The 72,089-nt window shown below is 38.4% G+C and overlaps 1 protein-coding gene and 2 pseudogenes across 1 annotated transcript; all 3 read left to right on the forward strand.

The window, feature by feature from the left end:
• The first annotated feature begins 4,772 nt into the window (after window positions 1-4,772).
• On the forward strand, window positions 4,773-8,820 carry LOC149174195 ((-)-limonene synthase, chloroplastic-like). Its single transcript, XM_089419228.1, has 10 exons — window positions 4,773-5,097; window positions 5,221-5,423; window positions 5,517-5,632; window positions 5,795-6,003; window positions 6,564-6,673; window positions 6,890-6,988; window positions 7,073-7,288; window positions 7,398-7,536; window positions 7,655-7,903; window positions 8,146-8,820. The coding sequence occupies exons 1-10, from the start codon at window positions 4,831-4,833 to the stop codon at window positions 8,443-8,445; spliced, it is 1,908 nt and encodes a 635-aa protein (XP_089275354.1). The 5' UTR covers window positions 4,773-4,830; the 3' UTR covers window positions 8,446-8,820.
• A 5,708-nt stretch (window positions 8,821-14,528) lies between these two features.
• Window positions 14,529-32,896, forward strand: LOC149174196 ((-)-limonene synthase, chloroplastic-like; annotated as a pseudogene).
• Window positions 32,897-71,830: 38,934 nt separating this feature from the next.
• Window positions 71,831-72,089, forward strand: part of LOC149174197 (uncharacterized) — a 716-nt pseudogene continuing 457 nt past the window's right edge.

Below are 72,089 nucleotides of genomic sequence, written 5' to 3' on the forward strand. Positions count from 1 at the left end.
TTTCCACACATTTTACATTTCCTCTTTTTTAGAAATAGAATAAATACATTCCACAAATGATGTGGTGAGATACATTGACACAGGTGACTTTGTGATGACACATGGACAAGCCATCACTTGGCATTAGTGGCATGGAACTTCATTGTCATGTGTGTAGGCCAAGCCTTTCCCTAGTAATAGGATGGAAATCATTAAGTTTGAATAATGTAGACACATTTGCAATATGGAAGTTAGTAACAAGGATGCACTACAATTGCCCAAAATATTGGACTCAACTTTATGCATAGGCCCCATAAGTTTCTTAAGAATACACTATGAGCATGTTTACAAATATCTCCATCACCTCTTTTGATGCCACCTTTTTTGTGCTAATGAAATAAAAAATATGTATATATATATATATATATATATATATATATATATATATATATATATATATATATATATATATATATATATATATATATATATATATATATATATATATATATATATATATATATATATATATATATATATATATATATATATATATATATATATATATATATATATATATATATACTATGTAAAAAGTATGTAATATATACTATTTTTCCCCAAAAAATGTCATGGGAAAACCCAAGGCATATTGCCCCACATTAGTGGGTGTTATTCCTAATAAATTATTAATATAGATTAGTGGACCTAACCCAAAGGGATTTGATGTGGGTACTTGCGTACATGAAACTAGCAAATTGTTCAATATCAATAATAAGAGAAGACATAAAATAGTACATTACATCCTTACATTATTAGGTAATAATCATTTATTTATTATCATAAATTCCTTTAGTTGTGAAGACATACTTGCAATATTATTTTCTATCACTTTGTTTATCAGGAAAAAAAACTATTTCTTTATAATTTTTTATTTTTTTTTGTGCACCAATTGATAGAAATGTGTGGTCTATTAGTTTAAACAATCTCCCAAGTGCTAGGGTGTTAAAAATGGTGAAACATCTTGGACAATAGAAATGGTCTTCCCCTCTAAATGTAAAGCTTAGGTGTCTTAAAAATATCAATTATATGAATATATTAGTATTTATATTATAACGAAGGTTAGGAATTGAATGTTTGGTTTTCCATTTCTACCTCTTGCATTAGAGGTTTTTGGTTCACATTTCTATGATCAAGATCTTGGGAGTATGAGTTTCAGGTTTTAGGTTCCAAGGATCCATTAGACACAAAACAAGAAAGTTGTTTATGATACAAAAATTGATTTCATTGAAGTTGAAATTTTATTCCAATTCATTCCAGAAAGACCAAAGAAAAAGATTCAATTATTTGAGGAAGAATAAGGAAAAAGTAGTACTAATGGAAAAGATGACAATATTATGTTCTTCAAATCACATGTATGTTTTTGCTCCCAATTGTTCTCGACTATTGGTGCTTTGGAAGAAGAAAACGAAGTAGAGGGACACATTTTTTCATTTTTTCCTATGGACAACATAACACATGCACAATATTTTTCATTAGATATATAAGTCATATATTCTTTGTAATATGTATGTGTTACTCTACCCTGAAATTTTATAATATTAATCATACCCCTAGTAATAGGATGGACATCCTTAAGGTTGAACAATGACTACGTATTTGCATTATGGAACTTAGTAACAAGGATGCACTGCAATTGCCCAAACTAGTGGACTCAACTATGTGCATATGCCCCATGAGTTCCTTAAAAACACACTATAAACATGTTTACTAAAATCTCCATCATCTATTTTGATGTCACCTTTTTGTGCTAGTGAAATTATATATATATATATATATATATATATATATATATAGATATATATATATATATATATATATATATATATATATATATATATATATATATATATATATATATATATATTATGTCATGGGAAAACCCAAGGCATACCTCCCCATATTAGTGGGTATTATTCCTAATAAACTCTTAATGTATATATTAGTGCACCTAACCCAAAGGGATTTGAGGTGGGTACTTGCCTACATGAAACTAGCCAAAAATTCAATATCAATAATGACAAAACATGTAAAATAGTACATTAGATTGTTACATTATTAGATGATGATAAACTTTTATTTATCATCATAAATTCCTTTAGTTTTAAAGTGCAATATTATGTTATATTACTTTATTTATCATGAAAAAACTCTTCCATTATAAAAATATATTTTTGCATATATACATTAAAAAATCCAAATTAATATTAAATATTCTAGGTAAAAATCCACTTCAACTCCATAGTTATAAATAAAAGATTAATATATAATAATTCAAAAATATAATTTAATATTTTAAATGTTTTATTGTTATTAATATTAAATTATTTTTTTATTCTATATAAAGAAGTATCCACTTCAAATCAAGAATAAAAAATAAAAAAATAAAATGTAATAATATAAGAATTACAAATACTATTATATATATTTTTCTAATTAATATTGAATAATTTTATATAAATTATTTTTAATTTCAAATCCTTTTGTATTAATATATTAATTCAAACGAAAAATTATATATCTATTAAAAAAAAAAAATACTATCCATTTTGATATCTACTCAAGTATTCTGGTATTCACTAACCTAGAAAAGGTCTCTTACCAGTGCATCCTAAACAGAAAAGAAATCTATAATGAGATCTAAAAGATCACTGAATAATTAGGTAAATCCTAAACAGAAAAGAAATCTATAATGAGATCTAAAAGATCACTGAATAATTAGGTAAAAATACTTTATGTATCATCATGCTCTATTTGTTTATTTATTATGAAATATTTGTTTTTTAAACATATTTTTATCTATGTACATGAAGAAATACAAACACAAATTTATTATTCTATATAATGTATGCTCAACTAAATTTATATGTACTTAAAGAAATTATATATGTGCATAATCCAAGTTCACACGTTTCTTTAATAACTTTAATTTAAAAAAGGATTATCAACTAACCATGCAAGAACGTCTGGACAAGGAAAGGAATCTATGCGGATAAACTGAAGTGAAGGATGGAAAGCAGTGCTCGGACAAAACTAGGTATCTAAACTGAAATCAAATTCTAGCAATGGCCCTCAAATATGAAACAAAAAATGATTTTATTGAAGTTGAAATTTTATTCCAATTCATTTGAGAAAGACTAAGGAAAAAGACTCAATTATTTGAGGAAAAATAAGGAAAAAGTAGTACCTAATGGAAAAGATGACAATATTATGTTCTCCAAATCACATGTGTGTTTTTGCTCCCAATTGTTCTCGACTATTGGTGCATTGGAAGAAGAAAACGAAGTAGAGGGACACATTTTTTCATTTTTTTCTATGGACATCATAACACATGCACAATATTTTTCATTAGATATATAAGTCATATATTCTTTGTAATATCTATGTGTTACTCTACCCTGAAATTTTATAATATTAATCATACCCCTAGTAATAGGATGGACATCCTTAAGGTTGAACAATGACTACGTATTTGCATTATGGAACTTAGTAACAAGGATGCACTACAATTGCCCAAACTAGTGGACTCAACTATGTGCATATGACCCGTGAGCTTCTTAAAAACACACTATAAACATGTTTACTAAAATCTCCATCATCTATTTTGATGTCACCTTTTTGTGCTAGTGAAATTAACTATATATACATATATATTATGTCATGGGAAAACCCAAGGCATACCTCCCCATATTAGTGGGTATTATTCCTAATAAAATCTTAATGTCTATTAGTGCACCTAACCCAAAGGGATTTGATGTGGGTACTTGCCTACATGAAACTAGCCAAAAATTCAATATCAATAAGACAAAACAAGTAAAATAGTACATTAGATTCTTACATTATTAGGTGATGATAAACTTTTATTTATCATCATAAAATCCTTTAGTTTTGAAGTGCAATATTATGTTATATTACTTTATTTATCAAGAAAAAACTCTTCCATTATAAAAATATATTTTTGCATATATACATTAAAAAAATCCAAATTAATATTAAATATTCTATTAGTTTTATGTAGGTAAAAATCCACTTCAACTCTATAATTATAAATAAAAGATTAATATATAATAATTCAAAAATATAATTTAATATTTTAAATGTTTTATTGTTATTAATATTAAATTATTTTTTAATTTTATACAAAGAAGTATCCACTTTAATTCAAACGAAAAATTATATATCCATAAGAAAAGGTACTATCCATTTTGATATCTACTAAGTATTCTGGTATTCACTAACCTAGAAAGGGAGCATCCTAAACAGAAAAGAAATCTATAATGAGATCTAAAAGATCACTGCATAATTAGGTAATAATACTTTATGTATCATCATAAATTCCTTAAGTTGTGGAGACGTACTGCGATGTTATGCTCTATTCGTTTATTTATTATGAAATATTTATTTTTTAAACATATTTTTATCTATGTACATGAAGAAATACAAACACAAATTTATTATTCTAAATAATGTATGCTTAACTAAATTTATATGTACTTAAAAAAAATTATATATGTGCATAATCCAAGTTCACACCTTTCTTTAATAACTTTAATTTAACAAAAGGATTATCAACTGACCATGCAAGAACGTCGGGACAAGGAAAGGAATCTACGCTGATAAACTGAAGTGAAGGATGGAAAGCAGTGCTCGGACAAAACTAGGTATCTAAACTGTAGCGTACATGGGCAAGAAGCCCTATATATACCACTGGCAGCTTATATTTTGCTTCATTATTTCGAGGTATCTCATAGGTCAAAAGCTCTCATATCATCATATTATAAGCAAGCAGGGATGTTTCCTGTTTCTGTGATCTCGTTGCCTTCCCACTTGTGCCTGCCCACATCGTTCATCGACAGGTCTGGTCGTGAGCTTAAACCTCTCCATATAACAATTCCAAATGTCGCAATGCGCAGGCAAGGGAAACTAATGACAGGTGCTTCCATGAGCATGAATTTGAGGACCGCCGTATCTGATGATGCTGTTATAAGACGCAGAGGTGATTACCATTCCAACCTCTGGGACGATGATTTCATACAGTCCCTTTCCGCGCCTTATGGGGTGAGTATTTAGCTTTAGCTTCAGCTTCAGCTTCAGTTGAATTTATTCTTGTTTATAGTCAGTCCTAATTCCTTCAGAATTAGTGCAATAATTTATTTTCCCAATTTATTTTATATGTCCTAGGAACCTTCTTACCTTGAACGTGCGGAGAGACTAATTGGGGAAGTAAAGAAGCTATTCAATTCAATGTCAGAGGAGAATGGCGAATTAATCACTCCCCTGAATGATCTGATTCAACGCCTTTGGATGGTCGACAGTGTTGAACGTTTGGGGATCGATAGACATTTCGAAAATGAGATAGAATCAGCGTTGGATTATGTTTACAGGTCAGCCACCGTATAACCCTTCTCATCATTATTTATTTATGCCTTATAAATGAAATACATCTCATTATATCAGGAATTTACAATGGCCTGCAGTTATTGGAGCGTCGAAAAAGGCATTGGATGTGGGAGAGAGAGTGTTGTCACTGATCTCAACTCGACTGCGTTGGGACTTCGAACTCTTCGTCTACACGGATACCTGGTGTCCTCAGGTTGGCCATCCATCGCCAGAGTTAAAAATTCTGAATTCTGGTCATTGGATAAATTTCTTTGAGGAAGCCAGCCAAGCTGCCATCTAAATTTTGTTTTGAACTCTGTCAAATTGCATGGTCTTTTTCTTAACGGACGTCATTAAAAGATTGTATTCATTTCAGAGGTTTTGAAGGATTTCCAAGACCAAAACGGACAGTTTATGTGCTCTCCCCGTAAAACGGAGGGAGAGATTAGAAGTGCTCTTAATTTATATCGGGCTTCCCTCATTGCTTTTCCCGGGGAGAAAGTCATGGAAGATGCTGAAATCTTCTCCTCAAAATATTTGAAGGAAGCCATGCAAGAGATTTCCGTGTGTAGTCTTTCACAAGAGGTGAGTATCAGGGGTGCCAACACAACTCAGAAGCTTACTCATTTCATCATTAAAGGTTGCAATTTATACACGGCAGCAGATTGAATAGTAACGATGTTGAATGAAATTTATTTATCTATCTATTTTAACTTATTATCCATTTAAAATAGATTACTGAGCTGACACTTTTTTTAATTACTATTTACATATTAATTTATCTGATAATTTAAATCTCAGCTAAACTTACATCATAATTTGAATTTTCTACCCACACACAACTTACTTCTAAACATTTCAAATTTAACCTTTCTAAAAAACTTATAAATATATCATCACGTATTACAATATAATTGATTTCACTTTTTCTGTTACAAATATATCATCACGTATTACAATATAATAAATCAATTTCTTTTGATTTCACTTTTTCTGTTACAAAATGATGACAGCACCTACAAATACATGATCATGTCATTACTGTTTCATTTCACAATGTGGTGCGGTGATGTTTTTCATTTATTTTTTAGCCTAGAGTATGCGATGATGATGCTATGTTATTGTTTCAATTATGTGACTAGCAGATAGAGTACGCTTTGGAATATGGTTGGCACACAAATATGCCGAGATTGGAAGCTAGGAATTACATGGATGTATTTGGACATCCTACTAGTCCATGGCTCAAGAAGAATAAGTAGGAGCGCGCACTTCAAGTCAATTCTGTTTTTGACATTTGGATTTTACATATTCAAGGGAAAGTGAAGATTTCTTTATTTTTTGAGTGGATATTAAAATTAAATTTATTATTAAAATATTAATAAAAGGGTTGAAATAGGTTTATCCTAATGATTTTCTACCACACAACTGATCTTTTAAACTCTTCTGAAATACTTTACATTTCATTTTCCAGGGAACAATATATGGATGGCGAAAAACTCTTAGAACTCGCAAAATTGGAGTTCAACATGTTTCACTCCTTACAACTAAAGGAGTTACAGGATATCTGCAGGTGATGAGTTGTGTTGTTAGATTTCTTTTTCATGGACAAACATTGACTCGATGGGAATAATTTTAAAGCCCATGATATCTGTAGATGGTGGAAAGATTCGGGTTTGCCTAAACTGGACTTCAGCCGGCACCGTCACGTGGAATACTACACTTTGGGGTCCTGCATTGCGACTGACCCCAAACATCGTGCATTCAGATTGGGATTTGTCCAAACTTGTCATCTTAACACAGTTCTTGACGATATCTACGACACTTTTGGAACCATGGACGAAATCGAACTCTTCACAGAAGCAGTCAGGAGGTGGTGATGTGCATTCAATGAATTTTAGAAGAATAATCGTTTGTGTCTATAATGTCTCTACAGTACCAAAAGTTGTGTGTTTAACGTTTATATATAAATGCCTCATCAGATGGGATCCCTCGGAGACAGACCGCCTTCCAGATTATATGAAAACAGTGTACATGGCACTCTACAGCGCCCTAACTGAAATGGCCAGAGAGGCGGAGAAGACACAAGGCCGAGACACCCTCAACTATGCTCGAAAGGCTGTATGGAAGCTAGCATTTCATATATATATATATATATATTTGCAGAGATTAATATTTATTTATTTATTTGTTACAGTGTTCTACTGGCCTGGTAATTAGTTAATGTGTGCACTTGCAGTGGGAGGCTTATCTCGAGTCATATATTCAAGAAGCAAAGTGGATCGCCAGTGGTAACCTGCCAACGTTTGAGGAGTACTACGAGAACGGGAAAATTAGCTCTGCTTATCGAGCGGCAGCATTGACACCAATCCTCACATTGGACGTACCGCTTCCTGAGCGCGTCTTGACGGGAATCGATTTTCCGTCGAGATTCAACGATTTGGCATCCTCCTTCCTTCGACTACGCGGTGACACACGCTGCTACAAGGTATTACCAATCACTTGCTGACGGAAGCAATTTGTATAGTGACCTTCACACTGGTTTTGGTTTTGTACTAGTTAATTGATGTCGTGAGCCTAACTTCATTGCAGATTTCCAAATATTTTAAATTTTGAAAACTTAGATCGTAAATAAATCAAACACTTGATTTGCAAAATATTCTCCAATCTACGATGGACATAAGGATGACCACGATACTGTCATTGTCATTGTCATGGTACTCAATGCAGGCGGACAGGACCCGTGGAGAAGAAGCTTCCTGCATATCGTGTTATATGAAAGACAATCCGGGATCAACAGAGGAAGATGCTCTCCAACATATAAACGCCATGATAAGTGATGTAATCAAAGAATTAAATTGGGAATTTCTACGACCCGATAGCTATATTCCAATGCCTGCCAGGAAACACGCTTTTGACATAACAAGAGCTCTCCACCACCTCTACCTATACCGAGATGGATTTAGCAATGCCACTATGGAGACAAAAAATTTGGTCCGCAGAATGATCCTTGAACCTGTGCCTCTGTAACGAATCCTATTAGCAATAAGTTGATATCGCTTTATGGTGCTTGAACCTGTACCTGTGTAACAAATCCTATTAGCAATTAGTTGATATCGGTTTATGGTCCTTCAACCTGTGCCTTTGTAACAAATCATAGCAGCAATAAGTTGGTATCCGTTTTCCAATGGGTGTATGCAAAAATCTGTGGCTTCATCTTCCCCATGTGATAACAAAAATGTTGAAAATTACTACCAAACACGCAACAGCCAATCTCAGAAAGGTACGCAAGCAGATTTTCTGTATCAGGCGACCGAATGTCAAATTAATTTTGTGCAGGCCCAAGTACATCTAATTGGTTATGCTAGCTTCAATGAAGAGGATAGGATATGGAATATTTCCTTTAATCTTGAGGTTGTAGGTTATAAATTGCTTTTGGATCAACTCGATCTTCCTCCGTGATTCCCTAGATATGTTGCAACCCCAAACCTCACAACCATATAAAATAACATGGGTGACGAGAGTCCCAAAGAAGAACTTCTTCTTACTCCAAACCCAGAGATCACATGACTTACAACCATTTTTAAGCTCGTAATAAGCTTTGCAATCTCCAATAATCCTTTTCTCAGTGCTATAATTCTAGTTGAGCTGATGATGAATGTCAATACCTAAATATTTATATGAAGAAACCTTCTCCAAGCAGCGAAAATTTTAAGGATGAAAGCTTATCTTAAAGTTTAGAAACCCTGGCGAATCTTACTAGTCTCTAATATGGAAATTGTAAAAATTTTGGTCATATTTTTGTAGAAATATTTAGATTTCCAATGATTTATATTATTCGATATATTATTTTGGCGATTTTTAAGGTAAAATAATGTTTTACTATAAAATTTGGGCGAATCATTTAAGAAAAAAATGGAAATTGGCGAATCTTTTTTTTTGGAAAAAGCATCTAAAATTAGCCCACCTATGAATATTAGCCCCTAAAATTTTCCCTGTCTCCAAGTAATTGTTATCATAGATGAAATTATCATGGTTGATCTTTTCGGACTTAATTATCATGACTTAGTCTTGTTAGTATTAACAATCATACCCATCTTGGAGCAGTAATCATGGGGGACTTTAAGTTGTTTGTCAAGATCATCATAGCTTCTAGCAAGAATAACGATATCATCAGCATAAAGGAGAAGAGTATGACCATATTAGCAAGCTTCGAGCCATCGTAACCAACAACTTCCAAACACTCCTCTAGCTGATCAATGTAAATGCGAAAAAGGGTAGGGGAAAGGGGTCACCCTTGCTTAACACTGATATTACATTTAATTTCTATAAACCAACCCTTGGTAGTCTTAAGCTTGGCAACAACATTTTCGTATAGCCAAATTATGGCAACTCTTAACTTGAGAGCATCTCCTCGAGTCTTTGCCATAGCTTATCTCGAGGGACCATGTCGAAAGATTTTCTAAATTCAACTAAACAAAAAAGAGTTCAATTTTACTATTGCAACATTCCTCCACGATGATCCTAAGAGTGAAAACATGGTCAATAATTGAGTGATACCTCTAAAATTGAGCTTGGCCTTTAGCTCTTTTAACATGCCTTTCAAGCCAGAGGTTAATCTTCTTTTCTAGAATGAGCCCATATAGTTTGGCTAAAGTGTGGCTAATCATAATGGCCCTATCGTTAGAGGGAACATTTTTATCCCCACTTTTAAATATAGGCACAATAAGGCTTTGCGTTGAGGGCTTAGAGAAGCCATGTTTTGCTTCCAGATTAAGAAGTTTATGAATATGAGGGATGAGGATATGCTTTCACATTTTGAAAATTTTAGCTTGGTAGCCTTCAATAAACCTTGCTCTCCCATTAGCAAGCTTCTTAATCTCGAATTCCACATCTTCCAAATAAAAGATATCCTCCTTTATAGGAGTGTTTAATATATTTTTCATAGTGTTTGGAGAGTTGTAAAGATTCTTAAGATAAATATCCCAGTTATGTAAGGGGATGAAATTATTTCCTTTAGTTTTATGAACGAGAACATTCCTCCAAAAATTTCTAGGCTCAAATTTGGAAAGGTAAAGAAGACACTCTTGCCTCTTATTAATATAGGGCCTTTTTCCCTTTTAATATGAGTTTTGTACACTTATTTTTTCCAATTTCATAGTTTTGTTAGGAGCACCTCTAATAGCTTTCTTAGAACTTTTACAGTCATTATCATACCAAGGGTTGGAAGTTTTATTATCCTTTTTATATGACACCTCGGAAGAGAATTTGTTAATGGTAGTGGAAAGGGTTTTCAATAAAATTGTTCTAGATGAGATTGCTGTTATAATTGTACATCAAGAAACCTAAATCTCTCTTTAAAACTTGTAAGAAGAGATATATTTTACTTCTATAAAAAAGGATCTGCCTTTGAACCTCATTATTCTTTTACTTGTGGTTGGTGTGCATGTCAAGATTTAGGGCTAAGGATAAAGGTCTATAATCAGAGTTAGGTTCGTGGTCATTTAGGACGTCCAAAATTACTATATAATTGAGAACACAGGTGTCTGATATTGTATAATCCACAATACTACTTCCATACCCATGAATACAAGTCATCAAACTAGAGGAAGGCCACTTATTAATCCCATTACAAATTATCATGTCCTAGGAATTGTAGATCTTGATAAGATCGATACCAAATAGATTCTCAGTAGTGCCTTTAGTATTTCTTTGGAATTTATTAGCTAATTCATAGTCCTCATCAAGCCATAGAGGGTTATGGTTAGAGTTATTACTTAGGAGAGCAACTTGGCTAGTAGTGGTTCTAGCATTGAAATCCCTGATCAAAAGGATATTACCTTCATTCCTGAGACTGTGTCCTTTTCTAAGGTGATGAAGGGGAAAATCTTATACAGGTTTTTTTTTCTTGTAGGAGGTAGAGTAGATAAGAGCGAAGTAACAAATTGTGAGAAAAATCCTATTGGCGTTAGGATTTGAAATATCAATCCACATGTATTGAATGAAGGGGTCGATCTTATGAAGCCGAATGTGAGAAGATATACGATTTTTTATATAGCCATTTATGCCACCAAAACCTTTATGAGAGGATTTATTATTCCAATTTGACTAGAGAATGAATCTATCAATGTGGGGGGGCCTAGATTCCTCATGTTCCCAAGTTTCAACTAAGAGAATAAGATCAATAACACTCGGGATCCAACTTAACATAGGAACATTATGTCATTCAAAACCACGACAGTTCTAGAAGAGGATCCAGAGTGTTCTTAATTCCTATTTATCACATTTATTTTGCACTCTATCTCTAATGATATATTTTCTATTTCAAATGATTTCCCATTTCCCTTCCTTCCTTTCTTCCTTCACCTTTTGAACCTCTTTCCTTAGTTCAGCTTGATCTTCTTAAGTAAGATCTTCATTAATAAAGATTCTTAACCTTTCGAGGCTTGGCGATTTAGTAAGTACATCTAATTTATTGTCAGCACAACTTACCTTAACAAGGTTGAGTGTATGTTTATGCTCAAGTATCTTTCCCACCCTTTTTTCTTCTGTTAGATAAGTTGTTTGGATTTGTGACTTAGTTTTTAATTTTTCTTTTCCTATTTCTAATTTGTCCTCATCATTTTCCTCTTTTATGCCAACAATTATAAGGTTTAGAGCTCTTTTGTGGCGCTCATGGTCTAGTTCAATTAATTTCTTCATTTCCTCTTTTATGGGTTTGATATCTAATTTATTTTCTATGGTACTTAGGGTTGATTTATTATTTAGTTTTTCTTTTTAATTCTTTGATCTCGTCTCTCAGAATGTGATTTTATTCAACCGTTGATTGTTTTTTGTGTTCAATTTATTGAATCCTATCTTTCATTCCTTGGGTTTCAATCTCAAGAGCTATCATTTTATTTTCTAATGATTTGTAGTTATTTTCAAGCATTGTAGATAATTTGATTTTATGTTCTGTGAGAATTTTAGAGAGTTATTGTTTAAGTTGACTTTCTCTTTCTTCTCTTCACTTTTCTAAAGATTCAATGTCATCGTAAATGTTCTCTAGGGTAATTTTTCTTGGCTTCCCCTTTCTAGGGAGAGGTTTACAAATATGGGTAGATGTACTCATATATTCTAACTATTGACGATGCACTGATATGTCCTAGAGTTTGAACAACCAAGAATCCTTACAGAAGAACATGGAGGAGTAGCGAGAGGCCACTATTCAAGAAGAGAGACCATGCAAAAGATCCTACGCGCGAGACTTTGGTGGCCAATGGTACATAAGGATGTAAAAGAATATTGTAGGGCATGTGATGCTTGCCAAAGGATGGGGAGACCATCACGGAGGGATGAATTGTACTTAAATCCACATATAACTTTGCAGGTGGTTGATAAGAGGGCAATTTATTTTGTGGATCTAATCCAGCCACCAGGAAAAAGACTGGAGCTTGATATATTATTACAGCAACCGAATACTAGACACGATGGGCGGAAGCGCAACTAGTAAAGGAATGTAGCGCAAATATGATTGTGAAGTTTATTTTTGTGTTTATCCTGTCTCGATTTCGCTGCCCTAAGATATTAATGAGTGACAGGGGCATGCACTTCTTAAACAAAACGATTTTGCTGATGCTTGAAGAATTCTAGGTCTATCATAAGAAAAGTACACCCTATCAGCCTCAAGCTAATGATATGGTTGAAGCCTTCAAAAAACCCCTGGAGAGAGATTTAACAAAGGTTTGTAATGCAAAGAGGAATGACTGGGATGTGTGCATACGAGCAGTCCTGTGGGTGTATATAACCACTTGTAAAAAGATGACATGCAAAACCCCTTTCAGGTTGTTCTATGGGCAGGAGGCTGTGATGCCCATGGAATATATTGTGTCGAGTCTACGGATTGTAGCACTAACTGATATGGATGATTGCGATACTATGGAGGAACATCTCGTGTAGCTGATGGAATTGGAGGAGGATCGGTTTTTAGCAGGATTTTACCAATAGGTGCAAAAGGAGCACGAAAAGGCATGGCACGATCGACATATAAAGAAGTGCACCTTCCAGTTTAATGATTTAGTCTTATTATATGACAAAAAATTTATAACATTTCCTGGAAAGTTTCAAATGCATTGGCTTGGACCCTATGTGGTAAAGGAAATTATACATGGTGGCAAAATTCTGCTCGCAAAGGTGACTGGAGAATTGTTTCCAGACATAGTCAATGATAGTCAATTGAAGTTGTACAAGGCTGATCCTCCCCCTACGCAATTACTATATGATGGCAGGATAGTCTTAGTACCCCAGGCAGCGGCAAGGAAATACCAGACTATAACTACACTACCCAAAAATTGGAAAGACGAAGTAAGAGGGTTACACAATGGAAGAAAGTAGGGCCCCAAGGTGAGCTACGCCACAAAGGTTGGTGCCACGCAGCTTGGTCAAAAGGTAGCCATTGCAAGCACTGTAGATGATTGGATGAAAAACTTTCCATTAGGAGGAGCAGGGAGGGGGCATTTATGGGGAAAATCTTGGAAATATACTGCCAAAGATGAAATAATGATCAAAATTGGAGGGAACGGTTGGATTCAAATTCGAAATCGCCTATAAATCTAGCAGGCTGCCCCGCATCGAACACTTTGCTTCCAACAAGTTTTATTTAAACTTTGCTATGAGAATGAGTGTTGTATGTCTGAGAAGGTTTTGGAGGACATTCTAGAACAACCAGAGTTCACCAACTTACCTGATTGACACCATGATATCATCTTTGAGAGAATGACTGCAACTTCCACGTAACATAACTTGCTCCCTCTGAAGCCGCGCCCTCCGTTGAAGCAACGCCCTCTGTTCCTATGGGATTTCTGACTACAACACCTAGTTCTCCTATATCTAAGCTCTTTGCAACTGACAAGAAGCAGAAGAAGCCACAATAGGTTCCGGTGAGGCAATCACCGTGAAAACTTCCCACGGAAATCCACTAGAAGGGGAAGATGGACAAAGCGCAACAGCCACATGAGCCCCTTGATTTAGATGAAGAAGAACTATGTGGAGGCATCTAGGAGTTGAATGCCGAGGAGGATGAGCCTATGACTCAGCTCTCGAAGTACATCCCACTGTGCAAGGGCACAACCAAGATGCCTAAAGACCAGGACAATGCTAAATTTATGATCTCTACACCGTTGCTGCGAGAGAAGGTGGTGTTTGAAGGCGCACTTTTGGGCTGCATTCCGACGCTCAAGCTGGAGGATTGGGATTTTAGAGATCATGAGAAGTTCCCTCAGCTTGCACTGGCCAAATACTTGTCAAAAATATATTATGAGGAAACTGGGGTTACATCATTAGAACCTATGGAGTGGGTCATGGGAGTTGAGAAAGCAAGATTTACTCACCTTGGTGCATGATGGGTGTCTCTAGCTGGGAGAACCCATCCCAATTAGAGATATGTTGATCCAATCGATCAACTCACTACCCTATCAAGGTGTGGATCCAACAGAAGCATTTGGAGGGAAAACGAAGGAGAAGAAAATCACAGATTAGATGAAGAGCGAGTTCAATTTAGTTAAAAAGTCACGCGGATATTCCATCTGCTCCATTTCATATCCTGCAGTGTAGTTCGCTGCATAGATATTGGCATGCATGATCATGCAGAAGTGTCACACAAACGAGGTTTCAGTGCCCGTGATCTCTCTGGTTACACAATGTGTCAAAGGAGTCTAGTACAACTAGGCTCAATACTTGTGCAAGGAGTTCTTGGAGAATTTTCGAGAGACCTAGGATGAGGGGAAGGCATTTCATTATCCAGGTTGTTACTCTTGATAGAATTAGTAGCATGGAGGATGTTGGAGGACAACCAGTTTCCTCCTCAAGAATCAGACCTTTCGGAGGTAGCGAATTTTCTTCTCTCTGGGAAACGAAAGACATTTCGTGGGCCACAGAGACCAAGATGTTCGAGGTACTGGTGGATACGGATCTATGCACGGTGATCAGCCAAAGGCTGAGGTTGTCACCTACCTTACATGATCAGTATGAGCCCTACGTTGACTTCAAGGTTGAATTCCATAATGTATATGTTTACGCGCGAGGGTTTGAAGAAGATATGGCACAAGTTGTCTTATCTTGTTGGTGAGGCAGATGTCATAGAGATTGTCAGTAAATGGCCAGGAGAGTGGATTTACCCATCATATCCAGGCACCAAAATGAGAAAAGTAGCAAAAGGTACCATTGCGCAGACCTTAGCAATAGAAAAATAGAAGGAGGCCTAGGAGGATTCATCTTGAGAGAAAGTTTCTGCTAAGGAAGCCACTAACAAAGAGTGAGTAGCCCAGGAAACCACGATCGAGGTTGCGTAGTTTGATTCTGAGCACACCCAGGACCAAGAAGGGTCAGATGTAAAAGGGGGCGGGGGCGTGGAGCAAGGAACCCCCTTTGTGGTCAGGAAAATAAGGAAGCATACAACCTCGGGGCTGCAGAAGAAGCAAAAATTGACTAGATTCTACGATGTGGATCTGTTAGTCCTCACTGAAGGGGACTTAGATGAAATTTGCAACAACTTCTGGGACACTACAATAGAATTATGAACCCAGTTTGGGTAGTATTACCAACAGGCACTGGGAAATGTATAGAAGGATCTGTGCGATCGATAGATCTAGACAGGCCGACTGCAAGGGAGCATAGGTTAAGTGAGCGGGATTTAGGCGAGATTGCATCAAGCAAGCATGATAGTGTTGGACACAAATGCGAAGTTGGCTCTCTGCTTGATGAAATTGCTAGAAGGGACCCTGTGCTTCGACTCAGAAGAGGCCAATGCCCATATTTCATAGATCAAGGATCTAGGCATCAACCTCGCGACACTCCCTGTCCAAACCCTACATGAGTTGCACCAAGGCGTATTAGATGAGCTGAGGTTAGGAATCAGTGCGCATTGCTGGTGATTAATGAATTCAAAATAAATAACTAGAAGATCTTCAAAGAAAAGGCATAGACACTAAAGGAGAAGGAAGAAATTGTTATGCACAACCAACACTTAGAAGCAACAATTAAACAGGTGTAATGAGTTGCCTGAACTTAATATTGTAGCTGATGAAGCGTCAATAGAAAAGATACAGAAGTTGGTCGCATCAGTCAAGGAGTCCAAAGATGAAATCGACAGAGTCTAATTTGAGTTACAGCTACAAATTTCTGAGTTGTAATTGAAGCTGCAGCCCACAACTCCACTAGAGGTTCGAGAGCAATGAGGAGCTTTTATAAAGGAAGAAATGTCCACATTAGAAGCAACGGTCAAGGACTGCATAGAGTTGTTCGAGCAGGCCATGGAGCTATGGACGTCTCTATAAGAGGACCCCACTCTGGAGAATATTGGCACCGACCTTAGAGAAAAATAGCAGCAGTTCAATGAGATTAGGTCGACTACGCACACTTTGGCGCCTGTACAATGGTTCGCGAGACTACTAGAAGGGAAGCAGCTTCAGAATGAAATTGAAGAGATGCATCAGAAATAGGCCATTCTTATGGCAAGAATACAGCCTTGGACAGAGGAGGCCATCCATATCACTCTACAAAGAAAACTAAAGGGCATGCAATAGACTCAAAGGACAATGGGCCTTGCGGTGGAAGGCCCCACTACAAAGAACTTAGTCAAGGAAGTGCAGTAGGCAGCTACGCAGGGAATAATTGATCTGTAGGTTTTGAAGTTAGAGTTACACGAACTCTAAGAAAGGATTGAAGTGTCAACTGAGTGACTCAAGGACTAGTCACCAACTTGTGTTCGGAGCTTGTTGGGATGGGGTCCTTGGGGTTAAATTTTATATTTCCTTTTTGTAAAAATGTCAAGTATCTGTGATTTGTGGAAGCAGAGCGCGAATAGTAAGAGTAAAAGGGACTTTAGTCCCTTAGGTGGTTAAGTGTTAGGAAGGTTTTGAGACCCACCCATGGTCCACAGACATTGATATTGTAAAAGGAAAGGCTATAAATAGAAAAGTCATAGCGATTCTAGGAAGAAAATAAGAAGATAGAGGATCATTGTTTTGGGAAAGTAAGCTAAGGTAGGAAAATATATTTCTTGTACTTAGGTGAAGGGGAAGGCTCTTGCAGCTGAGTGCGTGGAGACCTTGGTGAGTGTGTGGGCCCCTACAACCGAGTGTGTGGGAAGAAGAGATTTTACTTTGAAGATCCCATCTAATAAAGACAATTTTGATCCATACTTTGCGTATCTGTTCATTTGTGTTCCCTTTTGCAATTATGTGTATTCCTCTGTCTCTGAAAGTATATGAATATATGTTTATATAATGTGCAAAAGTGGTAGATCAAGATCATTTATGCATGATATGACTAGGTAATGACTTTCACGAAGATATAATTTTTATGTATGAGATTTATTATTATTAACTATTTTGAAAGGGTTAGAGTTCGCGAAGACAAAACTAAGCCCTAGAAGCGTAGGAACCCATCAGATAGGCCTCTAGATGCAGAAACATGGTTCTATCATCCCCCAATACTGCTTCAGGTGAGACTACATCCTATGCTACGTGGGTTGTTGCCGAAAGGGCCAACAATTTAGGGTTTTGTTGGTTGAAGCAAGTAGCGTTGAACCTGGGTTAGGCCCCATCGAGCCAACATTTACCTTTACGCACAAGGTCTAGTATTTCAGGAAGTATTGATTCACTATGTGGATTTCCGCAGATTCCCCATTTATCCCAGTTATCAGTATATTCTATCCTATCCCCTTCTTGGTTGAACACATATCCCTGAAGCTTTCCATATCACAATTGTTTTGATCTGGGAGAAGGGTAATATTTAGTTGCGAGTTTGAAAAGACCAGAGTCTTAATTTCAGCGATGGTGTTGCTCCACTACTAGCAAGCCTATTCAGTACCCATTTAGAGTCACTACAGGAACATATGCATTCCTTCACTTCCAGGGAGCTTGTTCAGTACCCTGACGAAGTTATTTGCTTCACCTCCCTACATAGGAAGCCTTTCTCTTCTTTCACCTCTTATTTTATTTTATTTCAATATGCTCATTGGAATTTTATCGGTGTTTATACTACCAAGGTGGAAGATGGATCCCAAATTATTAAGAGAAAAAGTAGTTGTTCCTTCATAGATAGGTTATATACCTCTATAATTAACATGCTCGCCATTTGTTTTCTGTTTCCCTTCTCTACTTGATTGGATCAGCATGTCGAACACCATTCAAGTACCATATTGAGTCAAGGAATGAATATTCTAAAGTATATATGAGCCTCATGGTTCTGCTTATGGATTTCTGGTTGAATTAATCATATTTTCTGTACAAATATCGTTCACGTTAAAAGATATGTAGGCCCAAACAAAGAAGAGGAAGACATATTAGCTAAGATTCACTTGTCAATACAATTTCCTTTACAAAAATTTCACAGTGTTCTCTTGAGCCAGGCAAAATCATATCTCATGCATGGTGTTATTGAACAAAACCCAAAATAAAAGACATGACAAAACAAGAAGGAAAAAATAAAAATAATAAAGGAAATGGAAGACTAAAATTAAAAACAACATGCAAGATGGAAGCAAGAAAAAAAGAAAATAAAAACACTAGATGCGGAGCGCAATGCAAGGTCCATGCAATGTAAAAGAAGACTAAAATGAAACTAGACCTACTCCTTATCTAACTAGATAGAAGTTTAGGGTTAATTGTACTGAAATTTCCAATGTAGCCACTCAAGTTGCTTCCAACCTGTAAATACAAAAATATGAGCAATTGAAAGAAATATAAAGAAATGTGCAAAATTAAAAATATGTTCATGAATAATTTGAACAAAAGATAGAAGGTCTTTGTTAAAGGTAGAAACATGTGCCATAACAACTATCCTTAACTATCTTGTAACCTTACCTTTTGGGTTAGAACAAAAATCATACCAACCATGAAATATTCTTGCAAATATACCTTCATTAATGTTATTATCCTTAGAAAACATCAAGGAATATCAAAGCTTATTATTAGAGATAGAGCTTGCTAAGTAAGATTGTTCGAGTCAATTATAGATTCAATCATGAAATACAAAAAAATCCTCTTGAAAACCCTAAAATCCTTGAGAAATTATTTTTCAATTAATGGCATGGAATCAAGGGGATAATCTTGTAAGATAAAATGAGTCTAATCATTTTCAAAAGGCTTATCAAAATCATGAAGGCCAAACATAAACATTGACAATAGATGAAGTGCTTCAACTACTTGAAAAGTACATGAAAAATGAAATCATGAATCATAAGGATTTATGGTCTTGATGGAATCAACAAATTTAAAACAATTATCATCAGATAAACTAATGGGAAAATAATCAATTTAAATACAAGTCTTAAGGCCAAAGTTATGATCATATGGGTTGATTAAAACATCATCTTTTCCATTATTTTAACATAAAGATGGATCAATTTGAGTAGCTTCACAAATTATTTGAATAATAAAATCAATCTCCTCACAGGTTGAATGTGAAACGTCACTACCTTGAATCCAATTATAAGGATTATATATGAATGCTAGTATATGAAATACAAGAAACCAATCAATATACAATGACTCAACATGTGTTGAATCAAATTCAACCTTTGTATCAACATGGGAAATTAATCTATCAATATGAGGGATTTGATTGACCAAATGACTTACAAATTCATTAATACTCAAGAGGATAGCTTGTGCCATAAGGAAAATGATTAGCATTACAATATTGACAAGAAGGATCAGAAGTCAATGATTTTCAAAAGAGTTTGACAAACGTGAGTATTTCGACCGACGAGAATCTTTTCCATGATGTTTAAAATGATAAGCTTTAGAACCTGTTGATGGTGCTGGACCCACCAACATTCAGGGGATGACCCTAGTATGAAGTCCCAACTAGATCTCACATCGTTTGGTGTGGGAGTCGCATCTGGTATGATGCCCCGGTTGCCATTATCTTAAATATTTGCCTCAACTCTTACTTGTCAGCACATGAGAGTAGTTTGCTTTGTCTTTTGAGAAGTGAGGTTCATGTGCCTGGTGATTGTAAGTGTCACTTGTGTCAATGGTTCTTTCACCATAGAGGGAGAGGGTGGGAGTGAGTCCCAAGTCTATTGGGTGAAGCCCCAACTCTACTGAGAAAACACAACACAACAAGACGTGTACAACTTCCGAAGAAACAGTCCACACGGATGCGACAATCACAACACACAAGGAAGTTAACACGTATAACACTCAATGGATTAGTCCACGCGAGTGCAATGGTTGTTATAGCAATTTTTATGTGAAAGGCTTGTCAGATGTCAAGGAGAGTAGTTAACACGGATGAGACAAAGTTAATAGCATATACAACACATTTTCATTAAAATATATGTATTACAACAAGTGAATTAGTTCAAGTGTTAAACACATGTTAAAGCAACATGCATTTCAAGTGTTCGAGATTAGTCTTACAACAGTTACAATACATGTGTGAAAATGTGTTGGCATGTTAGCAGGATTCTGAATTAAGAGAAAGTTCCAAGACACATCATTACACCATACATCACTAACCTCGTGAGTGAGGAGTTGGAGCCACTACTTACTCCTCAAATAAAATATTACAGACTCTCAAGGTGATGTGGGAGGATCTGAGGTGAAAAGTCCTTTGCATGTACAAATGAGGGGGTATTTATAGCCAAGGGTGAAATTGACCCTTGTGACTGTTCGATTACCCTCATGATTGTTGGACTTCCATGGCTTTTTGTAGAACAAGTGGGTCTCTTGGAATTCCACGTTACATTACATTATTTGACAGTATGGCCCACAGTAGAGATGTGGACAACATGACTCATGACAAGACTCAACATGACAATGATGGTACATTCGTGCTCCTGCTAGTGTGCATGTCAAGCTACAGTTTTGTTGGTGATGGATGTCCTCATGGTGTGTCACAACACCTCCACATGGCAACATGAGCGGAGTCTTCAATGGTCATTTGGTTCGCTTGATGTTCATTCGCATGTTGCTTGTTGCTTGTATGTTGGAAGGCTTGACATGTTCATCTGTTCACGAATAATGCATGTTCGTCCATCCGTCCATCTGTGAACACATTTTGCATGTTTTCTCGTCCGTCCGTCCGTGAACACATCTTTTCATGATCATCCCTTCACGAGCACATCCATTTGCATGCATCGTTTGTTTGTCCGTTGGCGAACATGTCCTTCTGCATGTGCTCCCTTCGATCATCCCATCTTTCATCGCACCATGTTTGTTTGTGTACCTGTATCTGCAGTCACCCATGACGAGATGACATCAAATCTAAAAACCTCCTAGTCTACCATGATGCATGATCGTTTCAGATGCGGGCGACCGGGATAAGAGACAAGGTTGTGAGATAGGATGGAGGCTCTGGGAACCGCTAATGAAAATATCACATGAGTCAATGGGTGATGAAGATGGGCAATCCGGATCGACAATGACTGTTTGCAAGGTCTAGCTCAGCTGGAGGAAAAAACTGCGCAGTTTTTGGGAGGAACAATGTGGGCTACGAGAAGGTTTGGCAGGAAAAATTTGTGCAATTTCTGGAACAAGCAGGCAGTAGAATTCTAACAGTAAAAAATGCACAATTTCTGAGGGGAACTGGCAGGCAGCTGTTGGGTCACTGGAAGCAAAAATTGCACAATTCCTCAGGGGAACTGGCAATCAACTACTAGGAGATACTAGAGGGAAAAAGTGCAATGATACTGGGAGGTTGGCGTTCTACTCACATTTGTTTAGTTTTGAGTTGAGCAGACTGTTGGGCAACATAGGACTTTCTCATGAAAACTGCACAATTTTCTGGGTGAGCAGCCGGTCGACTGTCAAGAGGGTTGGCTAGAAAAAATACGTAACTATCTGAGGGAGATAGGGACGAGAACTTGGTGTGTGTCCGGCCTGTCTGTGTAATTTTCTTAGTCAGCGGAGTGGGTAAGGTCTACAGCCTCTGTGCAATTTTTAAGGGGAGTCAATCTTGGGGTGTCTGTTGGGTCAAACTCTTTAGTTGACCAGCATGAAGGTTGATTGATTCACTTACGAGTAGCGCAGATTGAAATGGCGTGCTTGGTGCTTCTAGACTATTCTGGGTGACAGTCGATCGAGTTGATGGCGGGGTGATGGTCTGACTTTCAAAGGGGAATCTGGTCGTCATAACTTCAGTGAAGTGACTAAGTGTGTGAACGATTGAAAGATGCATACGTGATCTTGCAAACACACACTTACATGAATCGATTTCGAGATGACTCAAACCATCCAGACACACATGCTCAACATGACTGACCGATGGTGTGAACGACAAGCTTGGTCAACCATGACAATGCTTGTGTGACAGTGTATGTGACTCCGTGTGTGAGTGCGACATATGTTTACATAGTGAACACAACATGTACACGTGAAGCAAAAACCTTGAGTACAACCAGAACATGGTCGCAAGCATGACAATGAAATCAACATGCAAAAACTTGGGTGGAATGATCACACAAGGTGGGTGTGAGGACTCACACGAGCTCATAGAGTGAACCCGAGTGCGTGTAGTCATCAAGTAAAACTCTCAATGGAGGCTCCAAAATTGGATGGAGGCAAAAATTTTGGAGGATGGTTGTAGTCGCTACAACACTTGGTGACACACTGGTAGAACTCCAGCTTCTCTGTTTTGGTTCATTGATAGCATAGGGCCTTGGCCTTTTGGGGAGTATTGAATCAATGTGTGGGTTACTTCGGCTTCCCCACTTAGCCCATGGACATACATAGTTCACCTTTTTCAAACTTAGTCAAACATAGTCCAAGCTGCCATCTAAATTTTATTTTGAACTCTGTCAAATTGCATGGTCTTTTTCTTAATGGTTGTCATTAAAAGATTGTATTCATTTCAGAGGTTCTGAAGGATTTCCAAAATCAAAATGGATAGTTTACGTGATCTCCTAGTAAAACAGAGGGAGAGATTAGAAGTTCTCTTAATTTATATCGTGCTTCCCTCATTGCTTTTCCTGGGGAGAAAGTTATGGAAGATGCTGAAATCTTCTCAAAATATTTGAAGGAAGCCATGCAAGAGATTCCATGTCCACTCATTCACAGGAGGTGAGTATCAGAGGTGCAAACACAACTCAGAAGCTTACTCATTTCATTATTAAAAGTTGCAATTTATAGGCTGCAGCTGATTGAATAGTAACTGTGTTCAGTGAAATTTATTATTTATGGATTCTAGTTTCTGAATAGTGATAGCTGAGTAATATTCCGACGCTTTTCTTTAATCACTATTTACATGTTAATTTGTCTAGTAATGTAAGTTTCAGATAGGCTTACAACATAATTTAGATTTTCTACAACTTACTTCTAAACCTTCTAAATTTAACCTTTCCAAAAAACTTGATAAATATACCATTCACATTTTTTTTTTGTATTACAATATAATAAATCAATTTCTTTTCATTTGATTGCACTTTTTCTCTTACAAAATGATAACAGTGAGCACTACAAATACATCATCATGTCATTCCTGTTTCATTCCAGGATGTGTTGCAGTGATGTTTTTCATTTCACAATGTGTATGCGATGATGTTATGTTATTGTTTCAATTATTTGACTAGCAGATAGAGTACGCTTTGGAATATGGTTGGCACACAAACACGCTGAGATTGGAAACCAGGAATTACATGGATGTATTTGGACACCCTACTAGTCCATGGCTCAAGAAGAATAAGTAGGAGCACACTCTTCAATTCCTTTTTTAACATTTAAACATTCCATATGCATTTAGTTTGTGGATTTGTTGAAATATAAATAGGATAGTTGAAATATGTTGATGGCAATGAACTATCATTGCAACTCTGCTTGAAAAAAATAATATAGATTTAAAGAAGTAGAACTTCGAAGAGAGATCTTCAGAGTTTGGATATATTCACCCACCTGAAGTCACTGCACCTAAGTTTATAAAACTTAAAATTTTGTTGTAATATTGTAACCGGCACCTGATTATTTTCAATCAAATGCCAAATTCTGGAAATTCATCTTCGATAATAATATAATCTCTATATAGGGCTTTCCTTTTTGCTGAAGCAAGAGTTGTTTCTTCTATTTCATTAAGCCAGAAAATATTTTACATAATGTACAAACGTCTACTCGACACCGTGGACCCAAGAAAATTAAAATGCTAACCGCCTAAGACATGACCCCCAACCCTACAAAGGTAACCTTCGAACCCTTGGAATACAAACCATAATTGTGCCATATGGTCAGAAGAACGTATGAAAAACCGTGGAGTCTCCCGCGCACCAGCTCCCCGGACTTGCATCTGTAATCAAGACCGTCCATTCTCCTCGCGCAATCCAACGACAGAGGAAGAAATTGCCCAGCGAAGATGTTCGGTGTTTAACAGCCCAGCCCCACCAAACTCCATGATCATTCCTGTTCGTAGATCCGCTCAGCGAAATCCAACGGTTGAGAGTAATATCGCACGGTTCAAGGTCTCCGGACATTAGTGTGCGATGGGGGCGGTATTCATTACCACCCCCCTGCCAAGTGTAGGAAGCTGAATGGAATCGCTTCCAATTCACTAAAACCATTTCCCACTTGAGAGTCATGCGATCAGCCGAAAACCACCATGGAAGTTGTTTTACCTCCTGGGAAAGGAAATTCGGGATATTACGGCTATTGGGAAAGATGAGATTCTCGTCCCTCACATTCTTTCTTCTTTGCCTGAACCTGAAACCATGGAATGTTGTGATAACTCCTCCTAGTCGACCACTCGGTAACCTGAGATATCAGGTCCATGCACACCAGGGTTTTCTGAGGCCGACAGTGGTCTGCCCCCCATCAAAGAGCATTCTGAAAGACAATGGTGAATCATTCTAAGTACAAGTCATTTCAAACTTGCCTCCTTGGCTCTATATTGAAACACTTCCCTGTCCTCTCCCACTTGCTCATAACAAAGAGCTTTTAGTCTGCTTTGAGGCAACTCCTGCCACTCCATCGAAACCCTGCTTTCTGTATAGCTCACACCTTAGTTGGCAAGAAGATCTGCCAGTTTATTGGCCTTTCTGCAAACATGGCTGAAACTTATTGTGCGAAGTCCTTGGAGGTGACCCTGAATTATTTGGAAAACCCGGATTAGCCTCTAGTGTTTTGAGACTTTCTCCGGCACTATTCTGCAACTAATTCTTCTCACCGAGTTAATGATTAACTCAGAGTCCACTTCTATAATTACATTCAAGTAGTTGTCCTGCTTCAGAAACTCTAAGCATTGCTCCAAAGCCATTAATTCAGCCATGTTGTTGATGACTCTTCCTAAATGGCAATGGAAGATGGAGATAATGTTTCCTTCTTTATCCCTTAAAACCCCTCCATAACCAGTTGTTCTCGGGTTGCCTTTTGACGCCCCATCAATGTTGTATTTCAAATAACCTTTCGGGGGAGGATGCCAGAAATCCTTCTCCATTTACATTGAGATTATTTTCCTATCCAGGCCTTGGGGAATGAGCCCTTGCATACCCAGCTTCCTGAGAATTCTTAAATCAGCCTCTAAGGGAGGATTCTTAGGGTGATTACGAACTGTGGTGCCCACCGTCTCCTTAAGGTATTTCAAGTTCAGCTCAAGCAGGCGATGAGGTGGATTCTTTTCATCCTTGAATATTCTCTTGTTCCTTTCTTTCCAAACATTCCATATAATGAAGCTTGGTGTTAGGGCCTAAGCCGAGCTAGGAAATTTATAATCCGAAAAGTTTCTTCTCCAATTAATTAGGGTATTAATGATAATCCCTTTGTCCCTATCAGTTTGTTGAAAAATGGTAGCAAATGTATCCCATAACTAGGAGGTGAAAATGCAGCTATTGAGTATATGCTCCATTGTTCCTCTTGAGCTTCACAGAGCTGGCATCTAGAAGGCCCCAGAACACCCCTCTTCCAAATATTATCCTAAGTCAAGATTTTCTTATGATGTACCAACCACATGAATAGTTTGATCTTCATCCACCCTTGGTGCCTCTATAGGTTCTGCTAGATCTTATCCAGAACATGGGAATCTAGCTCAAGGAGAATACCTTTTGCTTCCTTACGATTAAAGGTGCCCTCTTTATTGTTGCCCCATCTTAGTTGGTCTTGCCCCCCTGTTACTAAGATCATCCTTTGTTCCAACATTCTCATGAGTGCCTCTGCTTTTGTTTTCAAGGGGCTATCATCTCTGCAATCAATGTTTCTCTAGATTATCCACTTTCCTGTATGATGAGTATGATCCCAGAAATCCTTTACCTTATTTAATCCTTGGTTATCTGTCTCGTGCTTAAGGCCTAAAAATTCCTCTTTTATCAGTGTTGGTTCTTGTTGCCATTTATCCTCCCAGAATAGAGCTAGATCTCCTTCTCTGATTTCCCATAAACTATTTTCTTGTACTAGGCTTCTGTTCTCCTAGGCTTTGTTCCAGAGGTATGAGCCCTTTATATTTCCAGACATTCTTGTGAGATCACTAGTTTGCCAGGAGCTGGCATATTTTTCTTTCCAGATACTTTCCCATTGAGCCTTTGGATCTTAAACCCAACGCCACCATAGTTTGGCCCCTAAAACGTTGCTAAGAATCTCCTGATCATCCAAGCCTAGGCCTCCGTGGTTCTTGGGTCTACAGATTTTTTCCCAAGAAACTAAGGCCCATTTTTTCCTTGTCTCCTCCTTACCCTAAAGGAAGTTTCTTTGGATGTTTCTGAATTGCTGTAAGACTCCTTTTGGAGCTTGGAGTGCTGATAACATGAAAACAAGAATTGATTGCAGTACAACCTTTGTAAGTACCAACCTACCAGCCAGATTTAAAGATCTGATGTTCCATTTTCTGACTTTATCCTGCATCTTATTAATCAACGGTTCCCAAATGCTCTTGTGCATCGATTTAGCAGTTAGAGGAACTCCCAAATATTTTGAGGGGAGGGAATCCCTTTGAAAGCCTATAATTCTGGAGATATTTATCTGAATAGCAATATTTGTATTAAAGAAAAATATTTTTGATTTGGAGAGATTAACTTCCATACCTGTAGGCATGGCAAAGTCATTCAAGATTTGTTTGTAGGCTGTAGCTTCTTTGACTGTAGGGATTCCCTATAACATGGTATCATCTTCAAATGGTTGATGAGTCAGTGCCTGGCCATTCTCAGTTAGTTGAAGGCCCTTAATCTTACCTGTTACTTTAGCATATTTTATAGACCGACCAAGTCCTTCCATCATGAGGATGAAAAGAAAGGGAGAGAGCGGGTCTCCCTGCCTGAGGCCTCAAGAAGGAATAAAAATCTCAAAGGGAGATCCATTCACCAATATTGAAAAGTTGGATGAAGTCACCAGGGCCATAACCCATCTGACCCAGTTATGATCAAATCCAAAAGCAATAAGAACTTTCTTGATATAGGTCCAGTTCACCTTATCATAAGCTTTGGCTATGTCCAATTGCATGATCATTCCAACTTGCCTCTTGCTAGTTAACGAGTGAACCACTTCATGCGCTTGAATGATATTATCTAGAATTTGTCTGCCTTCAACATAACTGGATTGTTCCCCTGAAACTAGAGTAGGAAGTAGAGGTTTGAGTCTGTTGGCCACTACCTTGGATATTATCTTGTAGACCACGTTCCATAAAGCTATGGGTCTATACTTATCAGGTGTTTAAGCAATTTCCTGTTTATGGATCAAGGAGATGAAGGAGGTATTGAGCACTTTCAGAATAGTTTTGTTCAACCTCGAATCCTCCACTACATTCAAATTATCATGTTTAACAATATTCTAGCAAGCTTTAAAAAAATCCACATTGAAACCATCTAGACCTGGTGCTTTGCCATTCTACATATCTTTGAGGACCTCACTGACCTCCTCTTCAGTTACTGGCCTGTTAAGGTTGAAATTGTCCTCTCTAGACACCAGCTTAGGGATGTTTCTAATTACATCCCTGATGAAATGTTCTCTGTCTGAATTGTTTTCCTAAGTTATGCCTCGGAAGTGCTGAACTAACACAGCTTCTATGTCCTCATGGGAGATATGAAGCTCCCCATCCTCGTTCTTGATCGAAGAGATTCTGTTGTGAGCTTTATTAACCATGGTGGATCTGTGAAAAAATTTAGTGTTACGCTCTCCTTCTTTTAGCCATTGAACTCTATACTTTTGTCTCTAAAATATTTCCTCTTGTTTACAATGATTCTCCCATTCTTGATGATGTTTATCAACTTGATCACTTTTGACTTTATCAAAGCCTTCCATGATCAGAGCTTGGTTGAGATCCTGCATTTTGTTTTCAACAGATTTTTTTCCCACAAAAATGTTGCCAAAATCATTCTTGTTCCAATCTTTAGGCTTGAGCTTGATGTTCTTTAGTCTTTTATGTAGAAGGAACGTTCTTGTTCCCTGAATCTGCAAATCTTCTGACCACCATTTTTCAATATTGTTGATGAATTCTAGGTGGGAAAGCCAAATATTCTCAAATCTAAAAGGTCTGTTCCTGGAAGTACCTATGCCCTTGATCTCCAATTGGACCGGCCAGTGATCAAAGACTCCGAAGGGGAGAACTCTCACTATTACTTCCTTATCTATAAGCATAAGATCCTCTGAGATAATGAATCTGTCTAACTTGGAGGCTACATGAGACTCTCCTCCTCTTTTGTTATTCCAAGTAAAGAGGCCATTGTTCGTATCAATATCAACTAGTTTCAAATTAACTGTAAAGGTTTGAAATGCTAAAGAGTCTTTACTTAGAGCTTTGGTTCCCCCTTTTTTCTCCAAAAGAGATTTGATCATGTTGAAGTTCCCTCCCACGATATAAGGTATTCCTGCATGTCTATCCCTAAGATCCACAAGGGAGTCTAGAAACCTGAGTTTATCATCTATTCTTTGAGGGCCATAAACATTCGTGACCATATTGGTATCCCTATCTCCTACAGGCTGAATAATTACTGATAAATAATTCCTAGATGCCTCACCATCTATTATGCCAATTTTTCGGGGGTTCCAAAGAGTGAGTATGCCCCCTATTGTATTCTCTGCTTTGACTTCTAAAACTCAAATCTACTGAGCCATTTGCTATGAATTTGTCTTAATTTTTGAATGGAACATTTCATTTCCTGGATGACGATTATATCCAACATTGCTTGTTTCATTCTATTACTAAGCATTCTCTGCTTTCTTTTACTACCTAAACCCTTGATATTCCAAGATGTGAACTTCATAATTCAAGATTCGTAAAGGAGTAGCTGGATAGATCTTTCATCTTACCTGAATCTATCATTAGCTTTCCACACTCCATCAAGAGCTCATTATGCTTTTTTCTACCTCTTTTCTTTCCTAGGTTTCTAGTTGTTAATCCAGGAGTTGTTTTCATCGTTTTCACACCTCTGTTATCCTGCTTGTCAATGTTTTTTCCTTTCTCCAACCCCTTATCCTGATTTTTCCATAAAAACAACTGCTGTATTCTATTAAGCTCTTCTTGAGGTAACGAATCTACCCCTCCTGTGGTTCCCTGTATCAAGAACCCTTCCAGATCTAGGTGTTCCTTGTCAAGAATCTCTTGTAGCTCATGGTCCTCCAGTTCCATTTCACTCTGGGTCATTTCCTGATCCATCTCCAGTTCTACATCACTCATCATAGTCTCTTTTTGATTATCAATATCCTATGTTTGTTCATGGTTTTCTTCTTTCTCCTTTTCCCCAAGACTTCCTTGCATTACTTGATTTTCTTTTGTAATCTCTTCATCCTCTTCAAAAACTTGAAACTTGTTCTGACTGACCTGTTGCCCTTGATTTTGATGTTGCCTTGTCCCTCTTTTGCCACCTTTTCCTCTATTCACCACTTTTTGAAAGCTATTAGTGTCCTTCATTGTGTTAGCTTTGCTCTTGTTTTCTACTTTACTGAGCGGGCAGTATCTGAATAGGTGTCCATGTTCATGGCATCTATGGCATTTGAATGGAATATGCTCATAGTCTACTGCTTGCACCCATTCTTCATAAAAAACTTCCAAGATTACCTCATCCGGAAGAGCTCCGGATAGATCCATTTCCACACATATCCTTGCAAAGGAAGTATATTTTCTTCTTCTTGTGGCTTCAGAAGCTTTGAAAAAACGACATAATTTATTGCCCATGGCAGCTAACGATTCAGTTTTCTAGTAATCAAGAGGTAGAGAATAGAGCCTTACCCAGATTGGTACCGAAGTAAAAGTCTCATGCTCCGGAACAAAATTCATCATCCATCGATGCATATAGAGGCCAGCTGCTGCATAGAAGTAGGACCCTCCTTCAAACACTTTGTCTTTGTCTTCAATATTTGTGAACACCACAGTGAAGAATCCCTTTGACCCAAGATGTAGGTCAATGCTCCCTTTAGGTTTCCAGTGGTATTTGATGCACATCTGTAAAGCTTTTTCAGTGGGCCATAATCCCATGAATTTATAGATGATAGCATAAGTCCGCAGGTGATCCTTGTGCGCCTGCAGAGCAGGATCATTTAAAACTACTCTGGGTGTGATCTTAGCTTTGGGCTTACAAGGTCCCTTTTGTTTTTTGTCTTTAGGTCCCTGTGTTTTGTCTTCTTCCTCCTTTCCTTTTGTGCTATTATTTTCCTTAGTTTTGGTTCCTTCTATTTCCTCTTCCATATTTCTTTTCCCTTCCTCAGTAGTACCTCTGGCATTTTCTAGAGGTTTCTTGCCTCTGCTGGCTACGACCTCCTTATAGGAGGGAGTGGAGCTCCCTCCTTTGCGTCCTTCCATGTAGATCAACCTCTGCAACTATCTGAAACCCTCGTTGTTCGCCCTCCATTCGTCCCTAGTTAAGATATCTTCTTCACTCAGTAATGATTTTCAAATTCATTTCCTCTATATAGGGCTTTCATTTCATACTTTGCATCTCCTTTTCCAGACCGCAATGTTTTATAACTTTTACATTTCCTTTTCCAGGCCACAATATATGGATGGCGACAAACTTTTAGACCTCGCCAAATTGGAATTCAACATCTTTCGCTCCTTACATTTAAAAGAGTTACAATATATCTCCAAGTGATGAGTTGTGTTGTTAGATTTCTTTTTCATGGACAGACGTTGATTCGATGGCCATAATTTTAAAATCCATGATATCTTTAGATGGTGGAAGGATTCGAGTTTGCCTAAACTGGACTTCAGCCGGCATCGTCAGGTGGAATACTACACTTTGGAGTCCTGTATTGCGACTGACCCCAAACATCGTGCATTCAGATTGGGATTTGCCAAAACGTGTTATCTAGTCACAGTTCTAGACGATATCTACGACACTTTTGGAACGATGAACGAAATCTAACTCTTCACAGAAGTAGTCAAGAGGTGGTGATGGGCATTCAATGAATTTTAGAAGAATAATTGTTAGTGTCTATAATGTCTCTACCGTACCAAAGTTGTGTGTTTAACGTTTATATATAAATTCCTGATCATATAGGATCCCTCCGAGACAGTGCACCTTCCAGATTATATGAAAGGTGTGTACATGGTACTCTACAACGCCCTAACTAAAATGGCCAGAGAGGCGGAGAAGACACAAGGCCGAGACACCCTCAACTATGCTCGAAAGGTTGTATGGAAGCTAGCATTTCATGTATATATATATATATATATATATATATATATATATATTTGCAGAGATTAATATTTATTTATTATATATATATATATATATATTTTCAGAGATTAATATTTATTTATTTGTTACAGTGTTGTACTGTACTGGTAATTAGTTAATGTGTGCACTTGCAGTGGGAGGCTTATCTCGAGTCATATATTTAAGAAGCAAAGTCGATCACCAGTGGTAACCTGCCAACGTTTGAGGAGTACTACGAGAACGGGAAAATTAGCGATGCTTATCACCCAACGGCATTGACACCGATCCTCACATTGGACGTACCGCTTCCTGAGCGCGTCTGGATGGGAATCGATTTTCCGTCGAGATTCAACGATTTGGCATCCTCCTTCCTTCGACTACGCGGTGACACACACTGCTACAAGGTATTACCAATCACTTGCTGATGGAAGCAATTTGTATAGTGACCTTCACACTGGTTTTGGTTTTGTACTAGATAATTGATGTTGTGAGCCTAACTTCGATTACAAATTTCGAAATATATTAACTTTTGGAATAAACAAATTCAAATTTACAAATTATAAAAGACATAAGGATGACCGAAACTTATTCATAATGACAATACTGTCATTGTCATTGGCATGGTACTTAATGCAGGCGGACAAGGCTCGTGGAGAAGAAGCTTCATGCATATGGTGTTATATGAAAGACAATCCGGGATCAACAGAGGAAGATGCTCTCAATCATATCAACTCCATGGCCAATGAAGTAATCAAAGAATTAAATTGGGAATTTCTACGACCCGATATCTATATTCCAATGCCTACCAGGAAACACGCTTTTGACATAAAAAGAGCTCTCCACCACCTCTACCTATATCGAGATGGATTTAGCAATGCCACCATGCAGACGAAAAATTTGGTCCGCAGAATGATCCTTGAACCTGTGCCTGTGTAACGAATCATATTAGCAAGAAGTTGATATTGGTTTATGGTTTTTGAACCTGTACCTGTGTAACAAATCCTATTACCAATTAGTTAATATCGGTGTATGGTCCTTGAACCTGTGCCTTTGTAACAAATCATATCAACAATAAGTTGGTATCCATTTTCCAATGGGTGTATGCAAAAATCTGTGTCTCAATCTTCCCCATGTGATAACAAAAATGTTGGAAATTACTACCAAACACGCAACGGCCAATCTCAGAAAGGTACGCAAGCAGATTTTCTGTATCAGGCGAACGAATGTCAAATTAATTTTGTGCAGGCCCAAGTACATCTAATTGGTAGACTGTTACGCTGATTATATAAAATTAAATTAAATAATTATAGACTTATATGTATATAACAAATAATAAATTTAAAAAAGAATAGTAAGATGTGTTTTAGTTTCGTAAAAAAATCAATGGAAAATATAATATTATAATAAAATTTTTAAAATAAATAAACAATTATATATAAATATTAAAAATTAGATTAATTTAAACATTTGGATTTATAAAAAATAAACAAACAAATTTATTAACATTTATTTTTTTTACTTTAAAGTAATTAATATGTGACATTTATTTTTTTACTTCAAAGGAATTAATATGTAACATTGATGATTAACTTTAGATATGGTCTATCAGACTTAAAGATATGAAATTAATTAAGACTTTTTAAAATTTTATTTCTATGATCAAAAAGAAGAGAAAGAAGGGTTGCTAGATTACTATAGTTTTGGGTATTATGGCAAATGTTATGGAAATGAGATCAGATGTGATTAGGAGCTAGACCAACCTCTGGTTTCACTTCGAAGCGCATGAGAATTAGTTCCGTGTTCATTGTTTTCTTAGCACTAGTTGAGACATAAAGATAATTTTGGTTAGCAAGAGTGGTGTTGATCACCTCCTTATAATACTTTAGTTTCCTTTTCCCCTCTAGCTCCTTATCAACCCACAATTTTTCCTTAAATTTGGAAGTAATAGCATTTTTAATTTTATCCTTCATCTCTAGGATGATCTCTTCCTTTATTCATCGATAGACGAGCCAAGACTAGGCATCCTTGTGTCATCCCTGCTTAAACTGGAGATGGGGGTTTTGGCTACAGTTAGAGGTGATTTTGGGGAACCTCTTGGCTTCCGTGTTGTAAAACTTCTTCTTATACATGCATGAGAGACCTAAACATAGCCATGTTTTCAATGGGGGAAAGGCTAGCTTCAATGAAGAGGATAGGATATGGAATATTTCCTTTAATCTTGAGGTTGTAGGTTATAAATTGCTTTTGGATCAGCTCGATCTTCCTCTGTGATTCTCTAGATATGTTGCAACCCCAAACCTCACAACCATATAAAATAACAGGGGTGACAAGAGTCCCAAAGAGGAACTTCTTCTTACTCCAAACCTAGAGATTAGATGACTTACAACCATTTTTAAGCTCGTAATAAGCTTTGCAATCTCCAATAATCCTTTTCTCAATGCTATAATTCCAGTTGAGCTGATGATGAATGTCAATACCTAAATATTTATATGAAGAAACCTTATCCAAGCAGGGAAAATTTTAAGGATGAAAGCTTATCTTAAAGTTTAGAAACCCTCACGAATCTTACTAGTCTCTAATATGGAAATTGTAAAATTTTAGGTCATATTTTTGTAGAAATATTTAGATGTCCAATGATTTTATATTATTCGATATATGATTTTGGCGATTTTTAAGGTAAAATAATGTTGTAGTATAAAATTTGGGCAAATCATTTAAGGAAAAAAATGGAAATTAGTGAATCTTTTTTTGGAAAAAGCATCGAAAATTATCCCACCCACGAATATTAGCCCCTAAAATTCTCCTTGTCTCCAAGTAATTGTTATCATAGATGAAATTATCATGGTTGATCTTTTCGGACTTAATTATCATGACTTAGTCTTGTTAGTATTAACAATCATACCCATCTTGGAGCAGTAATCATGGGGGATTTTAAGTTGTTTGTCAAGATCATCATAGCTTCAAGTAAGAAGAACGATATCATCAGCATAAAGGAGAAGAGTATGACCATATTAGTGAGCTTCGGGCCATCATAACCAACAGCTTCCAAACACTCCTCTAGCTTATCGATGTAAATGCGAAAAAGGGTAGGGGAAAGGGGTCACCCTTGCTTAACACTGATATTGGATTTAATTTGTATAAACCAACCCTTGGTAGTCTTAAGCTTGGCAACAACATTTTCGTATAGCTGAATTATGGCAACTCTTAACTTGAGAGCATCTCCTCAAGTCTTTGCCATATCTTATCTCGAGGAACCATGTCGAAAGATTTTCTAAAGTCAACGAAAAAAAAAGAGATCAATTTTACTATTGCAACATTCCTCGACGATGATCCTAAGAGTGAAAACATGGTAAATAATTGAGTGATATCTCTAAAATTGAGCTTGGCCTTTAGCTCTTTTAACATGCCTTTCAAGCCAGAGGTTAATCTTCTTTTGTAGAATGAGCCCATATAGTTTGGCTAAAGTGTGGCTAATCATAATGGTCCTATCGTTAGAGGGAACATTTTTATCCCCACTTTTAAAGATAGGCACAATAAGGCTTTGCATTGAGGGCTTAGAGGAGCCATGTTTTACTTCCAGATTGAGAAGTTTATGAATATGAGGGATGAGGATATACTTTCACATTTTTAAAATTTTAGCTTGGTAGCCTTCAATAAAGCTCACTTTCCCATTAGCAAGCTTCTTAATCTCGAACTCCACACCTTCCAAATACAAGATATCCTCCTTTATAGGAGTGTTTAATATATTTCTCATGGTGTTTGGAGAGTCGTAAAGATTCTTAAGATAAATATCCCAGTTATGTAAGGGGATCAAATTATCTTCTTTAGTTTTATGAACGAGAACATTCCACCAAAAATTTCTAGGCTCAACTTTAGAAAGGTTAAGAATAAGCTCTTGCCACTTATTAATATAGGACCTTTTTTCCTTGTAATATGAGTTTTGTACACACTTATTTTTTCCAATTTCATAGTTTTGTTAGCATCATCTTTAATAACTTTCTTGGCACTTTTAAAGTCATTATCATACCAAGGGTTGGAAATTTTATTATCCTTTTTATATGACGCCATGGAAGAGAATTTGTTAATGGTAGTGGAAAGGGTTTTCAATAAAATTGTTCTAGATGAGATTGATGTTATAATTGTACATCAAGAAACCTAAATCTCTCTTTAAAACTTGTAAGAAGAGATATATTTTACTTATGTAAAAAAGGATATGCCTTTGAACCTCATTATTCTTTTACTTGTGGTTGGTGTGCATGTCAAGATTTAGGGCTAAGGATAAAGGTCTATAATCAGAGTTAGGTTCGTGGTCAATTAGGACATCCAAACTTACAATATAATTGAGAACACGGGTGTCTGATATTGTATAATCCACAATACTACTTCCCTACTCATGAATACAAGTCATCGGACTAGAGGAAGGCCACTTATTAATCCCATTACAAATTATCATGTCCTAGGAATTGTAGATCTTGATAAGATCGGTACCAAATAGGTTCTCAGTAGTGTCTTTAGTCTTTCTTTGGAATTTATTAGCTAATTCATAGTCCTCATCAAGCCATAGAGGGTTATGGTTAGTGTTATTACTTAGGAGAGCAACTTGGCTAGTAGTGGTTCTAGCATTGAAATCCCTAAGCATAAGGATATTACCTTCATTCCTTAGACTGTGTCTCATTCTAAGGTGATGAAGGGGAAAATATTATCGAGGTTTTTTTTTCTTGTAGGAGGTAGAGTAGATAAGAGCGAAGTAATAAATTGTGAGAAAAATCCTATTGGCGCTAGGATCTGAAATATCAATCCACATGTATTGAATGAAGGGGTTGATCTTATGAAGCTGAATGTGAGAAGATATAAGAATTTTTATATAGCCATTTATGCCACCAAAACCTCTATGAGAGGATTTCTTATTCGAAGTTGACAAGAGAATGAGTTCATCAATGTGGGGGACCCTAGATTCCTCATGTTCCCAAGTTTCAACTAAGATAATAAGATCAATAACACTCAGGATCCAACTTAGCATAGGAACACTATGTCATTCAAAACCATGACAGTTCCAGAAGAGGATCCAGAGTGTTCTTAATTCCTATTTATCACATTTAGTTTGCACTCTATCTCTAATGATATATATTCTATTTCAAATGATTTCCCATTTCCCTTCCTTTCTTTCTTCCTTCAACTTTTGAACCTCTTTCCTTAGTTCAGCTTGATCTTCTGAAATAAGATCTTCATTTATAAAGATTCTTGACCTTTCGAGGCTTGGCAATTTAGTAAGTACATCTAATTTATGGTCAACACAATTTATCTTAACAAGGATGAGTGTATGTTTATGCTGAAGTATCTTTTCCACCCTTTTTCTTCTGTTAGATAAGTTGTTTGGATTTGTGACTTAGGTTTTAATTTTTTTTTCCTATTTCTAATTTGTCCTCATCATTTTCCTCTTTTATGCCAACAATTATAAGGTTTAGAGCTCTTTTGTGGTGCTCATGGTCTAGGTCAATTAATTTCTTCATTTCCTCTTTTATGGGTTTGATATCTAATTTATTTTCTATGCTACCTAGAGTTGATTTATTATTTAGTTTTTCTTTTTAATTCTTTGATCTCGTCTCTTAGAATGTGATTTTGTTCAACCATTAATTGTTTTTTGTGTTCAATTTATTGAATCCTATCTTTCATTCCTTGGGTTTCAATCTTAAGAGCTATCATTTTATTTTCTAATGATTTATAGTTATTTTCAAGCATTGTAGATAATTTGATTTTATGTTCTGTGAGAATTGTAGAGAGTTCTTGTTTAAGTTGGCTTTCTCTTTCTTCTCTTCACTTTTCTAAAGATTCAATGTCATCATAAAGATTCTCTAGGGTAATTTTTCTTGGCTTCCCCTTGCCAGGGCGAGGTTTACAATGTATGTTTTAACCCCATACAGAAATTACCTGCATACGAATTCTAAAACACCAAAAATAAACAATGCGAGAGCATAACACATAAAACACATATACACATAGATTTTCCCCTGGATCCCAAAGCCAGGACTACCAGTTTGATTTTTCATTATGTTCCTTTCAATGTTACAATACATATTTATACATGCCGAAGCATCCAATACCATGGACCAAAAACCATCACGTCCAAAAACATGTGCGAAAAATCATGCACAAAACCATAGGTAGGTCCACCCAACCTAATATAGGGTCAAAAAACAAAATTTTGTAGAGGGGGGTTACCTTCACCCCTCAAACCCCCTGGTTAACTACGTGGGCTAGTCGTGGAAAGAATATAACACAACACAACATTATCCCACTTGTTGTTTTCTTTCCACAGGGGGCCACAAGAGAGATTAGTCATTTATCCAGCCCTGCAATGCCCATTGTTTCTCTACATCAAGAGAACTTCTCAGAGCTCACAAATTTTGTCGATGCATCTGCAGTATTCTTCAAAGTGTCCACCTTTACTAGCAACACCTTTTTGTCTTCTATCATATCCCTCACAAAGTGATATTGAACATCAATGTGCTTTGTCTTTGAATGATATGTAGGGTTCTTTGCCAAGAAAATTCCACTTTGGCTGTCACAGTCTATCCTTATAGCTCCCTGTACTAACCCCATACTTGAACACAATATTTGCAACCAAACTGCTTCCTTGCTTGCATGAGTGGCTGCCATGTATTCTGCCTCTGTAGTTGATAGTGCCACTACTGATTGTTTCTTACTCATCCAACTGACTGCACCTCCAAATAGGTTAAACACATACCCACTTGTAGATCTTCTCCAAATCTCCAGCCCAGTCTGCATCAACAAAGCCACAAATATCCAACATTCTGTCCAATCCTGGTCTTCCTTGGTAGCACAAACCATAATCACTAGTGCCACGCAAATACCTGAAACCCCACTTCACTGCTGTCCAGTGCTCCTTCCCTGGTTTTGACATAAACCTGCCCAATACTCCCACTGCATGTGTAATGTCTGGTCTAGTACATACCATTGCATACATCAGGCTACCGATTGCACTTGCATATGGAACACAAGACATGTCCTCTTCCTCTTCTTGTGCCTTGGGACACTGTTCAACAGATAACTTTACACCTATAGGAATAGGAACCTTCACCGGTTTACTATCCTGCATATTAAACCTCTGCTTTATTGTCTCAACATACTTCCTCTAGTTTAACCAGAGCTTCCTCTTTTTCCGATCTCTTTTAATTTCCATGCCCAAAATATAGTTTGCAGCACTAAGATCTTTCATGTCGAATTTGGAGGAAAAATTGGTCTTCAAATCCTGGATAATTTCTTTGTCATTTCCAACCAACAACATATCATCCACATACAAGACCAGATAAATAACATGGTCACCAATTAATTTAAAATAAACACAGTGATCTGCTTTGCTTCTGGTGAAGCCAAGTCCCCGTATAAATGTATCAAATTTTTGATACCACATCCTTGGTGACTGTTTTAATCCATACAAAGACTTCTTTAACTTGCATACTAGTTATTTCTTAGCCTTCACCGCAAAACCTTCAGGATGCTTCATGTAGATCTCCTCTTCCAGATCCCCATGAAGAAATGTTGTCTTCACATCCATCTGTTCTACCTCAAAATCAAAAGCAGCAACAACAGATAAAAGTAATCTAATAGAAGTTACCTTGACAACAAGAGAAAAAATATCACCAAAATCAATTCCCCGCACCTAGGAATAACCTTTTTCTACCAACTGAGCTTTGTATTTCTCCACCTTTCCTTCTACATTTGTCTTCTTCTTGAACACCCTTTTGCTGCCAATGGGTTTCCTTCTAGCCGACAACTCCACCATATCCCAAGCCTCATTTTTGTGCAAAGATGCCATTTCGTCAACCATAGCCTCTTTCCAGAGTTTTCCATCCTCTGAATCTACTGCTTCCTTCACAGTTCTGGGATCATCATTAGTAATAGATAAAGCAAAATTTGAACAGAAAGCAGATGGACTATACCTTTCTGGTTGCCTTATTTCTTGAACTGATCTTCTCACCCGGAGTTTGTGGCTCTTCATCTTCTGATTCCTCCTCTGTTGTAGAGTCTGATTCTTCCCCTTTAGCTCAAACTCTATCTTCTCAGGTTCCTTTGGTTGGAGTTCATGTTTAATAACATCTTTCACCTCTCTGAACACGACATCTTGGTTGTACACAACCTTGCTTGCTACTGGGTTCCAAAGCTTATAACCCTTTAAACCATCCTTATACCCAATAAAGATTCACTTTTCATATTTACTATCCAACTTATTTCTTTTCTCCTTTGGAACATGTACATATGCATCACATCCAAATACCCTCAGATGTGAAAGAGAAGGTTTCTTACCAACCCATACCTCTTGTGGAGTCTTATCTTCCAATGCTAATGAAGGTGAATTTTTGAGCAGGTAACATGCGGTCTCCACCACCTCTTCCCATAATTCTTTTCCTAACCCGGCACCACTAAGCATGCTTCTTGCCCTTTCCATCAACGTCTTGTTCATTCTTTTTGTAACTCCATTTTGCTGAGGTGTATATGGAGTAGTCTTCTGCTGTGCTATACCACACTTCTTACAGAATTATTAAAATTCCTTATTGCAAAACTCTACATCGTTATCTGTTCTCAGTGCCTTTATCTTCTTCTCTGTCTAGTTTTCCACCAGAGCCTTAAATTCTTTAAACCTATCAAAGACTTCAGATTTCTTCTTAAGGAAATATATTCACGTATTCCTTGAGAAGTCATCTATAAATGATACATAGTACACAGACTTACCCAGTGATGGAACCTTCACAGGTCCAGACACATCACTGTGCATAAGCTCTAATATATGTTTCACCCTCTTACCATCAGAGGGGAAACTCACCCGATTCTACTTCCCATATACACAATTTTCACAGAAATCAAAATCCAGAGAGCTATTACTCATACCTTCTACCATACCTTTACCATGAAGTATTTGAAGGCCCTTCTCTCCAATATGTCCAAGCCTTTGATGCCACAGCATGGTCTTCTCTCCAGAGACCACTAGATTTTCTGCTCCACTTTCAGGAACCACAGAACTATTGCACCCATCAATAACAATGCTACCTTGCAGCTTGTACAGAGTTCCAATCCGAACTCCTCGCATCATTACCATTGCTCCCCGAACCATTTTGTAGGTATCCTTCTTGAACACTATTTTTACACCTACATCATCCAGCTTGCTTACAGAAATCATATTTCTGGCCAATGTAGGAATATGCAGAACTCCCGGAAGTGTTCAAACTCTTCCACCTTGCAACTTCAACTTTACTTTTTCGCAACCAACGATTCTAGCCTTCCTGTCATCCCCCAAGAAGACATCACCACCATCATATTTCTCATACTCGTAGAACCACTCTCTATGGGGAGTGAAGTGAAAGGATGCACCTGAGTCAATCAACCATGCCTCATGATCTACATGTGTACTTGAAGAATCCAAGTACACATCCCCACCTTCATATGAGGTGGTTTTCACCTCTACAGAAGGAGCATCATTAGATACCTTTCCTTTGTCAGGAGCTTTAGATTTACAATCCATTTTGTAGTGCCCTTCCTTTCCGCATTTCCAGCACACCACCTTTACAGGTTTTCCTCGAGATTTAGATCTCCCTGTAGATTTAGATCTGCCACTCGATGACTTATTTTTGTTTATGTTTTGGGACCATCCTCGTACAGACAAGGCATCACCATTCTGGCTCTCCATATTTTTCCATATCATCTCCTCCATCAGGAAGGATGAGACTATTTCATTAAACTGCAAGGTAGTTGCATTGCTACCTATTGCAATAACTAGACTATCCCATGAATCTGGTAGAGAACACAACAAATTGATGCACTTATCTTCATCTGAAATTTTAATATCAACATATAATAACTGACTTACCACATTATTAAATGCATTCAGATGTTCTGTCATCGAGTCTCCATTTTTCATCCTCAGGTTATACAGATTTTTCCGTAGGAACAAATTATTCACGAGAGACTTATATTGGTACAAACTCCCTAACTTGTCCCACAAAGCCTTCGTCGTAGCTTCCCTTGATACATTCAACAATACTAAATCTGAGACACACAATCATATTGTGCTCTTTGCCTTCTGATCCAACTTCTTCCATTCTTCATCGGATACTCCCGTTGGTTTAGTACCTGGATCTACCATGATCCACTGATCTTTATCCACCAACAGATCCTCCATATTGAGTTTCCACAACTCAAAACTCTGACCATTAAATTTCTCGATCTCTATCTTTCCACTGCTCGCCATATTCTTTAACCACTAGAATCGATCTCACAGATCTCCCACTGAATAGGGTCTACCACAGGCTTGAGTGAAACCCCTCAGCAACAAAGGCATCCCCTTGAAGCCAAAACAGATCTGATACCAAATGTAGGTTTTAACCCTGTACAGAAATTACCTGCATACGAATTCTAAAACACAGAAAATAAGTAATGCGAGAGCATAACACATAAAACACATATACACAGAGATTTCCCCTGGATCCCAAAACCAGGACTACCAGCTTGATTTTTCATTATGTTCCTTTCAATGTTACAATACATATTTATACATGCTAAAGCATCTAATACCATGGACTAAAAACCATTGTGTCCAAAACCATGGACCGAAAACCATCGCGTCGAAAACCATGTGCGAAAAATCATGCGCAAACCATAGGTAGGTCCGCCCAACCTAATATAGGGTCAAAAAACAAAATTTTATAGAGGGGGGTTACCTGCACCCCTCAAACCCCCCGGTTAACTACATGGTCTAGTCGTGGAAAGAATATAACACAACCCAACATACAAATATGGGTAGAAGTACTCATAGATTCTAATTATTGACGGTGCATCGATATGTCTCAGAGTTTGAACGACCAAGCATCCTTGTAGAAGAACATGGAGGAGTAGCGAGAGGCCACTATTCAACAAGAGCGACCATGCAAAAGATCCTGCGTGCGAGACTTCGGTGGCAAACGGTACATAAGGATATAAAAGAATATTGTAGGTCATGCGATGCTTGCCAAAGGATGGGGAGACCATCACAGAGAGATGAATTGCCCTTAAATCCACAGATAACTTTGCAGGTGTTTGATAAGAGGGCGATTGATTTTGTGGGTCCGATCCAACCACCAGGGAAAAAGACTGGAGCATGATATATCGTTACAGCAACCGAATACCTGATGAGATGGGTGGAATCGCAATTGGTAAAGGAATGTAGCGCATATACAATTGTGAAGTTTATTTTTGTGTGTATCCTGTCCCAATTTCACTGCCCTAAGATATTAATGAGTGATAGGGGCATGCACTTCTTAAACGAAACGACTTTCGTGATGCTTGAAGAGTTCTAGGTCTATCATCAGAAAAGTACAACCTATCACCCTCAAGCTAATGGTATGGTTGAAGCCTTCAACAAACCCCTGGAGAGCGCTTTAACAAAGGTTTGTAATGCGAAGTGGAATGACTCAGATGTGCACATACGAGCAATCTTATGGGTGTATATAACCACTTGTAAAACGATGAAGGGCCAAACCCCTTCCGGGTTGGTCTATGGGCGGGAGGATGTGATGCCCATAAAAAATCCAACTCTGTGTACACGTGGGTTGGCTGTGACCAACCCATGTATACGACGACCCTACACGCGACTGTGTGTAAAGGGAACTTGTGTGTACACGAGTTGAAATTCAAACTCAAATTCTAATGGTTGAAACTCATTTCTTTTTAGGATGACCATCACATGGAGAGAGAGAGCATACCACAATTCATAATGAGGTAATGAACGACCAAACTGCACTAGATGCATTGAGAGGGTGCGGCTTGTTGAAATTCTTCAAAATGTCGAACATGAAAGTGAACACACGCCTGCTCGAATTACTGATCCACTACTGGAGTGTGGAGGATGATGCCTTCATGATAGATCAGATGCCTCTTAGGATTGAGGTAGAAGACATCTACTTTATCACAGGTCTCTCCCAAAGAGGGGAGGTTGTGCATTCGACCGACAAGACACGGAGTAGTCTTTCAGTAGAAGACTATGTACACATATACTGTCCTGGGCATCTGGAAAAGATTGGAAGTCAGATTCCAATCAAACACGTGGATAGTTTATCTCTGAGGATTCTACTGTTTACCATTGCGAGGGTAAATGGATCAGCTTCACTACATCAGGCTTCACGGGTGTCCATGAGCCTAGTAGTGGAATGCCTAACCACTGTGTTCGATTGGTGCACACCTCTTCTAACCAACATGAAGAGCCAGCTGACCTCCATTCAGAAAGGTTAGACAAAAAACTTTGGATATGGGACCATTTTATGCTCCTTCTTCTTTGAGAAGGTACCTGGGCTACGTCCCAAGGTATCTGTCTCTATCAGCAGCCCGCGAGATCCATGGATGGGTAGGTGGGCTGACTTGATGAAACGCCTTGGAGGCGGGGACGTGCCGAGGAAAACTTTCAATGATGAGTTTTTCACCTGGTGGGACAAACAGATCATCGCAGTCGACGACTACTCTTATGGTGACTACTCGTATGGTGGCATTGATTTCCGAGGAGATCCAGACTTGGTGTTGCAACCAAACGCAACATGGGGAGACATAGGTAACCATTTTTTAAGATTTTTTTTTGTTTTTGTTTTTTTAAATATAAAATGAACTTAGAAATATTTTTGATGGGACAAAATACTGACAAAATGATCATGTTCCAGATGTGGGTCTAGTGAGACCAAATGGATTCTCGTGGCACAGGCATCGCCAAAGAGACGTCAAAGAGGCAGCTGCTGAGACAGAGAGAGTCTTATATGCAGTCCAAAGAAACTTGGTGAGATTGACTCACCAGGTACCGATGGTAGCCATAGAGGACCTACTTGAGGAGATGTAGCACCGCATGGTAGGAGTACCACAGGACTGGGTCTGCATACTTCGGCGTGTGGCCAATGCAGTAGTTACCTTCTTAGCCGCTCATCCTGAGCTGGGTCGATAGATAAACTGGACATGATTATGGGCATTTAGTCCTGATTTTGTATATTATTTTTTTGAACACTTTATGTATACATAGGAAGTTTTATGATATATATATATATATATATACATATATATATATATATATATATATATATATATATATATATATATATATATATATATATATACATATATATATATATATATACATATATATATATATATATATATATATATATATACATATATACATATATACATATATATATATACATATATATACATACATATATATACATACATATACATACATACATATACATACATATATATACATATATACATATACAGATATATACATATATACATATATACATATATACATATATATTTATATATATATATACATATATACATATATATATATATATATATATATATATATATATATATACATATATATATATATATATATATACATATATATATATATACATATATATATACATATATACATATATACATATATATATATACATATATATACATACATATATATACATACATATACATACATACATATACATACATATATATACATACATATATATACATATATATATACATATACATACATATATACATATATACATATATATATATATATATATATATATATATATATATATATATATATAGGTCATTAATATTGAGGTAGAAATCGTTGATGCCAACTTGGATTACAACCTCCTCTTGGGAAGAAATTGGATTTATGAGATGGACACCATAGTTTCATCTCCATTCCGCATCCTTTGTTTTCCTCACGAGGGTAGAATTGTTAAAATTGATCAATTAGATTATTCTCCGGGTGATTCTCGTGCAACTTCGGATTCTACCATTCCATTGGTGGGTAATCCCCATCAACCTATAGAGAGTTTAGGAGGTAATCCCCCACAAAATATGTACAAAAAATACAATATACACAAAGAACTAATTGCTTGGCCGAAACCTAAGCAAAATAATTTTTGAGGTAGAGCCCATCTGAGGGCTCCGCCAACTTGTTCCTAGAGATGTTTATAGGTACAGTTCTTGATGTAATCGACATATGACCTTTGGCATATAAATGTGTTGGAGCCAAAGGGTTTGACACTATACAAACATCACTAGTAAGCAGATTGGAGAACCTGGATTCGACTTCTTGAAAATATGGAAGAAAATATGGTCGATGATGTAAATCTTCCCGTGGTTGATTTACAACCAACATTGCTTCTAAAATTGCTTCCTCGGATGGTAAAACCGTATCTAAGCAATCCAGAGCAGAAGTAGAGTCAAGGATCCAAGCTGGAGCCACATCACCATCTAATTCCTCCTCTAAAAAAGGAGTGGGATGGTTGTCTGTAGAGTCAACGATAGATTGATAGATAAGTTCTTCTGTAGACATAGGAAATACCATTCCATCAACCTTCCCTCCAGCTAATGTGGTCGTAGATGAAGGTAAGGTCCCAGGGTCTGAAGGCCCCTTGGAGGATGAAATTGTATCGATTCTAGCTGTAGGAGGGGGAAGATCAAATACACCCATAAAAGAAGAGTACATCCCACCTCCTAAACTCTCTATAGGTTGATGGGGATTACCCACCAATGGAATGGTAGAATCCGAAGTTGCACGAGAATCACCCGGAGAATAATCTAATTGATCAATTTTAACAATTCTACCCTCGTGAGGAAAACAAAGGATGCGGAATGGAGATGAAACTATGGTGTCCATCTCATAAATCCAATTTCTTCCCAAGAGGAGGTTGTAATCCAAGTTGGCATCAACGATTTCTACCTCAATATTAATGACCTTTCCACCAACACATATAGGAAAAGTTGGGATAATTCCGTGTGGCCTATGAGAATTACCATCAAATGTTGTTAAGAGAGTTGGTGAAGGAACAGCTGAAGGTGATCCAATGGCCTTCCAACACCACATAAACATTATGCATGTGGAAGCTCCCTCATTTATAACTGTCCGAAAAATATTGGTTTTCCGGTAGGTAGACTTTATCTGGAAATCCATATGGTGAGGAAGTCTCTTTTTGACATTCAGCATATCAAATGTGGGCACTAAATAATTTTTTGGATCCACTGCTTCGATTGCCGAAAGAAAAGCACTTCTTTGAGCAGGACACGACTGGAGTACCTCCAATGCAGACATAGCAAAGGGCTTTGAGCCAGATCTTCTACAATCGAGTAGTTTTGGGCTGCCCTAGCATTAGGGTTAATCATTGAGTGCTTAGCAGAACCTCTCGGTATCCGAGGTATAGACTCAACAGAGGGTCGCTCAATATGAAGCGGGTTTGTGGTTTCGGGAACAGATATTGCCTTAGAAGTTTTTGTTTCACTGTAATCACGTGCGCCTGTGGCAACGTCGACATGAGAGTTCATCATAAAAACATTTGAGAAATTTTTCCCTTCCTGGTTGCCCTCTACGGAGGTACCAGCGTTCAAGTTTGTGCCAACAAGTAATTGCTGCCCTTGGGGAAAAGGGTTAGTTAGGACAGCTTGGGAGCCAGAGGACCCTTGCTGCACTAACAAGCGCTGAGCATCCTGAATCTTGGGGCAGAGGTGAGTCAAATGATCTCCATTGCATAACTTGCATGGAAATTTAACCTTCTTTTTAGACTCATTTCTATGCTCATCGACACCGTTGTCGAGCTTGTTCGCATTATCCTTCCCTTCGTTGTTCTTCTTCTTACCTCGTCCCTGCTTCTTCCCATTGGATTGTTGATTTCCTTTGGGGTTAGAAGTCTGAATGGCATTAATGGAGGTAGGTTTGGAGGGCGAAGGTGTAGACTGTGCTTCCTGATTAGAAGAAGCAGTTTGTAGAGACAACTGCTGCAATTGGTTCAAAAGGTTCACCGTATTTGCATCAATTGATCCAACTAGACCATCAGCGTGAGAGTCAAGCTTCGGTTTGGCTAAATCACCCTTGGATCTAGGAGCGTCAAGTAGGATTTTCTAAAAAGTCCCAGACTGAGAATATATTAATTCTAATTACTGGGCTCGAAAAATAGCTTGCTCTTCTGAATAAAAAACGGAAAGAGAAAAATCCTTAGAGATTTCAGGGTGTAAATATTTTAGAAACCATTCGAGATAGAACTCTGGTGGAATTTCGGCTTTGATATCATCTCTCTATCTCCATTCCTGGATATGATCCAAATTGTGCATTGCCGTGTCTTGATGAAAATTGGCTAGAAGCTCAGTTCCGGCTTCATAGCGGACAGGCAACTGAAAATGGTTTAAGAAAATATTAACCAAATTAGTGAAAGAAGTAAAGGTTCCCCCTGGCAACTCTATATACCATTTGGCCACATTCTCGGTTAGGGTGCGTTGAAATAACCTCAACCTGATTGAATCGTCTATCACGGAGTTCGATGAGCACCATAAGTGGAATGTGGTCACATGGTCTCCTGGGTCTTCACCATTCTTCCCTTCGAATTTTGGAATATCCGATGGAAGTTTAGTTGGGACCAGAGGCCAAGCCAAATTGTACCTAATTGGATCATTAATCAATTTAGTCAAGTCTGGCAGATTAAGCGTGACTAGAAAAGGAAGTCGTGGAGGACCTTGGGAATTCCATCCTAACTGGGCGGGGTTCCCATAGGTTTGAAAAGAATGACCTGGATTTTGGAAGGCACTAGGTTGCCCGAAGTAACTTGTAGAACCTACTAAACCAAAGGGTGATCCTTGTGGTCCAGCAAAACTTGAAGTTTGACCAACTCCTGCCGAAAATCCTCCGTAACCGGTAAAGTTAGCCCATAACGAAGTATTGAAAGGAGATGACAACCCTTGATAAGGGTTCCAAGCGTTAGCAAAGGGTGAAAAACTTTGAAATGAATTAACCGAGGAATACGACACATTCCCTTGTTGGCCGAAAAACTGATTCCCAGCTCCTATCCCACTAACCGCAGGGGTTGTCCAACTTTGAAATGGGTTACTACCTTGACTTGTGAAAGGAAAAGGCATAGACCCTACTGTCGGACTGGAATGTGGTATATGACCACTTCCAAATAGGAAACCCTTAAAAGAAGTCAATCCACTCATCATGGATGTAGAGGCGGTTGATGGTATATTCAAAGAACTAAAGGAATACCTTGAGAGGGCATTCCAAAAGGGAAAAATCCAAAACTAGATGCATTAGCTTGAGAACTTCCACTCGTTGACGGAATGGAAGTAGACCCAAATAAACAGGTATTGGGAGTGTTAGAAGGGATGGAAATAGTTCCTCCCCCTTGCATAGATATGGGAGTCTGCATGCTCACAACACTCATCGTGGATGTCATGCTTCCAGCAGTGGTCATCGAAGGGATAGATGTATGTGGACCTGGGCTCGAAGGCCTGTGAGTTGGAGTTCCAACGTATAACAAAACATCTGGATGATCAGGAGGGAGAGGAGAATTCGGAGCCACAACCAACTCTGAAAGCTCTTCTACTTCGATACTATCTTCCAACTAGAAGAGTACTCGAGAAAGAACTGGTGTGTTCCTCTCTAACTCTGTAGTAGTACTAGGTCTATCTTGTGAACTAATGCCCCCAAGCGGAGGATCAATCTCCGATGTGCCTGCTGCCACTAGTTGGAAACCACTGGTAAAATCGCTCCTACGCCTTCTAGGAGAAGGTTCTCAACTCGTAGGTGAAATCCCATGAAGTCTCTGAGACTGTCGAGATGGTCGGTCAACCACTTTGAATTATTTTTATAAGATATACTTAAAGACCCAAGAAAATTAAAAGCTAGGCCGACTAGGAGCACAAAACACTCACTAAAATATCCCTAAGAGATATCAGCAATCAAACTGTAGGTTTTAACCTCGTATAGAAATTACCTACATACGAATTCTAAAACATAGAAAAATAAACAATGCGAGAGCATAACACATGAAACACATATACACAGAGATTTTCCCATTGGATCCCAAAACCGGGACTACCAACTTGATTTTTCATTATGTTCCTTTCAATGTTATAATACATATTTATACATGCCGAAGCATCCAATACCATGGACTGAAAACCATCGCATTCAATACCATGGACCGAAAACCATCGCGTCCAATACCATGGACCGAAAAACCATCGCGTCCAAAAAACATGTGCGAAAATCATGCACAAAACCATAGGTGGGTCCGCCAACCTAACATAGGGTCCAAAATCAAAATTTTCTAGGGTGCTACCCCAGACACCATAAAGTGGGGTTACGAGTACCCCTCAAACCCCCTGTTAACTACATGGAAAGAATATAACACAACCCAACATTCTCCCACTTGTTGTTTTCTTTCCACAGGGGGCTACAGGAGAGCTTAGTCATTTTCTCAGCCCTGAAATGCCCATTGGTTCTCTACACCAGGAGAACTTCTCAGAGCTCACAGATTTTGTCAATGCATCTACAGTATTCTTCAAAGTGTCCACCTTTACCAGCCACACCTTTTTGTCTTCTATCATATCCCTCACAAAGTGATACTGAACATCAATGTGCTTTGTCTTTGAATGATAAGTAGGGTTCTTTGCTAAGAAAATTGCACTTTGGCTGTCACAGTCTATCCTTATAGCTCCCTATACTAACCCCATACTTGAACACAATCTCTGCAACCAAACTGCTTCCTTGCTTGCATGAGTGGCTGCCATGTATTCGGCCTCTGTAGTTGATAGTGCCACTAGATATTGTTTCTTACTTATCCAACTGACTGCACCTCTAAATAGGTTAAACACATACCCACTTGTAGATCTTCTCCAAATCTCTAGTCCAGTCTGCATCAACAAAGCCACAAAACATTCTGTCCAATCTTGGTCTTCCTTGGTAGCACAAACCATAATCACTAGTGCCACGCAAATACCTGAAAACCCGCTTCACTGCTGTCGAATGCTCCTTCCCAGGTTTTGACATAAACATGCTCAATACTCCCACTGCATGTGCAATGGCTGGTCTAGTACAGACCATTGCATACATCAGGCTACTGACTGCACTTGCATATGGAATACGGGACATGTCCTCTTCCTCTTCTGGTGTCTTGGGACACTGTTCAACAAATAACCTCACACCTACAGGAATAGGAACCTTCACCGGTTTACTATCCTGCATATTAAACCTCTGCAATATTGTCTCAACATACTTCCTCTGGTTTAACCAGAGCTTCCTCTTTGTCTGATCTATTTTAATTTCCATGCCCAAAATATAGTTTGTAGCACCAAGATCTTTCATGTCGAATTTGGAGGACAATTGGGTATTCAAATCCTGGATAATTTCTTTGTCATTTCGAACCAGCAACATATCATCCACATACAAGACCAGATAAATAATGCGGTCACCAATTAATTTAAAATACACACAATGATCTGCTTTGCTTCTGGTGAAGCCAATTACCCACATCCTTGGTGACTGTTTTAACCCATACAGAGACTTCTTTAACTTGCATACCAGTTCTTTCTTACCCTTCACCGCAAAGCCTTCAGGTTGCTTCATGTAGATCTCCTCTTCCAGATCCCCGTGAAGAAATGTTGTCTTCACATCCATCTGTTCTACCTCAAAATCAAAAGCAACAACAATAGATAAAAGTAATCTAATAGAAGTTACCTTGGCAACAGGAGAAAAAATATCACCAAAATCAATTCCCGGCACCTGGGAATAACCTTTTTCTACCAACCGAGCTTTATATTTCTCCACCTTTCCTTCTGCATTTGTCTTCTTCTTGAACACCCATTTCCTGCCAATGGGTTTCCTTCCATCCGGCAACTCCACCATATCCCAAGCCTCATTTTTGTGCAAAGATGCCATTTCATCAACCATGGCCTCTTTCCAGAGTTTTCCATCCTCTGAATCCACTGCTTCCTTCACAGTTCTGGGATCATCATCAGTAGTAGACAAAGAAAAATTTGAACAGAAAGTAGATGGACTATACCTTTCAAGCTGCCACCTTTCTCGAATTGATCTTCTCACAGTCGGAGTTTGTGGCTCTTCAAATTCTGATTCGTCCTCTGCTATAGAATCTGATTCTTCCTCCTTCAGCTCAAACTCTATCTTCTCAGGTTCCTTTGGTTGGACTTCATGTTTAATAACATCTTTCACCTCTTTGAACACCACATCTCGGCTGTACACAACCTTCCTTGTTACTGGGTTCCAAAGCTTATAACCTTTTAAACCATCCTTATACCCAATAAATATGCACTTTTCATATTTACTATCCAACTTGGTTCATTTCTCCTTTGGAACATGTACATATGCATCACATCCAAATACCCTCGATGTGAAAGAGAGGGTTTCTTACCATTCCATACCTCTTGTGGGGTTTTATCCTCCAACACTGATGAAGGTAACCTGTTGACCAGGTAACATGCAGTATCCACGGCCTCTGCCCAGAATTCCTGTCCTAACCCGGCACCACTAAGCATGCTTCTTGCCCTTTCCATCAACGTCTTATTCATTCTTTCTGCAACTCCATTTTGCTGAGGTGTATATGGAGTAGTCTTCTGCCGTGATATACCACACTTCTTATAGAATTCTTCAAATTCTTTACTGCAAAACTCTCCACCATTATCTGTCCTCAACACCTTTATCTTCTTCTCTGTCTGGTTTTCCACCAAAGCCTTGAATTCTTTAAACCTGTCAAAGACTTTAGATTTCTTCTTAAGGAAATATATCCATGTATTCCTTGAGAATTCATCTATAAATGATACATAGTACACAGAATTACCTAGTGATGGAACCTTCACAGGTCCAAACACATCACTATGCACAAGCTCTAATATCTGTTTCACCCTCTTACTTCCAGATGGGAAACTCACCCGATTCTGCTTCCCATATACACAATTTTCACAGAAATCAAAATCCAGAGAGCTATTACTCATACCTTCTACCATACCTTTACCATGAAGTATTCGAAGGCCCTTCTCTCCAATATGTCCAAGCCTTTGATGCCACATCATGGTCCTCTCTCTAGAGACCACTATATTTTTTGCTCCACTTTCAGGAACCACAGGACTGTTGCACCCATCAACAACAGTGCTACCTTACAGCTTGTACAGAGTTCCAGTCCGAACTCCCCGCATCAATATCGGTGCTCCCCAAACCATCTTGCAGGTATCCTTCTCGAACACTGTTTTTACACCTGCATCATCCAGCTTGCTTACAGAAATCAGATTTCTGGCCAATGTAGGAATATGTAGAACACCCTGAAGTGTTCTAACCCTTCCACCTTGAAAGTTCAACTTTACTTTTCCACGACCAATGGTTCTAGCCTTCTTGTCATCCCCCAAGAAGACATCACCACCATCATATTTCTCATACTCGCAGAATCAATCTCTATGGGGAGTGAAGTGAAAGGATGCACCTGAGTCAATCATCCATGCTTCATGATCTACATGTGTACTTGAAGAATCCAAGTACACATCCCCACCTTCATCTAAGGTGGTTTTCGCCTCTGTAGAAGGAGCATCATCAAATCCCTTTCCTTTATCAGGAGCTTTAGATTTACAGTTCCTTTTGAAGTGCCCTTCCTTTCCACATTTCCAGCACACCACCTTTACATGTTTTCCTGGAGATTTAGATCTCCCACTCGATGACTTATTTTTGTTTCTATTTTGGGACCGTCCTCGTACAGACAAGGCATCACCATTCTGGCTCTCCATATTTCTCTATCTCATCTCCTCCATCAGCAAGGATGAGACTATTTCATCAAAATGCAAGGTAGTTTCATTGCTACCTATTGCAATAGCTAGACTATCCCACGAATCTGGTAGAGAACACAACAAACTAATGCACTTATCTTCATCTGAAATTTTAATATCAACAGATGCTAACTGACTTACCACAGTATTAAACGCATTCAGATTCTCTATCACCGAGTCTCCATCTTTCATCCTCAGGTTATACAACTTTTTCTACAGGAACAGTTTATTCACCAGAGACTTAGATTGGTACAAAGTCCCTAACTTGTCCCACAAAGCCTTTGCCGTAGCTTCCCCTGATACATTCAGCAATACTGAATCTGAGACACACAATCGTATTGTGCTCTTTTCCTTCCGATCCAACTTCTTCCATTCTTCATCGGTCACTCCTGTTGGTTTAGTACCTGGATCTACTATGATCCATCGATCTTTATCCACCAACATATCCTCCATCTTGAGTTTCCATAACTCAAAACTCTGACCATTAAATTTCTCGATCTTTATCTTTCCACTGCTCGCCATCTTCTTTCACCACCAGAATCGATCTCGCAGATCTCCCACTGAACAGGGTCTACCACAGGTCCGAAAAAAACCCCTCAACAACAAAGGCGTCCCCTTGAAGCCAAAAACAACTCCAATACCAAATGTAGGTTTTAACCCCGTATAGAAATTACCTGCATACGAATTCTAAAACATAGAAAAATAAAAAATGCGAGAGCATAACACATGAAACACATATACATAGAGATTTTCCCACTGGATCCCAAAACCGGGACTACTAGTTTGATTTTTCATTATGTTCCTTTCAATGTTATAATACATATTTATACATGCCGAAGTATCCAATACCATGGACCGAAAACCATCGCATCCAATACCATGGACCGAAAAACCATTACGTCCAAAAAACATGTGTGAAAATCATGCACAAAACCATAGGTGGGTCCACCAACCTAACATAGGGTCCAAAATCAAAATTTTCTGGGGTGCTGCCCCGGACCCCATAAAGTGGGGTTACGGGTACCCCTCAAACTCCCTGTAACTATGTGGAAAGAATATAATACAACCCAACACAAAAAACTTCCAAGTATTTCCGCTCCTGGTGATTAGGACCGAACACCAAAATACAAGAAAATTAATAATAAAGGCCTTCTGAAAATAGACTGGGGTAATTACGCCCCAGGCCTATTAGCGAAGGTATCAGAGGTAGTTACGCTGACCTCCAGAAAACATCCTTTGCCAGTGCAAGTCCCCAAGCTTCGCAAGGGTGCCCTCCAGAAGTACTGTTGAACGTGATGCAACGAAAACCTTAGGTGCCATAGGATTCCCCTCCGCAGCCACCTGTGTAGATCCCTAGGATTGGCAACTAAAGACACCAAATCATATCAAAAGCTGGGCGGAACAATCGTGAGGTAGGATCCGACAAGTAAGAGAGGGGGTAGCTCTCGTCCTTATCTTTACGAACCCTCGTGCTTAACTCCCAATCATGGAGCTTTCTCGGCCTCCCTAATGCTATTGAATTTCATTCTCTAATCAAACTTCTATGTTTTACAATTTAGAGTGGCCTTGGAGAGTTTACTCTCCTCTCGCCTAATCCAAGGCCCTAAATAAACCTAAAACATGTTGGTGTATTCTGATGACAATACAAAAATTTATAGTTTATTTTATTAAGCACTTGATTTTAAATGGCTGTTCTTTTAAGTCAAAGGGATAAATGGAAATGAAACCGATGGTGTTTGTATGACGCAAAAGAAATTAATGAAAAACTAACTTATATGAAATGCAATCGTTTGTTCTTCGATGAAAAGAAATTTCTACTTGGGTTCTACAAAACTTCTATAAGGTAAAAACTTTTTCTTTTCTTTTCTTAAAGCACACTTCACACTCACAAAAAACTAAAAAGACTATTGATGCTTTAATAATGCAAAACTATCCTAATGCAAGGTGTACATGAAAATGCAAGATCCTAGATTACTCTAAAAAGAACGAAAGCAATTGTTTATAATTTATTAATAAGCCAAATTAAGTGTTTGAAAAGAATACAAGTTTGGAATACAAAATCTTTTCCAAACAAGAAGGACAAATCCAAAAAGATCACAATTCACTTTCAAAAAATCAAAAGAAATCAAAATCAAACTTGGAAAAAGAAGACAAAAACAATGTTTTTTTAGGACTTTTCTTTTTCAAGAAGCAATGAAAACAACCTTTCGAAAGCACTCAAAATGCCACTTAAGACTCAAAGACTGAAAGCAAAGCACAAGGAAACTTTGCAAGTTACCAATTCGACAACGAATGAAAACTTGAACAAAAAGAGTTTCAACTTGCACTAATCGACCCAAACAGTAGCAAAGAGATTTGAGAAACTAACCAAGAAGTCAGGAAAGAAACACTTTCAAATTCATCAAAAAGAAACTTTCAAAAAGCAAGAAAAGGTGTAAGGCCACAAAATGACGGAAAGCAAAGCAAGTAGACCAATAATCAAGCTTGACAAAAAGATTGAAAACAATCTGATGTTCCAGAGGACCAAAACAATCAAGAACCTCTATAAGAAGTCTTGCGTGCCAAAACACAAATCATAAAACTCACTCAACAACAAACCTAGGCCAAAAGCTTTTCAAAGCAGAAGAGAATTAAAAATAGTAAGCTCACTGAACAATTAATTCTAAAGACAGAAATTCACCACTCAGAAACCAAACAGACCAAGAAACAAACCTTTATGGGCAGAGAGATTTGATAAAAGAATGCAAAAAATGGTATACACAACTGTGTTCAAGCATAGAGGCGTGTACACGTGCTTCTGACAAAGGAAACTCATGTATACGCAGGTTCACTTCACAGAAACAAGCGTTTGTACGCTACTGTAAACATACAAAAGTGCATATACTAAGCTTTGCAAGAAAAATAAAAAAATGAAGTCAGATAAAAAAGATAAGACTTAAGGTCTAAGATTCTACTGGACCAAAAAATACTATCACAGCAAGCAAACCAAGAACTGAGCCCTAATTCACACTGAACAACCCAAACTAGGAATAACAAGATTGTTATCCCCAACGGAGTCACCAATTCTGTTACGGGAATAAGTACCCTAGGGCTTTGGGTTGAAACCCCAACAGACAAAGAGCAAACTACAGTAAGAAACACTCATACAACTCAGGCAACATGCTTATATAAACAAACTATGCTATAACGACCATACCCAGATGTCCTTCGTTTGGGTAGTTCCAGCAGGGTTCAGACCCTCTACAACTCCTGATGATCTTCAAATCTACAAATCAACCAATCCGAACATACATAGCAACATATAGATAAAGCATTTTAACGAAACTAACTTTATATCATATAAGCAAGATGATTAGTTATACATCAAATAACATTCATACATGAATTACAACAGTATCTGATGCATAAACAAAGTTAATCTCAGGAACAAGACAATGTTTCTTTTTGTTGTAGAAAGCTATAATGTTAGGGTCCAACCCTAGCCCCCTTATTTATGTAATAAGGTCGAGTCATAGTTATAGTTAGTTAAAGAGTCAATAAAGCCCATATTAATAATTGTAAGTGGTTGACCCGCACTTAAAGAAGGGACTACAGTTAGTTGCAAATGGGCCATAGTATTATATAGATGGTATTAATAAGAACCATGGTACTGACCCATGGTATTGCATGTATGAATCCTATATAAAGGATAGAGACTCCACTTGAGGAGCGTCGTGTCTTATTTTGTAATTGAGCCCAGCTCTATTGGAGGTTGCCTCCTCGAAGAGGCAAGTGAACATTGATTTCCTTTATGAATAATAAAATAAATGTTGTTATTTCTTATTTTTCTGTGTTCTGGGTATATTTCTTTGCATATTTGGTATTCTGGTATCTTCTCACAGGTCAAGATCATAACAAGTGGCATCAGAGCACTTTCCAGGGCCAGTGGGATCTCCATTTTTAGCAGAATTTTTTTGGCTAGAGACGTGTTCTGGCATCTTTAAACCACGAGATCTGTTGTTGAGCGCATAAACCTGCGGATTTGGGGAGGCATGCATGCAGGAAATAGAAGAGGTGGTCACGCTTGTTGGACTCCCTTGTAACCCCTGTGGGTACCCCTTCGAGTAGTAGCGCATTAGACAGAACCGCATACAGACTATCTTCCAAGTACCCTCTGGGTATATCGGAAGCCCCCTAAACTCTCTTGAAGCCTCGCCATAGATAAACCATCGGTCGTCTTGCTGCTACAATACGCCAAGAACAACACTTGGGGAGATTACTCGCGTACGATAGGGTAGTCGGGTTGTACGACTAAGGGTATGTTACACTAAAAAAAGTCACCTTGACTACTTACAGTTAGTATGGCTCAAATCAACAGTCATGCTACCCTCTTAGGCAAGTCTCATGCCTCTGTTATCCATCTCAAACTCAAAGAAGAGAGAAAGTCTTGTAAAAACTATGTTTATCTCTGGGGTCGCAGGTTCTCTCTAGCCTTACCTGCGGGGACGCTGACCATGTTCACAAAATCTGCGTCCATGGACGCTCTGTATGTTAAGGGACAGGTGCGTCCCTCTGTAAAAGGCAAAATGCGCGAGTTTTATCTTGAAAAAGTTACTTGTGGTTACTTCTAGAACATTCTAGAGGTCGGTTTGATGAAATGGATGCGCCTCCAGTTGGTTCATGTATCTCTATTAAGGGGGAACTTATCCCATCAATAAGGGAGCTATCCCACCCATAGAGGGGGATGATCCCATTGATAGTGGACCTGAATAACCTCTTTACAGCACTATAAATAAAGACATTGAGCCAGAGGGAGAGGAGGTTGGAGCTATACATTTTCTTTGGGTAAATGCTGCAGGATTTAGGTCTTCCATTAGAGCCCTTGTGAGGAGAGATTGTCTTCACTTGATTCTACTTGGGAGAGGGTGAGCTTTGTCAAAGTAGAGGAAAACCCTTGATGGACCCTGGGAGGAACTTGCACAACACCAAGGCCAGGTTGTAAGAGTTTCTTTGTTTCGTTATTAATACAAACTGGTTTATTTTTCTCAATAGCTTGTGTTAATGAGTTATTTCATGTGTTCCTTGGTCTGCATGTTGAATATATGTTTTATTATATGAAATGCAAGTGCTTGGTAATTGTTTGATTGTTTGTGGTTGCAGGAATTGACTTGAAGGAGGAGCTCATCCGGATCGTCAAGAACGGACTTCAACAACAGCGTTTTGGAATAAGGTAAGCCTAAACACTTGTAGTTTTCATGTTGTAAAAGGTGTATTTAGAGAAAGATCACTCCATTTTGTCTTGTTTGTCATTAGAATGTCTTAGACTTCTAGGAAGGTCAGTCGTGTCCGCACCCTTGACAGATTCCGTGTGACAAATTGGCGACTCCGCTGGGGATAGTTTCCATTAATGAGAAGAGTTTTTTCCTTTGTGTGAACTTTGCTCTGAGAAAATTGGTTTATTTTTCTGGTTTTTGGCTCTGTGTTTCTGTTTCTGGGTGGGTTAGCTTAGGATTAGTTTTATTTTGGTTTTTCTTGAGTTTTTTAGAAGGACGCACCCTCTGAGTGTTGCACAGTGCGTCCCTGGACGCACTTTCGCAGCGTGCACAGTGCGGGCCCGCGCCTGTGATAACGGGTTGCCTGCGTCTTCCTGTAAAATTTAGGAAAATTCCATTTTTTGCATTTTTTTGCTTTTAGATTTTGTTTTTTCTTAGTTTTTACTGCCCAGATCCACTGGTTACCTGCCATAAATCTTCACCTAGGCTTGTTTCCTTGGCATTCCTGCTTTAGCTTTCATCAATTGGGTGTTTTGAGTCTCTTTTTTGAGAAATTCTTGATTTGATTTCCTTTGGTCATTACTTGGAGGTTTGTCTCAGTCTTTTCACAATTTTGCATCTTTTTGCTTGTGTTTTTGCAAAAAAATTTCCCCCTCATTCGCCGGGGGGGGCTAAATTGTGTATGAGTGTTAATCGCCTTTGAGTGTTTTTATTTTATGATCTTTGGAACTCTCACCCAATTTTCTCGACTTGCACTTGATTGGTTCTTAGATTACATTAGAATCATCTTGTGTTTGAGAATTCTCTTGCATAGATCAAATTTGCATAATTAGAATTCTCATTTTCAGAATATTAATGAAAAATGTGCATAGATTACATTTGCATACTTTTCAAGTGAATTGTGCATAGATTACAATTGCATAGTTTACATTCTGAAAAAATCCATTGTAGATTTAGATCAGCTTTCTTTGATTTGAATTTACACAAAAATAAAAATAAAAATTGGTTTGGAATTGATTTGCATTAGTTTTTCTTGATGAAATTAGTGCATTAGAGAATTTGTTAAATTTTCTCTTAATGATCAATTTTTTGCATTGTTGGAAGTGAATGGAAACTCTCTCCTTACTCTAGTTAGGATTCATCGAATTGAAACTATTACATTATCATATTCGATTGCATTCAGTTGAGTCGGGTCATAACACCATTGGTTTCATCTCCATTTATCCATTTGAGTAATAACAGCCTTAATAACACAGCGCTTAATTAAAATTCATCTAGTAATTTTTACATTTCTAGGGCTCTGAAGCACCAACATAGCTTAGGCTAGTGTCTTGGAGTAGGTGAGTACTTAACTCTCCAAGACAGTAAAACCAAACAAGTAGTCGATCTTGTGATAGAATCAAATCCAATTGTTACATTTACACTCTGGGAAAGCTCCTCTTAAAGGAGAAGCACGAGCTCGTGTCCGAACCAGTGAGGGGATCATTCCCCCCTCGTTGGGAACGACGCCAGACAGTACGTATTACAAACGGTAAACCTCGGATTAACCATTGTCGAGGAGCCAGGGGTCACTTATCGGTAAACCTTGGATTACTGTCAAGGAGCCGGTAAGGGGATTGAGCTTGCTACTCTGCCCTTGCGTGCTGTCGGAGTTTAGACTGTTCCCCCAGGTGTACTTGTGGCCGTTGGTAACCTTAGTGACCATAATCTTTAGGATTCTACCCAAGGTGACGGTGGAGGGAAGGTCCCACTGTACCTGGAGCAGACGTCGGCTATACTCACTTGGATTTTCTGGGGGGTTCACTTCACTCGAGACGGTTAAAGTGGAGGAACTTGGTCCAGTCTATTCATTAAGCAGGTTGTCGGCGTAACTGTTCCACCCGCCATTTCTGTACTGAATCCAGCGAGGTTGGGCTTCATCACCAACTAGCGTTTTTGGTCCGGAAGAATACTGTTTGTGTGTGGTTTGACTCCTAGATTTGATAGCGCGTGTTAATTTGTTTGTTTTTACTTTTAGAGACCATAGGTGTGAATTGTGAATTTTAATTGTTAGGTGTAAATTGTTAATTGTTAATTTTAGTTTAAAATTGTTAATAAAATTCACTGAAGTTGAATATAATGGCAAATGTTCCGGAATTTATCAACCTAGGAACCCCTCCTAATGAGAATCCTAGTACTTTTCCTTACTTTGGGAATGTTGGTCCTCCTTATATGGCTACTTTGTCATTACCTGGATTTACAATAGGATTACCGATATGGTTATTTTCAACTTCGTTGGCCCAAAATACTCCAATTGTTCCACCTCAACCAGATGCTTCACCTCAACAGAGTTCACCATCTCAACATCACCAACCTTCTGTTGACCCTTTACCTTCTTCGCCTAATTTTTCTTCCTCCATTTCTTCCTCTTCGCCTGGTAAAAGCCTTGATGCTAGTAACCAGGAGGCTAAGAAGAAGAAGAAAGGGAAGAAGAAGAAGAAGAAGAAGGAGAAGAATAAGCCAGATAAGAAAGAAGTCAACCAACCAACCATGGTTGTAAGTGTTAGTGGTGTTGAGGAAAATTCCGACATGCACCGTCAACCCAAATACCCTTGCAGGCTTTGTAAGGGTGACCACTTCCTTGTCAATTGTCCTGGTATACCAAAGGTCTTGGAAGTATGGTCAGAAAAATCTCATCAACTTTCCATTGATCCATCAACCAGTGATAGTCAGGTTCCTGGGAAAAAGGTTAAAGTTAGGTTTCCTTGTAAGTTATGCAAAGGGAGTCATCAAACTCACATTTGCCCTCACATGGATGAAGCCTCAAAATTGTTGGAAAAACTTACTGTTCCACAGCAAGAATTTCCAACTGGTTACCGTAAACTTTCTCCCAACCTACCGTCAATTGACGGAGTGATTGATCTAAATTCACGTACGGTCGATCACACTCTTCCATTGGAGAGTGAAACTCATGTCACTCAGGTTGATGATCAATTAGTTGATCAAGTGGTCGATTCAATTTCACATAGAGTCGATCCCACTTTCCCTTTAGAGAGTGAATTTCAAACCGCTCAGGTTCTTCTTGTTACATCAGATTCTTCTATGCCGGGGGGCATTTCACCTGTTTCTACAGAACCCCCTCCAAGCACTGAGGTCTTTTCCTTTGATTGGAATAGACTGACAGAACCTCGTCTTCCTTCCTCCATCCCTTTCCAAATCATTGTCAAGGCTGGTGGTAGGGACATACATCGTACTCAGGTAGATGAAGGTGCTTCTGTTAGTATTTTATCCTCAACTGTTTGGAAAGCTTTGGGTTCCCCTCAGCTTGCGCCTATTACGCAGAATCTGAAAGCTTTTAACCGAACCATTAGTGAACCTTTAGGGATCCTTCCTAAGTTTTCTATTACCTTGGAAGGTAAAACTGTTTGTATTGATCTTATGGTAGTTCGAGGTCCCTTGGATTTCAATTTACTCCTTGGGCGAGACTATGTTTATGCAATGAAAGCTGTCGTATCGACACTCTTTCGCGTGATGTCTTTCCCTCACAATGGCAGTATTGTGACTGTAGACCAGCTTTCATTCCCTAGTCTTGTCTCAACTACCAATAATATGACACCCCTAAATGTTCCTGATTCTAAAGTGGTATCTACCCCGCCACGGGTTAATTATGTGGCAACTGGTCCCATGTTTTCAGTCACCGATGTAAGTGAGCCTCTCACTGTTTGCTCATCTTCCTTTGATTTAGCTCCGGTAATTGACATGGAAAACTCTATGGGATTACTTGAACACGATGTTCTTATCCCTTTTGAGTCCCTTGACATGTGTTCCTTTCCAAGAAGTATTCTTCCTTCGGATGAAGACCTCTTGGAAGCCATGATCAAGGTGTGTCCATTGACATGTCTTTCCTCCAGTTGGAAGCCATGATCAGTGGTTACGAGGATAGTTTTTTCCTGTCTCAACCTCGTTAAAAAATGAAACAGGTTAGTATGAGGACAGTTCCTGTTACTGAGTCAACCTCGTTAAAAAATGAATCAGGTATGAGGATAGTTCTTTTACTGAGTCAACCTCATTAAAAAATGAATCAGCTAGATTTTAGGATATGTAGGTAGATTGTAGAAAGTAGGGTTTTGAGGACAGTTCCTGTTACTGAGTCAACCTCATTAAAAAATGAATCAGGTTTGAGGACAGTTCCTGTTACTGAGTCAACCTCATTAAAAAATGAATCAGGTTTGAGGATAGTTCCTGTTACTGAGTCAACCTCATTAAAAAATGAATCAGGTTTGAGGATAGTTCCTGTTACTGAGTCAACCTCGTTAAAAAATGAATCAGGTATGAGGATAGTTCTTTTCTTGTGTCAACCTCTTTAAAAATGAAACAATTCCCTTTTCAAGTTAAATATTGAAAGTAAACCTTCATTTCATCCAGCCGGTTGAATGCAATGAAGCCTGGGGGGCATGTACCTCATTTCGCATCATTATGCTGGGGGCATGCGAACTTTTTGAGCATAGTTCCTTGTCTTGTGTCAAGCTCGTTAAAAAATGAAACACGGGTAGGTTAAGTAGGTAGATTGTAGAGAGTAGTCATGAGCATAGTTCTTTGTCTTGTGTCAAGCTCGTTAAAAAATGAAACAAGGATTTTAGAGCATAGTTCCTTGTCTTGTGTCAAGCTCATTAAAAAATGAATCAAGGTTTTTTAGAGCACAGTTCCTTGTCTTGTGTCAAGCTCGTTAAACAATGAATCAAGGTTTTTTAGAGTATAGTTTTTTGTTAGGTAGATTGTAGAAAGTAGTTATGAGCATAGTTCCTCGTCTTGTGTCAAGCTCACTAAAAAATGAAACAACTCCCATGAGTCTTTCCAAGATTTTGAAAGTAAAGCTTCATTCCATCCACCTCATTGAATGCAATGAAGCTTGGGGGGCATGTACCTTGATTTGCATCATTATGCTGGGGGCATGTGAACTTATAACAAGCATAGTTTTTCGTTTCAAGCTTGCATAAACATGAAACTGAATCCGAGCATAGTTCTTTTCCTGTGTCAAGCTCGTTAAAAAATGAAACAAATCCTCCTCTAATTGAGTCGAGAGTTTGACTAGACCTCATAGATGTTAGGTTGTACGTTTAGGTTAGTTATTTCAGTTTTTGCATAATTTTCTTACAGTTTTAGGTCGAGTCTTTCAAATGATCTCGTTCTTGAACCTTCATTTCATCCACCTTAGTTGAATGAAATGAAGCTGGGGGGCATGCGCTCTAACAGTTATGCTTAGGGGGCATCAAGCACAGTTTTATCTCTGTTTCAAGCTTGTGTAAAAATGAAACTAATTTGAAGCATAGTTTTTATCTGTTTCAAGCTTTTGTAAAAATGAAACCTATCTCGAGTCAATTTCAGTTATTTTCAAGACTCGTTAAACTCATGAAAATCCCGAGATTATTTTGCTATCTTTCATTCTCGTAAAACAAATAAAATGCCGAGTTCTTTCCGTCTTTTCCTGCTCGTAAATTAAATTGAAAGTCGGCCACATGAGTACATTTTTATCATTTTTTCAAACTCATTAAAACTTATGAAAAAGTGAAACCTCAGAGTCATCTTTTAAGCCCTTTTCTGACTCCTAAAAAATGAAAAGATCGCCGAGCGTTTCTTTTACACTCGTTAAAACGGAATTAAAAGACGGTCCCCTTTTAGCTCTTTTCTGACCGTAAAATCAGGAAAAGATTGCCGGGTTTTTGTCGTTTCGAACTCGATAAGGAAATAAAACGACGTGTCCTTGATCGCTTTTTACTTTTCAGGTCGACGACACTATTATGAAAGTACTCCTTGGTCGCAAGATCAAGCGGTTCCCCCAGGTATTATTTTATACTTTTTCGGGCTTGAGGGACACAAATATACGAAAAAGTTCAACGTGGAGTTTCCTTAAGTTTTTCAGACTCTCTAAAATTGAAAAACGCCGAGTTTCTCCTATACTGGGCTCGTTAAACTTTTACAGTAAAGGACCTGTTCAATTACAAACAGGAACGAACCACTCCTTCCTAGGGTTCGCATTTAAACTAGGTTGGACTCGTCCGAAGGATGAGCTTATAATCAAGCATATGTTATCCTCCTCAAGCTTGTTAAAAATAAAGAGGTACTTGCCAGAAATGGTGGGGGAAAAAAGAGAAGAATGAACCTATTTGTCACCTTTTGCCTCAGAAGAAACTTTATTACCGCTCTTGAACACGACACTTTTCATTCACCTGGGTTGGGAAATCTTTTACCTCACAGTTGGCTAAATCACTTTGAAAATCTTTAACCGGGTTCAGGGATCAACTTTGAGTTATTCGTCACCAAACCATCTGTTGTGTCGTTATGTGTTCAAGAGGTCTGCAAGCAAAACTTTCATCTGCAAAATACTTGTCATCCATTTGACCATCCCTGAGTCAGTCCTTACAGCAACATTTCTTCAACTTGAACAATGATTTCGTGTTGCGGGCTTGCCTGCAACGGGTCGCTTTCTATCGACATCGACACATTATCTAGAAAGATGACTTAGGAATCGACAGTACCTTGAAGTCTGCATGCATCAATGGCAGGTTTCTCGCCTTTGACGTCAGTTTACATCATTGACTTTCGATCAAAGGATTCCGTGAAGTGTTCGACATCAAAACATCTATTCACATTTCACGGGTTGTGCTTGGTACTTTGAGGACCATTGACATTACTGGTGGTTTCTCTCATGCTTGTTAACAGTTTACATCATTGACTGGTAATCAAGTGGTTTCTACCATGTTCGACATCGAATCATTTAATCACATGGCTAGAATCGTACCAATTCGGGAAGTAGAAGTGAAGACCCTGGATCTAGTTTCTACCATCCAGGCTGCGAGGAGTTTTGTATTCATTGTCTATGTAGACTTATCATAAACAGATGGCTGCGTCCATACTGTGTCTACAAAAGTCTATAAAAATAATGTACTGCAAGATCATTCCTGTATCAGGATAGTTAGTCCATTAGTTAAAGTTTTGAATCTGAGTATGGGAATGCCTACCTCAGTGATGATATAATCTTATCCATGTATTTTGTGTTGAAAATTGCAGGTTCCAACCAGGCCATCCACAAGGCAATCCTTGAAATGATAAAGCGCTTCACCCTTCCTAGAATTACAAAACCCTATTCTATTCCAGGCTTCGCACTTTAGGGGGCAATCTGTTACACTAAAAAAAGTCACCTTGACTACTTACAGTTAGTATGGCTCAAATCAACAGTCATGCTACCCTCTTAGGCAAGTCTCATGCCTCTGTTATCCATCTCAAACTCAAAGAAGAGAGAAAGTCTTGTAAAAACTATGTTTATCTCTGGGGTCGCAGGTTCTCTCTAGCCTTACCTGCGGGGACGCTGACCATGTTCACAAAATCTGCGTCCATGGACGCTCTGTATGTTAAGGGACAGGTGCGTCCCTCTGTAAAAGGCAAAATGCGCGAGTTTTATCTTGAAAAAGTTACTTGTGGTTACTTCTAGAACATTCTAGAGGTCGGTTTGATGAAATGGATGCGCCTCCAGTTGGTTCATGTATCTCTATTAAGGGGGAACTTATCCCATCAATAAGGGAGCTATCCCACCCATAGAGGGGGATGATCCCATTGATAGTGGACCTGAATAACCTCTTTACAGCACTATAAATAAAGACATTGAGCCAGAGGGAGAGGAGGTTGGAGCTATACATTTTCTTTGGGTAAATGCTGCAGGATTTAGGTCTTCCATTAGAGCCCTTGTGAGGAGAGATTGTCTTCACTTGATTCTACTTGGGAGAGGGTGAGCTTTGTCAAAGTAGAGGAAAACCCTTGATGGACCCTGGGAGGAACTTGCACAACACCAAGGCCAGGTTGTAAGAGTTTCTTTGTTTCGTTATTAATACAAACTGGTTTATTTTTCTCAATAGCTTGTGTTAATGAGTTATTTCATGTGTTCCTTGGTCTGCATGTTGAATATATGTTTTATTATATGAAATGCAAGTGCTTGGTAATTGTTTGATTGTTTGTGGTTGCAGGAATTGACTTGAAGGAGGAGCTCATCCGGATCGTCAAGAACGGACTTCAACAACAGCGTTTTGGAATAAGGTAAGCCTAAACACTTGTAGTTTTCATGTTGTAAAAGGTGTATTTAGAGAAAGATCACTCCATTTTGTCTTGTTTGTCATTAGAATGTCTTAGACTTCTAGGAAGGTCAGTCGTGTCCGCACCCTTGACAGATTCCGTGTGACAGGGTACGATTGATCCTCCTTGGTTAGTGCCCTAAAAGATTGGGCCGAGTACTACTGTCGGACCCTTATGTATATTGCAATATGTAGCACCTGACACTCTTTGAGACCATAGTTCCCTTGTCTCTCTCTAGATCACGAATCATCTTTTCTAGATCAGATCTAGTAGATTGGCCTCTTTTGCAGCTACAACAATCAGTTCCACCATTCAGATCTATCAGATCCGCCAGTCAGATCCAGCAGTTTGGGTTCTGTAGCAGTCACAACAATCAGATCCGGTATTCAAATCTAGCAACAGGGGTTAGATCACTACCACATTCCTACTCATACTTTGCAGTTGAGGGTTTCGCCGACAGATTTGACTATTTGTGTGGCTCCTATACCTAGGCGTGATTCTCGCAAGACATTGGGCATAATTAACTTTTCTGGGAATCGTCTACTGCAATATTATAGGAGACTTAGCCCATAAGAATCAAGTCGACGCGCTGAGCAAGGTGGCACCATTCACTTGTCAGCATCAAAATTTTGGGTGGTCCCAATTTTTTTTTCACGATAACGACAAGTGCACTGGATCTGTGCATGGTACAAACCAGAGCTCAAGCTATGGCCAATGAGAAGATAGACACCCTTGAACAAAAGTTGGAGACATTAACGAAGTAGATCCAAACCTTAAATGACACAATCACAAAGGTCAAGTCAGGGGAACAATTGGAGGCATATGATTTTAATGAAAACCTTGAGGGCAAGTCTAGCCATTCTCTTCACTTCTATGGAAACCACCAACAGTCCCAACCTCAACCACCCAAGCTGGACATGTATAAATTTGATGACTCTCACCCAGACATATGGCTAGCACAAATGGAGCAATATTTCACATTGAATCACATCAGAGATGATGCGACTAAGCTGAGTGTGGGAAGCCTGTACTTGGACCAAGAAAGATGGCAATGGTGGTAGTGTCATAAAAATTGTTATGCAATGCCAATGACTTGGCAGATATTCTCAAAATCCCTTTCTGATCGCTTTGACCATGAATCTAATTTTTTGGGTCGTCTTACTAAGCTTTGACAGACAGGCACAATGCAAGAATATATTAAAGCCTTTGAAGCATTAGCCTTCTGCACAGGAGGTATAGCAAATGAATTCTACTTGGAATGTTTTGTCAGTGGTCTCCAAGATGCCATACAAGCCCACATCCAACTACAACACCCAGTCTCATGGCTGGCAGCTTGCAAGATAGCTCGTGAAGTAGAACACACGTTAGCGGCCCAATCGACTCATCCAAATTTCATAGCCAAGGGATGCCCCACCCAGGCTCCGAGCACTACCCAAACATTTAAGGTTCAAAAGGTGTCACCAGTGGAAATGGTAGAAAGAAGAAAACAAGGATTGTGTTACTGTTGTGATGAGAAATACTCCCCGGGGCATAAATGCAAGGAACCCAAATTCTTTCAAATTGATGCTACTGATCACAGTTCATCTGAGGAAGCCCCACCATTTGAGGGACCAGAGGAGGAAGATGAGGACAACCAGTTGGACAATGAGCTCCCAGCTACACCTGAAGAACCAGTTATCTCGCTTCATGCTTTGGCAGGAATTTCTTCTCCCCAAACTCTCAAAATCAGAGGTTTTATTAAGCATCGCCCTGTAGTAGTCTTGATTGATAGTGGCAATATGCATAACTTTATCCATCAAAGAGTCACTAAAGTAGTGCATTGTTTTGTCAGAGCAGTCTCTAATTTCCAGGTCCAGATTATTTATGGGGGGACAATGAAATGTGAAGGCCGCTGTGAAAATGTCAAACTTCAAATGGGGGATTATCACCTAAAGACCCACATGTTTTCCATCAACATGGGTGGGTGTGACATTGTCTTGGGTGTTGAATGGCTCTGCACACTCAGCCCAATCACAATGGATTTCCAGGAGTTATATATGAGCTTTAAGTAGAATAACTACACACATACCCTCCGTGGACTCCAGAAGGTGCTCCTTTTATCATCAGCTCACATAGGATGGAAAAATTGTTAAAAAAGGGCCACCATGGAGTTATAGCCCAATTTAATGCCATCTAGGCCTTCGAACCCACTTCCCTTCATATTCATCCTGAGATGCAATAGGTCTTAAACAACCATCTGCAAGTATTTGACAAGCCTCATGAGCTTGCACCCTCAAGAGGGGAACATGATCATAACATTACTTTGGTCCCAGGGGCACAACCACCAAATGTGGGCCCATACAGATATCCTTTCGCCCAAAAGAATGAAATTGAAAAAATCATCAAGGAACTCTTGGAAGCCAGTGTCATTCATCCTAGCATTAGTCCTTATTCATCACCTGTGGTCATGGTGCTAAAAAAAGATGGGGAATGGCATATGTGTCCAGACATCAGGGCCCTCAAGAAGCTGACGGTGAAAGATAAATTTCCCATCCTAGTTTTTGATGATTTGCTGGATGAACTAAATGCGGCTCAATTCTTTACTTAGCTTGACCTTTGCTCGGGATGTCACCAAATTCGCATGAAAGAAGTAGACATTCCAAAGACTGCTTTCCGAACTCATGAAGGCCATTATGAATTCCTAGTCATGCCATTTGGTCTCTATAATGCCCTATTAGCCTTGGAGGCAAACAACCCAAAAATGGATCCATATATGTCCTAAAAGTCTCCAAACTTGCTTAAGAATTATCCCAAAGGATCCAAGTGTGCCCCAAAATTCTTCAAAATCCTCTTAAGGGTCGTTTGAAATCAAAATGGTCAAAGGTGGAAAGCCCTTAAAGGGGAGGAAATACACTATCGGGAGGCAGGAAACACTTGAAAACCATTAAAATTCCAAAATCACGAGCTTTTAAAGTGAGAAAGAAAAACATTCGTTAGATCTGGCTGATCAACGGCCCAGATCTTATTGGTGGGTCGCATCGGTGGAGGCAAATCGGGGCAAACCATGGGGCGATGGTGATCGACGATTAAACAAGGACCGTCGATCACATGCATGGATCAACGGCCCAAATCACATCGGCGGATCGAAGATCGGGAAGACCAAAGGAGCGAGGCCTTTACATATAGTGATATGCGATTGCGATCAGATCACATCGCATTATCGCATCGGTACTGACCAAAGGGGCGGGGCCTTTACATATTCCTATGTGTGATGCAATAAGGCTAGACTCGACGGCATTGTGAACGATATTCCTTAATATTTCAAGTCCGCACCCAAGCATTTTGTAATGCATTCTTCATATATTTTGTTATTTAATTAATTATGCAAGAACCTTGGCAGCGCCGATAGTGATGAAGTCTGGACCCGATGTGTTTCAGAGGCGAAATATATATATGTTTTCAGGTCCACAAAGATCAGTTTTTCATGCTTTTTAAGGTTTTCGCCATATTGCAAAAATACAAAGGGAACAAAGGGACCGGGCCATCTGCGATAGGTGACAGCGACCCAAAGGGCAGACCCGATGGGTAAATAAATTATTTTTGAGGACTTTTAAAGTCTGAAAGGAACAAACATTGGTAGGAGTTTATAGCATTACAGTGGTTTCTGTGTAAAATAGAAAACACTCATTATTAAACAGTTTGAAGAGAAACCGATGCTGAGAGGCATCTACAGCACAACAAAGCATACCCAACTAGCCCAAAACAGAAATATCATGGGAATCTACAACACAACATAGCCCAAATCAAATACATCATGGAGCAGAACAGCGCAACATATCCGAAATCAACAGAAGAGATTGTGGGCATTGTTAGAGTCGGTCTTTACATCCCTCCGTCAGAGATCATTTCTCTTATTGCATTTCATTTTTAGGTGTCACATTCCGTTTATTCATCTGCATTCCGCTAGGGGCATGCCATAATCTGACGGAAGGGTCTTGTCAGTCATTACCCCTCATGCTTTGTACCTGTTGGCTCAGGTCTGTTCATCGAATTTCATTAAATCAATTTTAAGTCATTTGCAGTCCTGTTCTAATCTCTTGGTCAGCAAAGAATTATTATAAGAGTTTTAGGTCTTTTTAGGTCTAGGATTTAGTTGATTTAGTCCTCAAAGTGCCCAATAATGCCAGCAGGCCAAAGGGAGGTTCAATAAGTTTTCATTTTAGGGTTTTCATCATCAATAATGCTCAAGGATGATTCCTCTTCAAAACTCTGTTTTTGAAGAAGAATAAATATGTATTTTTAAAGTTTTCTGCCATGGAGTACTTCAAATGCAGCTTCTGGTCATCCTTTGCTGAAATCCAAATGCCACCATCCCTGCAAAAAATCAAGAACAATTTCATCATTCAAGCTTAGAAAATCAGTGACGAAACCAAAAGACAGAGTTGTATTAAATGCAAAAGTGCTAAAGTTTAGAAAGTGGGTGTGCACAAGTCAAAAATTAAAGCCCTATCATAAGAGACATTTTTGTGTTCCAACATTTCATTTGCACGCCAAATAACATTAGAGAACCGAAATGAAAATGGGGAGAAGCAAATTTAGTTTTTGGAAGTCGAAAGTGTTTTGACACAGAGCTGCGTGACGCATTGGGAGTAGGCGCGGCGCATCCACAAGGCGCGGCGCATAGAGTGACATTTCACAGTGTAAATTTACACTGGCGCGGCGCATCCAGCCTGTGCAGCGCGTTGGGATGGGGCACAGTGCACAGGGATGGAACACCAAAACTTTGTTATCTCTTAATAAATTTCAAATCAACCAAGTTTCCTATGCTCCGAGTAGGTTTATGAAGTTTTGTAATTGTTATGAAACATCGTTTGATAGGTGATGGGCAACTGGTGGGGCTCAAGTTGACATTTGGGATCATGACAAGTCAGAACCGATAAACAATTTTGCTTGGGGGTCTGATACTGTCATTTCTGAATAGTTTAATCCTGCAGAGAAAGATATATTCACAACAATTGCCAGTGGCCGTAGTATTTTTCTATATGACCTTCGAATGGCATCACCTTTGAACAAGTTAATTATGCAGACAAGGAAATGGAATATCCAAGATAACCTATGAATTTCACTACAGCTAATGAAGA

The sequence above is a fragment of the Pinus tabuliformis genome, chromosome 4_1, assembly GCF_031772625.1.
Source record: "Pinus tabuliformis cultivar Carrire ecotype Pingquan chromosome 4_1, CPIR1, whole genome shotgun sequence".
Lineage (NCBI taxonomy): Eukaryota > Viridiplantae > Streptophyta > Pinopsida > Pinales > Pinaceae > Pinus > Pinus tabuliformis.

What these genes read in the sequence shown, in the direction of transcription:
- LOC149174195 (XM_089419228.1), top strand. Translation starts at nt 4,831, where the DNA reads ATGTTTCCTGTTTCTGTGATCTCGTTGCCTTCCCACTTGTGCCTGCCC. An exon ending in TTCACAGAAGCAGTCAGGAG is followed by an intron (nt 7,289 to 7,397) that starts GTGGTGATGTGC and finishes ATGCCTCATCAG; the next exon opens with ATGGGATCCCTCGGAGACAG. An exon ending in TCAACTATGCTCGAAAGGCT is followed by an intron (nt 7,537 to 7,654) that starts GTATGGAAGCTA and finishes GTGCACTTGCAG; the next exon opens with TGGGAGGCTTATCTCGAGTC.